Below are 72,089 nucleotides of genomic sequence, written 5' to 3' on the forward strand. Positions count from 1 at the left end.
CTGATTTTACTGGTTTAACATAATCCAACATTATGACATGATATAGTTGTAAATAATTTTTAAAAGATGAATTTCTGTGTAATTTTCCCTTAAATTTAAATATGTAAAAAAAGAGTATGGGAGTTGCCTATGGCTTCTAAAATATTGAAGTCGCCCCTAATAGTTACTACACCAACAACGCGATTAAATTATCCTACATTGAGTCTATATACCCAGTCACATCCCATCGGAATGGACAAAATGTGATCCTCCAATGAAAGTTCTCCCCCTATAAAAGGCTATGCACATGTAGGTTGACTAAGAAGTCAGAACAGAAGACCATCTCAAGGTGAAGATCCAGTTCCAAGAATATGTAGGCGATGGGGAAATTCTGGCCACACTAGGTTGAATTGTTATCAACTGCTACCAAATACAAGTCATCCTCCAAGTACAGTTGCAAGTTTTTTAAGTTTTAGGACATGATTTTCTAAGAATTTAGAACTTATTGTATAATTTTGTAAGAAAATTGAACTTATTGTAATAATCTAAATCTTATTGTATAATTTTGTAAACATATTGAACTTATTGTAATAATTTTATAATAATTTTGAAATTATTGTATAATTTTGTAATAGTTTTGAACTACTTTGCAGATGTTCATAATATTTCGCAGTTTCCTTAAAAGTGAGTTCGCATTTAATGAAAACTGTGAAACAGATAATGAACTGCGAAGTATACTTCGCAGATGCTCATAATACTTTGCGGTTTCATTAAATGCGAGTTCGCATTTAATGAAAACTGCGAAACAAATAATGAACTGCGAAGTATAATACTTTGCAGTCCATTATCTCCCTTCGTAGTTACATGAACCGCGAAGTATTATTTCGTAGTTATATTAACCGTGAAGTGGTATAATCATCTGCAAATATGTCTATTTGATCTTTGTGAGTTTCCAAACCTGTATACAACTTAATAAACGTACATACAATGGAAGTATGCATATATACAATCAAATGCCAAAATTTACAATCCATATATACAATCCAAGTATCCATATATACAATGCAATACCAAAATTTACAATGGATATAGTTTTTGATGAAAAACCTCGAGAACAACATGATACCTTAAAAAATCTCCATCCTTTGGACTCAAATCTGTCAATGGCCTTCTAGCAGGTAAAAACTAAGTGAAAAGGCGGACAAATAACTCATAATCGTTCGAGCTCATCAACTGTTGTGGAGTATCCTCTAGCCTAGTCTAATTGATGAGTCTAAATTCTTCCTTTGTTGCCCAAAATCTGGTTTTAGCAATGGCCTTGGAAAGGACAGAGAGGGGCTTGGCTGAAATTTCGTTAAGTTTCTCATTATTGTCGTTAGGAATACAACTATCATGCATATCAAGATGCATAGTCATCGTATCAAGGGTTGCTAATATCTAGTGATTTCCTTTAACATTGATGGGCAAGAATACCAGCTTTACCTCCTTCTAGGGTCTTATGTACTCATCCTCGTGACCATTGATTGCCGTCAAAATGTAGCTGATATTAGGGTCCGGATGCTGCAGTCATCTGGTGAATTGGTTATCATAAGTAGTCCAATCCAAATTGGCGTCCAATTTCTTTGCATAACGTCCTTGTAGAAGTAACAAAAATGAACAAGGCCTAGAAAAGTCTCTATGAATGGAATTAGTATCCAAGTTATAACAAAACAATCGTCCTTTTTTCCAATCATAACAATCTGGTGCTTTCTTCGGTGGTGGAGAATCACCAGATTGGATAAGCTTAAGGCTTTATTCATAGTCAATGCTCTAACCATGGCATGATTTCAGGTAAAGTATTTGTGGTTCCTACTAACATAACTCTTGAATTATCATTGTTGTGATAAGAAGAGGAATGTAGTCTTCAATGATTGTTTCCTCAATTCACATCTAGATATGGAATTGTTTCTTCAAAAACTTCTTTTTCTAGTTTTTTTTCTACCTCATAATTTAAAGTAGACTTTGGATGTTTGGACTTATAATTATTTCTTCTCTTCCTAACTAATGCTCTGATACCATGAATTCAAGTATGAATCGAAAAAGAATTAAAAAAATAAAAATAAAGAATCATAGAAAAATCCAGATCAAGTTTATTACAATCAATGTAAAGCCTTTTATACTACATATCAGCTAACTATCCACAACATATGCGTGTGAATTAGTTGGCCGACTTTTACTCCAACTTTTTACTAGAAAAACTAATTACCATTAACAATGTGATTTATTATATCTAGCCACAAATTCCTACCTCTAGCCTCGGGAATTGACCGAACTACCCTTTGTCCAAAAATTGAAAAAAACCAAAACGTCTCAAATACTCTATACATTCTTTGATCAAATCCGGACTCGTTTGTGAACCAAATCATGGATCGTGAAAGAGCACGTAAAGGGAAAGACAAAATGGTAAGATTTACGGTTTTATTTCGTTGATTTTCGCTCTGTTTTGTGATATGTGGGGTATTTAAAAAAATCGCCGGAATCGCAGTCGGACGTATGAACATCACGCCCGACCTGTGGTTCCGGCGTAAGGGAATCACGTCCGACCAGTGGTGCGGGCGTGATAGCCACATGCCCGCACCACTGGTCGGGCGTGATTCCCTTACGCCTGAACCACAGGTAGGACGTGATGTTCATACGTCCGACCAGTGGTCTAGGTGTGATTCCCTTACGCCCAAGGTTTTTTTTTAAAAAAATTTACATTATTTACAATTTTATTAATTTAGTGTAATTTTATAATTTTAGTATAATTTTAGCATAATTTTTACAATTTAGTGTAATTTTATAATTTTAGTATAATCTGACGAGGATGCTCCACGCATTAAGAGGGAGATGGATGAGTTTATGGATGCGTAGCGTCGGGCGAACTAGATTATTTTTTTTGTAGAACTTCATACATTTTAACACTTTTGATATTATATTTACTCTTTTATGTTTATTAATGTTTATGTTTATTAATTTTTATTTTAATGTTTATGTTTTTAAATTTTATTTGTTAAAGGGTAATACGAGTTAAAATGCCGTAATTTTATTTCTAAACGGATAATTCAAGTTACCACAATTATGAACAATTTTTTTTGTGATTTATTCATGCGGGCGTGAGGTAATCACGCCTCACCATGTGGTGAGGCGTGATCACGCCTCACCACAGGGTGAGGCGTGATTACCTCACGCCCGCGTGTCGAGAGAGGTTTTTCCCCCAATTTCCCACCTCAAAGCCTGAAAGGGTACTTTCATTCTTTCACGGGGCTAGAGGTGGGAAATTGGAGCTGAGTTTAACAACACCCTTAACAATTCATTTTGTACATGCTCGATTTCAATATATATCAACTACCAACAACATCAAACAGTAAATAACTATTGAACAAAATAACTTCTTTATTAACATCTAAACTTGATTTTGACATGTCATTGTCTTTCTTATAGAAAAAATAGATGGTCTGATTAGACATATACAAATACAATTGTGGAATTAAAATTTAAAAGATAAGGCCCCATATGCTAAAAAAATGATTGGCTTAGTATATTAGGAGCCTTTGAATTTAGCTTAAAAAGCATATGGACTCTCTGAATTTTTAGAATGTCTCGTTAGCTTCATGAACTTATTTAAAATAACCTATTCACCACTTTAATTTGTTGAATCAATTTCACAGCTTCTAATGTATTAAGAGAAAATTATTTTGGGTTAATACATCATTTGTCTCATGAATTTATCCAAAAAGTTTGATTAGTCCCCTTAACTTTCAAAGCGTCCTGATAGCCCTTCAACTTGAATAAAATATTCAGTTAGCCTTTTAAACTTGCGTAAAATGTAATCAAATAATCACTCAATTGCAAAAAAAATAAGTTAAATGCGGAAAATGTATTCCACGCGTCTTAGAATGTTATTACATAATTTAAGAATAGATTAAAAAATGAAGTTATTACTTGCTCAACTATAAAACGTATCTTCTCTAATATTACAACCGTTTACCCCAATCTTAGTTGTTTTACTTTTTTTTAAGATGTATGCAATACATCTTTCATATTTAACTTACTTTTTTTTTCAACCGAGTGATCAATTGATTATATTTTACGCAAATTCATAGGGCTAATTGAACATTTTATGCAAGTTGAATGAGCTATCGGGATATTTTGAAAGTTTAGGGCCAATCAATTTTTTTGGAGAAATGATGTATTAAGCCAAATTTTTTTATCATATACATTTTTTTAATGGAATTCGATATTTATTTTTTAACTTACAGCTGAATTTTTTTTCCCGAAAAGAATGCATTTAATAAGCCTCAACCGGGCAATCAAAGTTAAGTACAGATTGCAAAAAAGACGGAACAACATCAAAAAACATGGGACAAGAATAAGAACGAGAGGACTTCGCTAAAGAGTGAGCTACCCCGTTCGCTTGTCGCCTTCCAAAACAAACAGAATAATTGCTGTTAAGAAGAAGAGAACGACAACAGGACACCAACAAACCAAACTCCGATACATCGTCAGTTTTGGAATTAATAGCATCGACCACAGATTTCGCATCCGACTCAAAAACAACCTGGTTATATCCCTCATCCGTCACCCATTTCAGCGCCGAAAAAAGTGCCAAAGCCTCACACTCTTGCACCGCCGGTAATCCAACAAGCTTACAACTGAATTTATTTAATTAGAGCATCTCCAACAGCCTCTTAAGTTGGCTCTTAAGTTAAAATTTGAGGAGGAAGAATAAAAAATCAACTCCAACAGCCTCTTAGTGGCTCCTCAAATCACTAAGGCTCCGTTTGGTACGCTGTAATAGGCTTCGTAATGGAATGACCATTACAATGGAGGCTCATTACCATGTTTGGTTAGTCATATCATTTTTGTCGTAATGGAATCATCATTACATCATTCAATTTTTCTTCACTAATTTATGTAATGGGCATTACAAATAAAATAGGCATGAATCTCAATTACGATTAGCCCTTGTATTTTTATTATTAATTGCAAAATACGAAAAAAACATAAAAACCGAAAAAATACGAAAAAGTGAAAACCGAAAACGAGAAAAAATGCAAAAACATAAAAACAAGAAAAAATAGGAAAACATTAAAACGGTAAAACAAGAAAAAACGCGAAAAAATGAAAAAACAGAAAACGAGAAAAAAATGCAAAAAACGGAAAAAAGCAAAAAAATATGAAAAACACAAAAACGGTAAAACGAGGAAAAAATACAAAAAAAAATGAGAAAAAGGCGAAGAAACATAAAAACGAGAAAAATATGAAAAACACGAAACGATAAAATAGTAAAACGAGAAAAATGTGAAAAGTAAAAAAAACCGAAAACGAGAAAAAAATGCAAAAAACGGGAAAAAGCGAAAAAAACGAAAAAAATATGAAAAACACGAAAACGGTAAAACGAGAAAAAAATGGAAAAAACACAAAAACGCAAAAAACGAGAAAAATGTAAAAAAACATGAAAATTGTATTTTTTTGATAGAAATTGGGACGAGACAGAACTTGGGTGGGTGAGCACCCGAGGCCCAAGAACTGACAAACCCAAAAATATATTAAAAAAGAAAAAGTGAGTGTATGAACAAGAGAAGAGGAAGGAGAACAAACAAGAAGAAAGGGGAAAGAGAAAAGTTTAGAAAAGGTCAAGAAAACCGCAAGTGAGAAATATTACAAATGTCGTCATTGATAAACCTGTGGCAAAAAGCAGGAGCTGAAGGCCACCAATTGATCACTGAGAAGAGACTCCAAACTTTGCCAATGCATCAGCAACTCTATTTCCTTCCCTGAAGATGTGTGTAAAAAGAATGTTCATCCTAGAGCAAATGTTGAGACAATGCAACCACTCTTGTCGAATACTCCAAGGAACATCCATGGAACGATGTCGAAGCAGATTAACTACGTACATGGAGTCTGACTCAACCCAAAGCTGATGCCAATTTTTCTCCCAAGCAAGTTCAATTGCGAAAATAGCGGCTCTCAATTCAGCCAAATAAGCAAAAGAAGGGGGTGTAGAAAAAGCAAAACAACTTTTAGAAAAGCCACGATAGTTGCGAAAAATGCCTCCCGCTCCAGCCACCATGAAAATTGTATTTAACTTACATAAACATACATATTGTAATAATAATTGCATTTCATCAATTTTATTACAATTTGTCAACCAAACATGGTAATGTAATCATGATTCCATTCCATTACATTACGCATTTGATTACATTACAACATTAATTACATTATATTGCATTACAACGTACCAAACGGATCCTAAGAGCATCTCCATCCTCTCTATTAATATAAAGCCTCTCACCACCTCTTAGTGCCTCTTAACTTTATTTTTTATTAATAATTTATTATTGATGTGTCTCTCTTTTCACACTATTGGTAAATATAATAATAAATAATAACTTTAATAATAAAATAATAAATAAGGACCGAATATAAGGAGTATTATTGGAGATGTTGTTACAAATAATTGAGTGTTCAATGTATCAAATTAAGAGCTTAATTAATTCAAAGTTTTAATTAGTACTAGCAAAAAAAGATAAAAATAAAAGCCAGATGTCAAGCCAATTCGCACGCCGCCATCCACCTCCGTACGAGGATATCTGTTACACCAACTGTAAACCTAGCCACCGTCCTATTTCATTAAAAGACAACTCTACCCTCCCAATCATTACTCCTTCCACAAACACACACAGCATAATTCAGTAAATAACTGAGGCCATATCCGTCTTTCCAAATATTTTACGAGTCATCAAAATCCCCCTTTTGTTTCCTTCTTACATAGACCTCGTCATATGGTATCTCTGTGCATACATTTTCAAAAAAAATGGTTCATCTCTTTCATCTCAACTTAATAAAAATCTCAAAGCTTTTAGCTTTCATGGTGCTTTTCTCTTCTTTTTCCCAATCTTCTCGTACTCGTAAGCTCCCCCTCTCTCTCTCTCTACTTTCTCTCTCTAAAGTTTGAAGCTTTTCTCAACTTTTTTTCTAACCATGAAAATGTCTGATCAGATGTTGGAATAGATGAAGATAAAGCTTCGGTTAAACAGGTATAAATCTCTCTGTTTCAATGAGTTTCAGTGAGTTTCAATGAGTTTCAGTGACTTTTTCAATGAGTTTCAGTGAGTTTCAATGACTTTCAGTGACTTTTTCACTGACTTTCAGTGACTTTCAATGACTTTCACCAGGGTTTTGAAGGCTATGGTGGTGGGTTTAGGGGTTTGGGAAAGGGAGTTTCAGATATAGCGAGAGAAGTTCCGACGGGACCAGACCCTCTGCACCACAATATTCACAAACCCAGTAGGCCATGAGCTTTGAAAGTGAAGAAAGTTTCCATTTTTATTCATCTTCCTTGCTTGTGATTTAACCTTAGACAGATAAATGGGTTTTTTTTTTTTAATGTAGAGGATTAACAATTTCTAATTTTTTTTTTTTTTTTTTTTTGGTTCTGACTTGTGAGATCATCAATGTTAACAACTAAATTGTTATTGAGGTTCTTTTACTATGTCAATGTCATTAGTTGTAAACGATCAAATGGAGTTTGTTTGTTAGACAGTTTTTTAGATGATATATGCTACTAGAGATAGAGATGGACACGAATACGGGTTTTGCGGGTACGAGAATACCTCTCGGGTATCCGTAATGGAGAGAAAGACGAAAAGTATTAAGATGAACTATTTATTTTAGTGTTTTTTTTATATAATCTTGATAATTTGAGTTATTTAGAATTTAAATGTTTGAATTTGGAATTAATATATTAAATTCGTGAAATATTTATTTTATTTCTATTTCATTAAATTTGTAATTTATTTGATTTAATTATTGATGATTTTTAATGGGTGCGGATATACTCAGTATCCATTGATGAGATTCAAAATGTATATATCGGTTAATTAGATAGTGTATCTATAGTTTCAATAATAAATGAGTAAGAGTAATGACATTACATATTGATACCCTATCCATTATTATCCTTATATGTTTCTGAGATGATGTCACTATGTTATAAAGAAAATGGGTAACAAATAAAACTTATCGATGTGAAAGTGTTGTGCCATGGCTGAAACCACTGTCCCTAAAACGAATTTTGGCAAATTGAGTATAATATGATATCCTGTCGTTTCCCAAGTTTAGTATAACTGTCTTTGAACTTGTGCACTCAAGGTCGAAAGCAATGGAACGATAAAGTCAAAAATTGACTAGAAGAAATTAATTTTGCAAAGAATGGAAAAAAATTCTCCATCAAATTCTTCCTGTTTCCATTCATCCTTTGTAAAAGGTGATTCAGATTGTAATATTCGAATGGAAAAAAAGGTTAATTAACCGAACATTGTGCACTATGACATAATTATAGAATTTCAAACCAAGTGAAACATGAATATCAACAATGTGTCTTATTTTCTTTCAAAAATTGTATTTTAGGCAAATGATATATACAACCCTTAGGGTTGTATATAAGCATTAATTATTCACATATAACAATAAAAAGAGAATTTTAATTCTAAAATAAGTATTTATTTATATTGAAAATATAACAATCTATTATGAATATATGCATTTAAATATTTAAGCATTTAAGTATCAATAAATTTTATGTATTGAAAAACCAAATGAACACTAATAATAGGAATTTTTTGGTTTTATTTACAACCCTAAGGGCTGTAAATATCGGAACCCTTTTGTTAATATGTGTGACCGCAAGCTAATTTGTAGTGTATATTTTTTTATCTAAAAAAACGGTCCTAATTTTTTGAATCCTCCAAGATAATTTTTTTAACTTTAGCATTAAAGTGACGAACTATCATGACATAAAAATTCAAGAATATGGAGTATGCTTCATTCTTTTTAAAATCCAATTAATTGAGTAAAGTCATCCATAAAAATCGCAAAATAATGATGATCTAAATTTGATAAAATAGGGTAGGACTCCAATCATCCAAATGAATTGTAAACATGTAGCTACTAGAGTGATTTTAAATAAAATCTATATAATTTTCCTATAGGGCAGGAGGACTACGCCTTATTAGTTTAGAAGGAAGTAAGATCATGGTGAAGAACTGTTTGAGGCTGACAATGACCTAAATGAGTGTGTTATCGATCGAATATAACTTTTCTCTCACCAAAGCATGACACATATCCAAAGTCATGCTATAGAGGCCATATTTACTCGGTCTTTACAAAAGCATTTCTTTGATGATCTGGTCCGTTATAAGAAAATAAGATGCCCAATTTTTTTTTAAAAAATGAGTTATCTTTTGTAAACTTTAGAGAAGGGATTTGGTTAACCGATGTACAAGTAAAACATTATTTAAACGAAAATTATGAATGACAGAACCGAGTGAAAAATATGGACAAACCTTAACCGTTACCTAAATGAATATTGTCATAGCCTTGATAGGGTACCATATTCTGACATTGTTATTGGTCTTGTGATGAGTGGAATCCACATCAAGGTACCATGACTGGTCAAGGGGCGGATGGCCATAGAACAGTGTGGTCCATGTCATGTTACTTTAAGGATGAGGTTGATTTCTGTAGAATCATCCCCTCATAATTGGCATGTATGTTGCATTTATTTGCCCAATTATTGACATTAGCCATTTTCTTACCCTCTTTTATTTCTACAATAGTAGAGGAGTTTTCAGTTGCTTTGGTTGTAAGATTTTTCATAGGAGCAATCTCAATGCTTTTGAGTAAAATTTCATGACACACAAGCTCATCATATAGCTCAAAATAGTCAATAAGTTTTCCAAGTCTCACATTAAGTGGAGTTATGATATTGTGATATTCAGGCATGATGTTCCGAAACACAACAATAATGAGTTGAGTAGAGGTAAGAGGGCTACCCACAGTTGAAAATTCATCAATAATGACCTTAACTTTTTCAAGATATTCATAAATAAATAAGTCATTAAGCTTCAGATTATGAAATTCAAGGGTTAGTTGCAATAGTCAGTATTCATATGATGTTACATATGTGATATCGAGCGCATATTCCAAATGGAGAGAGCCAAATCCAAATTGGTTATGACAGGAAAATTTTCCTCAATTAAGGATGATAATATGGTATCTTTAATAAGACGATCCTATTGTTCCCATTGCTTAAATGAAGGATTAGAAATATAATCCTTAGGCATATTAAGATTCAAATTGACAACCCAAGCAACATATTTGCATGAGGTGGAACTTCACTCGTAAACGTTCCTCATACATTATTAGTATAGTTCGGTTACTCATTGTTCATTTCTAATGTGAAATTATCGTCATCCTTTAATACCGTTTTTTGCTCAGATTTTTCATCCTAATGTACGAGGACTGGTTCATTTGGTTGGGGGGGGGGGGGGGAGGGGGGCTTAAAGAAACATCGATCTACATAGACTTATTTTACAACACGGGTGCCCTACCAACCCACCTAGGTCTGAATCTAATAGGTCAAATTTAGACAAGATAAATTATATTATGTCATGTACTGAATTTGAGATTTTAAAAATAAGATGAGCCCATCAGATATCGTATCACGTTATGGTATTTTTTTATATTAAATTAGGATTTATTTTACCTTGTTTTATAGCTATAACAATAAGTTTACATACATTTTTCACTATTTTATGTGTTTTTAGGTGTTTTCACAGGGTTTCCGTTGAAATTTGCAAAATTCAGAAACGTTTGGGTGATTATTCGATGACCAATGAGTGTTTTGCGGCAAGCTTACCAATCATCTCGAAGAGATGCCCAGTCATCTTAACAAAATGAAAATCTTAACTCAAGAATTCATTTCTACCCTATCATCCCAATGAGATGACTGTAGAATAGCTGCATATTTTTTCTCCATCCATGCGTTTTGAATGCCCAAATTGTTAAAGTTTGGTGCTAATTTTCTCCAAACCATAAATTAGCAGGTTTGGGAGTTGAGGGAAATAGGAGACTTGGATTTTGTTTCCATGTGAGACTTCTTGCTATAAATAAGAGGGCATTTGGGAACCATTTGAGAACACACCAACCTTAGACTTATCTTCTTCCCATTTCTTGTTATTCTTAGTTACATTATGGTTCTTCCATAAAGAATTTGAAGTATTGTTGTTATTGTTTTAGTTCGTGTTTTTAATTCAAGTTTATTCTGGAGTTCAAGCAATAAAATTAAGTTTTCATTCAATGTAAAGGAGGTTCTGTTCATCAACATCACTATAGTTTCCGCTAATCATTATGCTTCTTTTGTTATTATGAATTCCATTATCTATTACTCTAAGATGTGTTTTAATCTAATTATGAGCTAAAATCATCTTAGTTAGCACTAAGGTGTTCTTAGTGTAACAAGTATGAGATTGTAAAAGTAACATATCCAGGTTATATTAGTTCCAGAGGGGGGGGGGTTAATGGAACTATTAAGGATTTTTAAAAAAAAAATTTACATTCTTAAACATTTCTCACAGCACACAACACAGATCAGAGTGCAAATGTTTAAAGTCCAGAGACAGTCTTAGTTAACGTGTAACTAAGATTTCTTATGTCCTTCATTCGAAGAGCAACACTTAGAGGGCTTCCGAATCATACATGTTAGAAATAACACTCTGGTTGGATTAGCAGTTTCAAAATAATGAGCAAGAAAATATACGGAGTAAGAATTAGAAAACGATACTCAGCGGATTTATCCTGGTTCGGCCTTCTGCCTACATCCAGTCCCCGAAATTCGTCTTCCGAGCTTTAATCCACTACTGAGCTCTTTCTGGTAGAGCACAAACTCTTACAATAGTTGTTGAGCCAATTATAGAGTACCTTCCTCTATAATTCTACACTCCTGACTAACTATCCACCTCTGTTTGCTAAATACCGAACAAATAGAGCTTCCAAACTATTCTAGAGAATTGATGATTTTGTTCTAATTCTAAGAACACATTGAATGATCAAAAAGAAAATATTACACAAGAAATGTGGAAGTGTTTGTGTGAAGTAGTTCTTGCTTTGCTCTTGGAAACTTCAAGAGATAGTTGCTTAGAGCTTTTGCTTGAAGATCATTCTTTTTCTCGTGTGTGTATGTGTGTGTCTATCTTTAAGGTTGCAAGTGAGAGGCTATTTATAGTTGATACTTGAGGAGAGGTTATTTCGAATTTCAAAATAACCATTGCAAGGGAAAGTGTGTAGCTGTCGTTTTCACTTTCTAGAGGCCAGAGCCTTCAGCCAATCATCTTGTTTCTTGTGTCTGTTGGTTTGTCTATTACGTTGTTGATCAGAGTTGGTCGGAGTCTGTCTTCTTTGTCTAACCAAATCAGGTAAATTTTTCAGGTTGACCAGGGGACATGTCATCTGTGGTTCTGAAACTTTCCTTATCAGGTATGGGCAATTGGCAAATGTGTTCAGGTCAACTCTGTCTCTGTTGATCTTATTCAAGCGTGGCTTGATTCTTATCTTCCGGAACACTTTGATTTAGAGTTGCTTAAGAGATCTTCTAGATCCTTCTATGATTAGGGCTTAGCCTTTTTAATTCTCACGCCTTCTCGGTGATGGGCTTTGTTTAAGCTTTTCGGCCCAAGTCAAACATCTTTGAACTATTTCTTAAAATTAACCAAACACTTGAACAAACACATTAGTATAATCATTTTTATCTTTTTATGTATTTATTACTTATGGAGATATTATATTAATATTTTTATCAAAATCAAAATCTATGTGGAAATTGTGTTTCAACAAGGTGTTCTTAGTGTAACAAGTATGAGATTGTAAAAGTAACATATCCAGGTTATATTTGTTACTCTTTGTGAATAGATATTAATAGTCAATGATCATAGTCAAATTGCCATAGTCAATATCAAAATGTGTAAATTTATTAGCTTTTATTAGATTTCATTGTTTAGCTTTTTACCGCATGTATAAATACATATAAATAATCAGTAATAAGATATAGAAGCACATTTTCCAATCTTTCCATTGTTCTTTACATGGCATCAAAGCTTAGTGAGATTCTTGGTATATGTTTTTGTTCTTTTGGGTTGCGTTTCCCAAAAGAAAAAACATAAGGGGAAAGGGTTAGGCAACAATTTCTTATCTCACATCAGAGCCTAACATTTGGTTTCTAAGATTTTTTCTCCAAGTTGAGTTTCTCAAATGGATGAAATTTTTTCTGAGTTGAAGAATAGTGCATAGTAGAATTTCTCAATTTCTTTAACAAAATCGTGATAGTATTCTGTTGATTGGTTGGATATCAAAACATGTTTTCTTACATGGGGACCTTCAAGAAGAAGTTTATATGGATCAACCATTTTTGCACTTCTTGACTTTCACCTCTACCAAATTGGGAAGTCCTCAACCAAGTACTTTAATAGCAATATCACAACCCTTTATTACAAAACTTCTTCAAAGTAACACATTTTACTGCAATGCAACCAATTTCCTGATCAATGGTTCTACTTCCAGAAAGTGATAAAGGTAATGGCAATTTGAATCAATGGTTGCCAGGCTCAAATAGGGGGTGTTCATACCAATCAAAACTAGCTCTTACGGATTACCGAAAACGAAAATAATTTTATGATTGATGTTCACTTAGAGAGGATTCAAGTGACTGAAATTGGTCTTACTGCCATTTCAAAATGGGTGAATTCGGAGATTTTGCATATTGTGAAAACCCATGAATGCTCCAATGTAGGGCTTATTATAGTGGTAGAGAATTGAAAGCGACTGAAAAAGCTTCATATAGATGGATGGAGGACCAACATGATTAGAGATTAGGGCATTGCTCAACTACAACAATCAAACTCTCATCTCCAATCATGTTGGTCTTGTATGATCTATATGAAGCTTCTTCAGTCGCTTGCAATTCTTTGCCACTATAATAAGCCATAAATTCGAACATTCAGGGGTTTTCACAATATGAAAAATCTCCAAATTCACCCATTTTGAAACGGTAGTAACTCCAATATCATTCACTTGAATCCTCTCCAAGTGAACATCAATCAGAAAATTATTTCCATTTCCATTAATTTCAAGTAATTTATCGCAAACATCGAATAATTTTCAAGGTTCTCAGCTCCGATCAGTAGTTGTTCAAAGACAGACTGTTCACCAACCCCTTCAAGGTTATCGTTCAAACTTATGAAGTTGTGGTGACAAAATAATACGAGTTTGGTGATCGAGTGAAACCGCGTGAATAGAGACTGAAGATACGAAAAACCATCATCGGTTAACCAAATAGCATATTTTCCTAATCCAAACACTCTTCTGCATTGGTAGTAGTGTTTTGGTTTTTGGGTCGAGTTTTTCCAAAATTTATTATGTTCATGCGAAGATATAAAAGAACACCATTTCTGCAACCTATATCGGAGTTGATATGCAACTTGGAGATATCTTCATTAAAGCTCTAAATAGGGTTTAGGTAAACTATATTTGTAACAAGCTGGACATGATGAATATCTATACTCCAGCTTGAGGGGAGCGTTAAAGTGTGAATAGATGTAAATATTCAATATTCATAGTCAAGTTGTCATAATCAATAGTCAACATGTGTAAATTTATTAGCTTTTATTAGCTTTTCTTGTTTAGCTTTTTACACTTGTATAAATACTTATAGCTAATCTATAATAAGATATAGAAAAACATTTCTCAATCTCTCTATTGTTTGTTACAGTTAATAAGAAATTGAGTAAAACATACTTAATGCTTTATTAAGATTAGTAATCTAATACTTGATAATAGTCGGTGATCATGTATATGGGCCAGGACTAGCCCACTTTCAATCCATATGGGCTTGAGGCCCACTTGGGCATTAGCTCTATCTATAAAAGGGCACCTAACCTCCAATAAAGAGGTCTGGACATTCTCTCTCGCCATTAATTACTCTCTTTCTTATTTCTCTCTCTACTTGAACTAATTTAAACGTCAGAGTGTTCCTAGGGACTGCTCCCGCACAGAGAAGGCATCCGGTTCTGAAGGTCCACAGTTACCCCACATCTATATTATTTGGTAAAGTGAATGTGGAGAGCAAACGACCTTCAGATCAGTCTTAATGAATAGTAGATAATGGAGGACCCAACAGTAATGACTCCACTGAAGGAGATGCTAGCGTAGCGACAACCGCTGGAACCTCCATCCACGAGCAGAAGGAACGATTGCCAAACTCTGTGGTAATGATAATGAACCTGGCTCCTCTGCTGGAAGAGGTGGAACCTGGAGAGGATGAGGTCAGCACCACCGCCTAACTAGTAAGCATCATCTGGAGCTTTCAAGCTACCCAGGTAGTACAAACGTCGATACAAATGAAGATTATTAAGCAACAAAGAAGCCCTTCAGGAGGAAAATACAAAAATATGACAGTTCCTCAAGGGCGGCACCGGAATGATGGAGGGCTCCATTCATCTGAGCACTACATGATCAGTACTGATCTTGTCAACTCGAATAATCTCACGTTTAGGGGTAAGCAAAATAACCGATAACCAAACCAAAATCTTAATTTAGTATGGTTATTTTTACTTTTTGGCTCGGTTTGGTTTTCATTTAGCTTCAGTTTGGTAATCAGTTATCGGTTCGGTTATTCTGAAAAAATATCGATTTAACCGAAATCGAACCGAAGTTTATAAATAACTAAAAAAATTATAATCTTATTTTATAGGGTAAGTAATTTATTAGTCCCTATATTTTTACGTAACACATTGTTTACTCCTCCTATTTTAAAAAACACATTATAAGAATATTAATTATTTGGTCGATTTGTCTTTCTTTTTTTTAGATTTTTAATCAAATATATCTTAGCTTTCAGGGCAATCATAATATGATACAAAAGTCATGTTACTATGTTACTTTATGTCTGTCCGTTTATGCCAAATCTAAAAGTTAAAAATCTAAAAAAAAATAGACAGAATAACCAAAAAAGTTAATATTATCAAAAGTTAAGAACCTTATGTGTTTTTCAAAATAGGAAACTAAATAATGTGTTAGGTAAAAATGAAAAGACTAATAAATTATTTACTTTATTTTATATTCACTAAACTAAAGTGTATATAGATGTTATTTGTTTTTAAAATGCCAAATTAATGTTTAACATCAATAAAATTTAAATTTATAAGAAATATAATTTTTTTCGTGGGTTACTAAACCCAGCCCTAAATTTATACTTCTAGCCCTTGGAATATACCATATTACCCTTTGCACTAAATTTCAAAAAACCTAAAACCTCTCAAGAACCCTATACGATTTTTGCTCAAATCCGGACAAATTACTGAACTGAATCATGGATGGTGACAGAATTCGTAAAGGAAAAGATAAAATGGTAAGATTTACCGCTTTATTTCGTTGATTTTTGCATCGAATTGAATCTGTTGGTTTATTGAAAATAATCGCCGGAATCGCAGTCGGACGTATGAACATCACGCCCGATCTGCGGCTCGGGCGTATGAGTATCACGCCCGACTAGTGGTGTGGGCGTGATAGCCACATGCCCGAACCAGTGGTAGGGCGTGATACTCATACGCCCTAACCACTAATAGGGCGTGATGCTCATACGCCCTCCCACTGGTTCGGGCGTGACTCCCTTATGCCCGCCCAGTGGTTCGGGCGTGATTCCCTTACGCCCCACGCTTTTTTTGTATAAAAAAAATATTGTTTAAAATTTTAGTATTAATTTAGTAGTATTTATTTTAGTACAATGTATTATAATTTTATTAATTTAGTGTAATTTATTTATTTTAGTATAATGTATTATAATTTTATTAATTTAGTGTGATTTATTATTATAATTAGTATTAATTTAGTATTATTTTAGTATAATTTTATATAAATTGAGTATAACTTTAGTATAATTTAGTATAAATTGAGTACAATTTTAGTATAATTTATTATAATTTTATTAATTTAGTGTAATTTATTATTATCATTTGTATTAATTTAGTAGTATTTTAGTATAATTTACATTGTATACAATTTTATTAATTTAGTGTACTTTTTTTTGTAGACGGAGCGGCCTACTAGGGGTGGGAAATCCATCTCGTCATCTGCTCGTCGTCTAGATATGGACGACGAGGATGATACACCATGGCATACGAGATTGCGTGGTATAGATATATCTGGTCGTAGGCGGAGAGGGGCTGCGACGGAGCAGGTGAGGAGGGGGCCGATTGCGGATCAGCCCGATATTCATGGATCAGAGGGGGCGACTGACTTTGAGGACTACCTGGATGTGGCAGCCCGGGCAGTGCGACAGTCTGCAGTTGCACATGATCGCGAGGTTGAGGAGAGCGATGAGCAGCCGACCCCGGGGAGACAGCCGACCCAGTGCGTAGGAGGTCGTTTTGCGAGTACATGTATTTTTTATAATTTTAGTAAAATTTTAGTATATTTATAATCTTAGTATATTTATAATTTTATATAAATTGAGTATAACTTTAGTATAATTTAGTATAAATTTAGTATAACTTTAGTATATTTATAATTTAGTATAACTTTAGTATAATTTTAGTATAACTTTAGTATATTTATAACTTTAGTATAACTTTAGTAATTTTAGTATATTTATAACTTTAGTATAATTTTAGTATATTTATAATTTTATATAAATTGAGTATAACTTTAGTATAATTTAGTATAAATTGAGTACAATTTTAGTATAATTTAGTATAATTTTAGTATATTTATAATTTTAGTATAACTTTAGTATATTTATAATTTAGTATAACTTTAGTATAATTTTAGTATATTTATAATTTTAGTATAACTTTAGTATAATTTTAGTATATTTATAATTTTAGTATAACTTTAGTAATTTTAGTATATTTATAACTTTAGTATAATTTTAGTATATTTATAATTTTAGTATAATTTTAGTATAATATTAATATAATTTTATAATTTTCAGGGACAAGCAAACGTCCCAAAGCTAGTGAGGACGAGAGCTGGGTAGTTACTGCACCGGTTGATGGTGGTATGGTTCCGTGATTCCTAGTTTTCTAGGACATGTTGCCTCACGGATGTTGGGAGGGGAGATTCGGTCGTTTCTGACATGCTATAATAGATCATCAGCATGCAAAGATTTGTGTCAGTGGTTTTCTGATGCGTCACCCGAGGTAAGCATAATATAGTGTGTCAACATTTATTGTAATTTTTATTTTTAACTATAAACATAAAAAACATTCAGTAATTATATAAATTGTATATGTGTCATTTTACAGCTGAGGGAGATGATCGAGAGGACTGGTTTGTCTCACCTTCCACATGCCATGTTCAAGAACCTCGACACTCCGCTGTTGACTGCGTTCGTGGAGCGGTGGCAGCCTGATACGAACTCATTCCACATGCCGTTCGGGGAGATAACTATCCAGCTGCATGATGTGTGGCAGATTCTTCGGATCCCGATCGACGGTCCGATGGTGTCCGAGTCTCCCCCTACTGACTCGCTTCATGCCATGTGCATGATGATGTTTGGGGTGAGTCAGGTTGAGCTTCTATTGCCGACTAGTCATTTATGGGGAGGTGGAGGTGTATTTGTTGGGGCTGTACAGGGGCTTCTCGCCGAGGGTAGGGATGACGCTACTCGGGCCACAGCGTGGATGTGGCTTATGCTTGGATCCACTCTGTTTGTTGACAAGAGTGGAGATAGGATTAGGCCGGCCCATCTTGCTGAGGTTTACAGCGGTGTCAGCGGGGCATCTGGACTATTATGGGGGTCTGCTACACTAGCCATGTTGTACCAGCAGCTGGGGATAGCGAGCAGGGGAGACTGTTCAGGTATATGCGGATGTTTGACTCTACTGCAGGCATGGATATACGAGTATTTTTCGGTGTTCCGGCCGCATAGAGGAGCTCACTTGATCCCAGCTGACCATGCTCGTGCACTGAGATGGGAGGTCGGGGTACCAGGCAAGACGACCGCCCGACTAGATACCTTTCGCGGGTAGCTGGATCGTATGACGGCGGCAGAGGTATTTTATAAAATTTTAGAATTTATTTAAGTATTATGTATAGTATATTATTATTTTTTTATTGAGTATTACTTTTTTCCAGGTGACGTGGTTGCCTTATGGTCCTGTCGCCGATGATGATCGGCTTCGAGTGTCCTACGCCGGTTGGATACGGTGTAGAGACATCGTCGAGCCGTATATGCCCGATCGAGCGCTGCGACAGGTCGGATATATTCAGCATATCCCAGCTGAGCGTATTAGACCTGATAAAGCAGTACGACCATGGAGATCTATCGCGTATAAGCTCACGCATTCCTTAGTCACAGTTGAGGATACGTGGCGCAGATTTTCATCGGCTCGGGGCATTGATCGGAGGAGATGTCGACCCGTTGGATACGATCCCACTGCCTGTGAGCCTGCTTATATGGACTGGTATAGGCGACATTCGCATCCCCATCTCCTTCATGCACCACAGGCTGCACCGGTACAGCATGCTCGCGCCAACAGCGAATTTGTAAGTTTATTATTATTTAATATTATTATTTAGTATTAGTTTATATGTGTTTAATTGTTAATATTTATTTATTAATTTTTTTTTTTTTTTTTTTTTGCAGTGGGTTAGCTGGTTGTGGCGTGTCACTCAACTAGCGGCTACCCACCGATCTGACGAGGATGTTCCATGCATTAAGAGGGAGATGGATGAGTTTATGGATGCGTGGCGTCGGGCGAGCTGAATTTTTGTTGTAGAAATTCATACATTTTAACACTTTTTGTTGTATATATTATATTTACTCTTTTACGTTTATAAATGTTTATGTTTATTAATGTTTATTTTAATTTTTAAGTTTTCTATTTTTATTTGTTACGTACAATTCTGTAGTTACGGGCTTAACGGCCTATTTACGGGTTTCACGGCCTATTTACGGGTTTAACGAACAATTTACGGGGTTAAAAAGAATTTTTTTTTTTGCCAATCCAACACGCGGGCGTGTGGATATCACGCCTCACCGCGTGGTCGGACGTGATATACACACGCCTCACCGCGTGGTCGGACGTGATAGCCCCACGTCCGATCTTGCGGTGAAGTGTGGGGCTATCACGTCCGACCACGTGGTGAGGCATGTGTATATCACGTCCGACCACAAGGTGAGGTGTGATATCCACACGCCCGCGTGTCGGATTGGCAAAAAAAATTAGAAATTCCCCTCCCAAATTCCATGAAAGGGTATTTTCGTCCTTTCACGGGGTTAGGGGTGGGAAAATAGGCTGGGTTTAACAACACCTTTTTTTCCTAAATAAATACATTTTTGTATGATATTTTATTACTAATAAATGTATCTCGATTATTCAGTTGGTAACCGAACCGTTCGAAATTTTTCGATTACCAATTTTATTCGGTTCGGTTTGGTTAACCAAACTGATTATTTGAGTTATCAAACCAGTACAGATCGGATCCACATGTACTTGGACCGACTTTAATGGCTAAAATATCTTTGCCTTTACACAATCAATTTCACAAAACTAAATGCAGCAAAAAGTTAGTTTCTTGTTTTTTAGTATATGTGTCTGTTTTCTATAGTTAAGTCTATTTCTTATCTTGTTTCCTTTGCAATCATCGGAAAAATACAGAAAAAATAAAAAAAAAATATGATTGGAAATTCATGTTTGTGAAAACGAAGGGTAGGAGATGTGGAGAACACTAAAACCACAAATTAAATTTCATGTAATAATAAAATAAAACTAACAAAATAAAATATTTAACTTTGTTTTTTGTTTTTGTTATCTCAAAGTTACATCAGTCTTTAACCGGTTGTTTTCATAAAAAAAAAAAAAAAAAAAAGCCTGTTAGTATCTAATTTTCATTCATCTTTATTGGAATGAGGTTAGAAATAAATGTAGCGTTTGGTTGAGTTTATATAATAGAATGGTTTAACATTTTTTATGAAAACTGCAACATTTTAAAGTTTTTCGTGAAAATCTTAAAATATGAGGGTTTTTTTTTTGAAAAGTTGTTTATATATACTTTATTGCTAACAAAATTATCTTTTTAATTTTCAAATATATTTCTTTTTTATAACATTACTATCGAAATAATAGGATTTTGCCGATTCATTATTTTTAGTTTTTATTTAGTTTTTTTATATTATATTTGTTAATTTGGAGTGTATTTATTATTGGAAAATTTTAAATATAACTATGTGGTTTTGTTGATTTACAAATTGGTACTTATGGGTTTTTTTTCTCTAAATGAGTCCTCGCCGTTAGCAAAGTTAAAAACTTTTAGGTTGACACTGTCAATTTTGTCAATTTTGACCGTTGATAACCTCAAATTAAAAAAAAAACAAGAATTAAAATATGACCATATTAGATGTTTTACATACTTCAGCAGCAATTCATCACAATTTACCAAATACTACTGGTTAATCAGCTAATAACAAACAACTAATAGCAACAGTAAACATCTAACAACATCAGCTAACTACAACAGTTACCTACTAACAGCAACAACAACTATTAGTTAATAGCTGAACCAAACATGTCCTAATTCTGATACCAAATTAAATAAAGTAATGTCTTTTTGTTTGTCAGAAAATATTTTGTTTTAAAAAATATTGGGTAAGAGAAAATTTTGTTTTGGAAAATAAAATATTTTTTGGTATTTGATTATAACAATGAAAAATGAGAAGAAATGGTGGATGACTACTATTTAAAAAAATATAAGGAGTGAAGTAGAGTTCTAAGAGTTTAGGAAAATGTTTTACTATTTTCAAAAGAATAAAAAAATTTCCTCACTTTCTTCATAATTTTTCGGTTGACTAACCGAAAATTTTCCGTTGACTTATTTTTCTAAACAAACAAATACCGAAAAATCAGAAAAATATGTTCTCACACAATATTTTCTTGCAAACAAACGATGCCTAAACGATGCCACTCACATACAAAAAAAAAGAAAAAAAAAAAGAAAAAAGAAATTATGGTAATTAAAGTAACATATTGTATGGGGGAGGACTCGCATAAGAAAAATGGTTTTTTTAGAGAGAGAAAGGGATAGAGAATTTGGGACAATATGTTTTTTGTTTTGGGTAAATTACATCCATGGCTACTGAACTTTACTTATTTTTACGGTATCTAAACTTCAAAATATAACATAAAAGTCATTCAATTTTACACGTTCTAACATTATGACCACTAAATTTTAACTCACGTCTCAAAATGACCATTAACGACCTCAAATGAAAATGGTCAAGAATTAATGTTCTTTAGAACTGGATTTACCATGAAACTACATCTTTTATTTTTCGTCTAGAGTTATACGTTAGGGTTCAAAGTTTATATTTTAGGATATAGAGGAACTACAACTTCATATAAAGAATTAACTAAAAAATATATAATTAAAATAGCATTAATGCAGATTTAGGCCTTTTTTCTCTCTCTCCTAGCGGCGATGGTGTTCGAGGCGTAACCTCGTGCGTCTGTCCGAGGCCTGCACCTCCCTTCTCGTGGCCGAGCCTCCTCCCCTTGCCTCTGCGCCGCCGGTCTCTGCAGGCTGCCGGTCTTTCCTGCTCTATAGGTTGCCGGTTTTTTCTGCTCTGTTTCGTTTTTTGATTTGGCGTTGGTCTTTTTTGCTCTTTTGGCTGTCGCGACTCTCCTCTGCTCCGCCGGTTACTGTTCACCGCCGGTCTGCCATTATGCCGCCAATATCACCCTCCGAGCCGTCCATTTCTGAACCGGAGTCCATTGCATTTTTGTTCGAACGGCGGGCTTTCTCCAAACAGGTTGCTGGTACTGTTTCTTCTCCGTTTGTTCCGGCGACTCCTGTGCCGGCTCCGACTTTTGCTGCTGTGGTGGCTCCGATTTTTGCTGCTATGGTTAAGAAGGCTATTATTCCTACGGCTATCCCGGCACCGACTCTGCCTCGGAATTCTGAAGAAGGAGGGTTCAAAGCCATCAAAATTCCGCAATCTATATATGAGGAGCGGGTGAAATTATTCCAGCACTCTGTAATTGGGAGAATTTCGTTGAACAAAGGCGAGAGCCCTTGGAAGCACGCTGAATTGAAGCAATGTCTGAACCAGGTATGGAAACGTTCTACGGATTGGCAACTTATATCTTTGGGTAAAGGTTTTTATCAAATTATTATGCCTGATGAGATTGCTTTGCAAACTATTTGGGGAATGGGTGCCATTTCTCTTAAACCGGGAATTATCCGATTTACTCCTTGGACTCCAGGATTCAATCCTGATACTCATAAGTCCACCTCTGCACAATTATGGGTTAGATTATATAATTTGCCTTGGGAGTTCTGGGACACTCGAATAATTTCTAGTATTGCATGAGTGATTGGGGTTCCAATTCGTTTTGATAATAACATTGTGAATGGAGAATTTGGACATTATGCTAGGGTGCTTGTTGATGTTGATCTTTCTTGTGAAATATAATCAAAGCTTAGAGTAGACACTGATAGTCATAAGTAATGGGTATATCTTGAATATGAGCGTTTGTCGGCGCTTTGTGGAACCTGTTCATCTATTGGACATACCTCAGCTAAATACAGGAGAAATCTCAAGGAACAACCTAAGCCACTGGTCCAGAGGACTGTTCATTCTGGAAGGGGGCAGGGGGCAAACCGAACTAACACTAAGCAGGCTAAGGTGCAGAATGATCCTCAAATTTCTGTTCAGGATCCGGTGGATGTAGAAGAGGGCGAAATTGCTGCTCCTCTGCAATTTGTGTTGCACCAATCGCCCAACAATAACAGCTTGGGACTTGAGGAGGGTAAGAAAAGTTGGGGTGAGCGAAATGATGAAGATACCAGTTCTGCATCAGGTTCTGATGGATCACCGGAGCCTTTTTCTCCATTGGTTGATATCAATTGCATCCCTGAGGTAAATACCGAATGGATTACCACTAGGAAGAAAGCTAAATCCAAGTCAAAAAAAGATTGTGCTGATTCTCGTTCTAAGGAGCGGGGCAGGTCTTCACTATCTAAATGATCACTCTCTACTGGAACTGCAGGGGTATTAATAACCCTGGTACGCAGAGGGCTTTGAAACTCATTTTCTCTGTTAACCATCCGGATCTGGTATGTATCTCTGAACCTATGGTTGCTTTGGATAGGATTCATTCTTCGTTCTGGAATTCCATTGGCTTGCAGTTTGTTGCTGGGAATCCTTGTAATTCTATTTGGATTTTTTGTAAAATTGGTACCCTTCATCTCTGTTCTATGATTCTTTGTCATGATCAGCACATCTCTATCAACTATGGTAGTGCCACGGATTACACTCAACTATCTTTTGTCTATGGTAGTAATTTTTTTGGTAGAAGAAGAATTCTTTGGGATTCGCTCAGTGCGGATTGTGGGCAGCAGAAAAAAGCTGGTTCTAGGTGATTTCAATGCAGTCATCGGTGCTCATGAGAAGACGGGTCGTAGGCCTTCTGACATAAGTTGTAGGGACTTTCGCGGTTTTATTAATAACAACTGGCTTGCGGAAATTGATAGTTCTGGTATGCAATTTACTTGGTCGAATGGTCGTATTGGCCATGAACATGTTGAATGTAAACTTGACAGGGCTCTTGTGTCTGAGGATTTTGTTGATTCCTAGGATTCAATCAGTTGTTCTGTTCTCCCTCGCCATAAATCTGATCACAGTCCTTTACTTTTGGTTTGCAAAAATGGCATGGCTCGACTGACCCGCTTTCGTTTTCTCTCTATGTGGACTACACATGATTCTCTAAGGGGTTTGATTGCCAATCATTGGCGTAACAGCCATGTTTCCCTTCCTCCAGCGCAACTTCTTTATCATAAACTTAAATCTTTGAAGCCTAAACTGCGTATATGGAACAGAGAAGTTTTTGGTAGGGTGGAAGTAAATATTGCTATTGCTCAGTCCAGGCTAGCTGATATTCAAAGGGACATCTCTGTGCAGGGTTTGAATGAGAATTGGTGTTAGATTGAGGCAGAAGCTCAGCGGGATCTTGATCTTCAGCTGCACCGGCAGGAATTGCTTCTCCGTGATAAGAGCAGGGAAAAATGGCTTGAGGCAGGGGATCGGAACTCCAATTTTTTTCACCGTTCGGCCAAAGGTAGAAAAATTCAATCATCAATGGATTCTCTTCTCATTAACGGAATTTTGGTTGATGATGAGAATATCATTTCTCAACATGTTGTTGACTACTTTTCCACTCTTTTTACTAGCAGCAGGCTAGCTATCGATCAGGGTGCTATTACTGTGGTTATTCCGGATTTGGTCAATTTTGTGGACAATGATAAGCTCACGCGGCAGCCAACACTAGATGAGATCCGAGCTGCAGTTTTCAGTCTTAGCCGTGATAGCTCTCCGGGTCCAGATGATTATGGGGGGTTCTTCTACCAGCACTACTGGGATATAATTGGTTCAGATGTTTGTAAGATGGTGCAGAGTTTCTTTGATACTGGCTGTATGCTTCCAGATATGAATTCTAGTATTATGACTCTACTTCCCAAAGTTGCAGAAGCAAATGAAATTCACCATTTTCGACCTATCGCCATGAGCAATTTTAATTATAAGATCATTTCAAAGATCCTTGCTGATAGGCTTGCACCCGTCGCCACGCGTATTGTTTCGGATAACCAATTCGGATTCATCTCTGGCAGAAGCATTCACCATTGCATTGCTGCAGCCTCGGAAGGGGTAAATATGCTTAACAAGAATTTTTTTGGCGGAAATATGGCTTTGAAGATTGATATCAGGAAAGCTTTTGACACCATTGACTGGAATTTTCTCCTGGCTGTTCTTGAATCTTTTGGGTTTTCTTTGCAATTTCGCAGCTGGATTTTGGAAGTTCTTCGGTCTGCTCGTATGTCAATTGCTTTTAGAGGGGGTAGCAAGGGTTATTTTAGCTGCTCATGTGGGGTCCGGCAAGGGGATCCATTTTCTCCAATTTTATTTGGTATTGCAGAGGATTTCTTTAGTCGTTGGTTGGCCAAGTTGGTGGGTGAAGGCAAGTTTCATCCCATGGTTTATCACAACTCTACTCCCTTTCCTTCTCACCTCCTATATGCAGATGATATGTTAATTTTTGGCAGGGCTACTCTCAAAAATATGAAATGTGTCAAGGACCTTTTCAACTTTTATGCAGCTATATCGGGTCAGACGGTTAACTGGGATAAATCCGTAATTTATTTTGGGAACAGTATCAGCATTCAACGTAGGAATCGGCTCATTGATATTTTGGGTATTCGTGTTGCTCGGCTACCGTTTAATTATCTTGGGGTACCAATTTTTCAGGGGGCACCAAAGGCTCGTCATTTACAACCGTTTATGGATCGGTTCCTTGCTAAATTTAGTCTTTGGAAGGGGCGATCACTTGCTTTAGCTGGCAGGCTAACACTGATAAAATCTGCCTTAATGGGTGCTCTCATTCATTCTCTTATGATTTAGAAGTGGCCATCCTCTCTCACCACAAAGATTGCTAAAGCCCTCAGAAACTTCCTTTGGACTGGGGACAAGGATTAGAGAAAGCTTCTTACTGTCAAATGGAAGAACTGTTGTCAATCGTATGAATTTGGGGGGCTTGGCATCAAGGACATTGGGCTGTTCAATAATTCTCTTCTTGGTAAGTTTAGCTGGGATTTGATTCAAAACAAAGGATATATCCCTTCTATGCTGCGAAATCGCTTCCTTTATCAGTCTGGTATGCCTAAGCGCTATATTTCATTTGGACCTCTGTTCGTCCAATTTATGATCAGATCAGTTTGGAAGTGATATGGTGGTTTGGAGACAATTCTGAACTGAATTTCTGGACGGACTCCTGGATTGCACCAACAGTTGCAAATTAGCTTGGCATTCCGGCAAAGATACAGCGCAATCTTTATGACCTGCTTCACTTATTTCGCGCTGATGATTCTTGGACTAACTTGCATCATCTCCCTGATCTTGTCCAATTGAACATTCAGAGGGTTTCTGGCAGTCGGGATGGAACCGACTCGTGTGTGTGGAAGCCGGCCATGTCAGGTATGTACTCTGCCAAAGGTATCTATAGTTCCTGCTGCAACAACACTCCGGTTGAGTGGCACAAATTCCTTTGGAATGCCTTTGTGCCGCCTAGGCGGTCTGTCACCTGCTGGTTAGTGATTCATAGGAAAATTGCGATACAAACCAATTTACAGGTATGTGGGTTTTCTTTTGCTTCGTGATGTGAACTGTGTAGATGCCATATTGAATCAATTGATCACCTTTTCATCACGTGCCCTGTGTCGAATAGTCTATGGAATGTTATCTTCTCTGTTTTTGGCATACACCGCAGTAGTATTTTGACCTTTGAAAATCTTTTCCGGGAGATTAGAGCTGTCCGTTTGCATATTTCTATGAGAAAATGGTGGAATTTGGCTGCTATAACTGTTGTTTGGTTCATTTGGTACATCAGGAATTTGGCGATTTTTGAAAATGAACTCCCTGTAATCCAATTCCTTCAGAATCAGCTTTATTATTACATTCAGGAACCAAAATGGTTTGTCAATTTTTCGAGCCGTGTTAGGCCTCCGCCGGACCCTATCATTGTTCGATGGTGTCCGCCGCCGTCGGGTTGGGTAAAGGCTAATACCGATGGCGCTGCGGATGGTGCGCCTGGTCTCGCCGGAGCTGGTGGGATTTTCAGAAACTCCCGAGGTTTTGTTATTGGATGCTATGTTATTAGCCTCTCTAGTTCCTTTGCGTACATTGCCGAGCTGAATGCCATTATTTTTGCAGTAGAACCTGCCTGGGAATGGGGGTGGCACAATCTTTGGATTGAATCGGACTCTGCCTATGCGGTTGATTTGCTAAACAGAAAGTCTACCATGGCTCCCTGGAAAATTAGACAAGACTGGCTTCAGTGTTTAAATAGATTCACGAATATGAATTGCAGAATCACTCATATCTATCGTGAGGGCAATCATGCGGCGGATCAACTTGCCCGCTTTGGCAAATCAGCTTCTGCTCTCACTTGGTGGCACTCGGCTCCTCATTTTTGTCAATCGTCTGTCTTCGACGACCTTTGTAATGTTGCACATGTTCGTTTTCCTTAAATTTTCTGCTTTGAACCTTTTTTTTTTTTTTGCTTTCCCTCCCTTTGTAATTTTCCTTTTTTTATTATTAATAATATTTCGGGTTGATTTGGTGTGTTAGGGGTGCCAACCTAGTTGGGATGTCTAGCCACCTGATCGCGTCCCAATCTTTCATGGAAAAAAAACATCTTTTATTTTTCAAAATCACTATTTCTGGAACTTTCTCTCTCTAAAAATTTATTTTCTTTCTCCTAACCAAACAATACTTAAATGACCTGAAAACGAAAATTTTGAAGAATTAAAGTTGTTTAAAAAATCATCAATTCTTAGAATTTTTAATTTTGAAATCATCAATGATCATTTTAATGTGTTGATTGAAGTTTAGTGGTCATAATGTTAGAAAGAAAGTGTAAAGTTTAATGATAATTTAAGCAACTTTAATTCTTTAACCTTTTCGTTTTGATGACATTTAGAACTTATTTAGTTATGGAAGAGAAAATGAATGCTTAGAGTGAGAAAACTTCAGAAATAATGATTTTGGAAAATAAAAAGTGTGGTTTTATGGTAAATGTGGTTCTAAATTTCCATTTTGAGGTTCTCTCAATGGTCATTTGAAGACGTTAATTAAAGTTTAGTGGAGATATACTATTAAAATGTGTAAAACTGAATTGAGTGACATTTTTATGTTACTTTTTAAAATTTAATGCTCATAACGTGAAAATGCGTCATGTTTAGTGGCCATGGGTGCCCCATTTATATACATATGTAGTGCTAAAAGAAGCTCGCAAATTACATAATACATGGGGATGCAAGTGGGGCAGGAATTCCCTGTTCCTATCGGTGACCCGCCTCAATGGGGATGGAGAATCACCAATAAGAATCCCTATGGGACGGGAATGGGAATGGGGCGGGATGGAGAATGGTGTCCCCATTAATTTTCGATGGAAAACCCCCGATGGATCCCCAATTATTCACCATTATAATTAAAATTATACTTTAAATATTATAATTTACAATTATTTAACTTAAATTAAATAGATTTGTTTTCAAATAAAAAATTAAATGACATAAATAAAATATTAGCTAATGACTAAATGGATATTTTTTCTAACCTAAACTAAATTAAATGCATAGTATCTTTGTTATTCTTTCGAACAAAACCTAGAATTAGAAAGGAGAAAAGAGAAGAAATATATATTGATTTCTTTTTAAATATAAATGGTGATTCCCCGTGGGAATGAGGATATTGAATAGGAAAAAGTGTTTTTAAACATGGATGAGGATCCCACGGGGACGTGGATTCTCTGTGGGACGAGAATAGGGGACAAATTTGTTCATGTCTAACTCGCGGGGACGAGGACGGGGATGGGAAATACATTCTTCGTCTCGCCTTGTCTCGTTTGCATCCCTAATTCCTAATAATACATCATATAATGAATATGTTTTTATTTGTTTCATTAGTTAAATAATTTTTTTAATTATAATATTAAAAACTCAAACTCTTTTTTGTCAAACTAAACCGTTAAGTCAATAGATTAATTTGAGATAATTAATAATGCAGAATTAATTATTGAGAAATTTACAAAACTGATCTAATAGGAGGTCCACTTATATTTTTAGAGGCTTGCTGAAAGGTCGAGCACTTGTGGAAGATGGGTTGAGGTGGAGGATTGGGAACAGAGAGTCAGTGGAGATCTGCAATAGCAAATGGGTTCCGAGTTGACTATGGCATCGCCGCTAATGAAGATGCATGATTTAAATCTTCGGTTGGTGTATGAGCTTATTGATGCAAAAAATGGGTGTTGGAATACGGGGTTGATTAACATGTTGTTTAGTACTGATGAAGTTAGGGCGATCCTCAAAATCTCGTTGAGTCATAGACTGCCGGAGGACGTGCAATACTGGAAAGGTACGAGGAATGGTACTTTTTCTGTTCGCTTCGTTTACTACCTGGCAGAAGTTAGGTGTCGCTCTATGAGGGGTTCAACATCGTCTTCGTCCGAAAATTTTATGTCGTTTTCGTGGGTATGGAAAATTAATCTCCCCTTGAAAATCAAACATTTCCTTTAGAAGGCAGTTCAGAACATATTGCCGACCTTGTGTAAACTCTACAATTCTCATACAGAAAATACTCTTCATGCACTTTGAGATTGTCAGATGGTGAAGCAGGTGTGGAAAATGTTCTTTGGTCATGACCGACAATGGAAGCGCAATGTCATTGATGTTTGGAACTAGTTCAAGTATCTTCATTCTCAATTGCAGGATGCGGAGTTCAGAGGAGCAATTATCATTGGTTTTTGTGGTTTCTTCGAAATTTAGTTTTCCATGGCTCTCAAGCGTGGTGTGCAGGCCGAATTATTGATGAGGCGAAGAATTGGTTGTCATCTTGGAGCACTATTAGGGACCGTTCCTTGTCTGCAATGATTATTGGTAGTAATGGTTCAGTTCACTGGACTCCACCCCGGTAAGTTGGTATAAGATAAACTCGGATGCAACATGGGTTGAAGACGCACCGGTAGGTATTAGGACTATTGTGCGAGATAATTCTGGTGAGGTTGCATTTATTGTTGCTTCTCCGGTGGCACCAACAGGTTCAGTTGAAGTGGCAGAATTAACGACAATTATTCTGGGTCTCGAAACGGCGTGGAACGGGGGTTATCTGCAGGTTGAAGTGGAAACAGATAATCTCCAAATTGCCAACGCCTTAAATGGTTCTGTCAGTGTTGATTTTGCTACTTTAGTTTTCTTTGATGATATTCTAAGATGGCTTTTCCTATTCAGATCATACTGTGTCCATTATGTTCGGCATGGCGCCATTCAATCATGAAGTTGTTGGTTGGGGTGTTTCACTTCCAAGGCCGACTACTTTGATTCAAGAAGTTCCTACTTTTTTAGCTAATTTCATTTTGGTTGATAAATGTAATCTTTCTTCTATTTAATGAAGTTGTGTTTCTTATATAAAAAAATACATGTTAATCCTAAAATTACATTTATTCTCAAAACTCTTATTCTCTTTTATATTTACGATTTGTGAGGTGATTTGCTTACCAGAACTTAAGTGGAATTATGGCGAAATCTAGATAAAAGGGGCAAATGTTTGATAACACCAAATCAAATGTAAGTTTCTTCCATTTAGTTTGGTTTTTCGTTATGTATGTGGGATAGTTTTTAGGGTTTTGGTTTTCTTATGATTTGGAGATGGATTTAATGTGTTATGTTTGGCTAGGGTTAGTGTTAATTGTTGGTCCCGTGTGATTAGTTCCAAAAGGGGGGGTTAGGAACTAATATAACTTTTTCGAATTTAATTAAGCTGACTTAATATATTTTCTTGAGTTAGTTAACTCAGCTTTGGTCAGCACGGCCGATTATAGTGTAAGACAGCTTTAGTCAGATGTTGACTAGAACTATTTTACGTATGAGTTGGGAATTGACACTATTGTGGTCAGCTTCCAACTCAGCACTCTTATTTACTCAGTGTCAGTTTAAACAATTTATATGCTGAGTAAACATGACAAGCAACACATACAGATATATATATATATATATATATATATATATATATTGAGAGAGAGTTAGAGATTACTCAGTACGACTTATCCTAGTTCGGCCTCTCCGCCTACGTCCAGTCCCCAGAGTCCCTCTGGGCTTTTTAAATCCAATACTGAGCTCTTTAAAGATAGAGCACAAACCGTTTACAAGGCAGTTGAATATGCAAGAGTACCTTCCTCTATTCGTCTACTCAACTCCTACTAAGTGCTATAACCAAACACCTAGATTTCTCTACCACTAAGCACTCAACACCGAGTACTCAGCACAACACTCTCAATTTTACAATTGATACAAATTGTTCTTTTCGAATGAAGAACACTTTAGATGATTACAGAAAATCAATCTAGCTTTTACACAAGAATATAAATTTGGTGTAAGATCTCTTTTGGCTTTTGTGTGCTTTGTATGTATACTCTTTTTGTTCTTGTTGTAATCGGTTAATGATCCAAGAATGATCATGTCCTTATATAGTTGAGGTCTGAAGCAGAAATGGTTTGAACTTTGGATTTGTCCGTTGATCCAAACGGCTCCTTTTTGAGACAAGTTCTGGTCAGCTTCAGTCTTGCAGGCCAATCCTGTCGTCTGAATTCCGCAGGCGTCAGGTTTGTCCTCTTCTTGCAGGTTTCGTCTTCTTGTGCCAGTTCATCTTTTAGCAAAAGAACAGTTGACTCATGCATCTCAAAATTGGCTTTTGCGTAATTCCAAGGTTCTGGATTGGTGCAGACAGATGTCGGATCTTGTCTTTTAGCAAACAGATCATTCATGATGTCCTGAAGATCACTCAGCTTGACTTTGATAGCCGTTGTCTTTGATTGTTGCCAATTCAGATACTGAGTTTTCTTTTTACTCAGCTTCCATGGTCAGCTTCGTTCTGCAAGACATAGTTCTGACGAAGACTCTTCTACTTTTGATACTGAGTTTCGTTCCACTCAGCTTCGTTGATTAGCCTGATCTTTAAGCTTCTGTTCTGAAGATAACTTATCTTCTTTCACGCTGAGTTCCACTCTACTCAGCTTGTGCTGTGATCTTATGCTGACTTCGTCCTCTCTTACTTTTTATTTCTATTTGTATTTATATTTATACTCAATCATTGAATAAACATATTAGTATAATTAAATCAAAGCACTTAAATTTAATTGTCCCTTAATCATGGATTAACTTAAATAATTTTGTTAAATCAAAATCATGTGGAAAGGTGTTTCAACATTAATGATGATTTTTAAACTCATTTGAGATGTCGTATAATGATGATTTTTAAACTCATTTGAGATGTATTTGGTTGGTTTATTGGTTTAGAAGTCGAAAATTTTGCCTTCAGCGCTCATTTGCGCTACTTCGCAATTATAAAAATTGCAAAGCAATAAACCTTAAATTCTCATCCAGAACTTCGTAAATAGGTAAATTAGAAGTCTTTTGATGAATTGTGAATATCTTTTATCAGTAAAGCGGCTTTGCAAATAGGTAATTGCAAAGACTTATGACAGATTGCATAGCCATTTTTCAGCAAAAGAGCTTTGCAAATTGGATATTGCTAACATTCAACATGGAATGCAATTCACAATTTTGAGTCTATTTCGTAATTGAATGAAAATCCAAATAGTTTTAGTTCGCAAATAGGTAAGTATGAAGCTTAAGATGAAATGAGAAGCTGTTATGTTTTATTTCAAATGCAAATATATTGTCTAAAAATACAAACTATTTTCATTTTTACAGATTCAAGTGGAAAAACTAAAAGCGGATAGTGATATAAAATTCAAGTATCCGTTGAGTTTGGGTTCAAAAGGCACAATAACAGTAAGAGGTGATATTGCTTCCAAAATTGAATTGTAAAGTAAATTGACGCTCTCACAAATAAATGCCTTCAAAGTAGATGTTTCAGACATCTTATGGATTTGGATAATGTCGTCTTCTATGGTGTCATTGCTCATACGTTGTTAAATTACTGCTGTTATGTACTCCACCAACATTGTGATAGGTAAACATGAACCATCAACCATGACTTTGTTGAATGATTCGGCTATATTTGTTGTCATGATGTTGTACTGACGAGTAGAAAAGTGTGCGTGCTGCCACTTTTAGATTCGAGCTTCCTCTAAATATGCAGCGTATGGGGGTGTATTTCATGAAGTTTCAAGGATGTCTCTTCAAAATTAGAGATGCGATAAGCTTTAGAGCTCACCAATATTACTTTGTTGTTTTCTTAATAGACTGGAATTTGGTCATCACATCATTTTCAAATATTGATAACAACCTTCATGTATTGCATTTGGAAATACCAAATTCACAGCATGACCAATGCTTTTGTGTTTGTCTGATATTATGACAAAATTATCAACATCATTAATACATTCCCTTAACTTGGTCATAGACTAGGTCCATGATTTGTTACTTTCGTTCAGTCCAATCCCAAAAGCAATAATTTACTTTTTATGGTTCAATTTTAGAAGACGACAAGATTTTAATGGATTTATTTAACCATGTTTGTGTCATTTTTTAGTTAGCATGATTTAATGTTCGTTTTTTTTTATTTTTCGAAACTGCTTTTTACCTTTTAATACTAAACACGAGATACAAAGTTTTTGATAAAATTCTAAAATAGCTGTTTGAGAAAAAAAAAATGGTGGTTATTTGACCATCAAATTTCCATTTTCATGTTTTATTTTTGGGTTTTGTTTAACAAAAAAATCATGTAAAAATATCCTTAAAACAAAAATATCTTATTAAAATATCTTCCTCCTCACTTTATATCAACCGCCCAATGATTACACAAGGCCACCTAATCATTCAGAATATACCATCACTCTCTTTCTCTCTTTACCTTTTTCTTCAGTACAGTCACCTTTCGCCGGGACCCATGTCCACCGTCGCCGACGCCGGTGCCGATCGCTTCTCAACTCCAATCCTAGATGCTGAATCTTCCAACATCCTCCAATCCATTTTGTTCCACGGCGGCTATGCTTACGTCAGCATGGCTACACTTGCCGCCTCCGGCGACTCCCGTGCGGCGGAGACGGCTCGTGATATGGCTTGGGAGCAGCTCCATTCCGGTCCTTGGCATTCTGTTCTCCCTGTTTGGCGGGATGCGTATTCAATGGCGTGCCTGTATGTGGCGCAGTTCCATTTCGGGAATGCCGAGTTCAGCGAGGCGCTTAGGGTTTTGGATATGGGATTGATCATGGGGGGAATGTTGCTGAGGAAGGATTTGGACTCTGCTGTTGAAGTTACATCGGCGAAGGCGAGGGGAATCAATGGCCGGACTCAAGGTTCTAAGCGTAAATTGGTTGAGAAAATGGAGTTTGATAAGGCGGAGGTGAGGTTTGTCTCCAATTCTCTGTATATTCTGCTGTTCATTTGACATAGTAATGGTTTATGGATTTGATTGCGTTTAGAACCCCAAAAATACAGATACATGTAAAATTGAATTCCAATTTTGACAAAACTTGGCTTTAGGTTTATCAAGGTTCTGTTTGATCGAAGACTACAAATAGTTCCTCGAGTTTGTTGACAGATTGAACACTTGAAAATGAATCCATAAACTTATAGAAGTTCTTTCTTCTGATATTTGAGAAATGTAGAACTCTGTGATTCTTCCATTGAGGAACAGATCACTTTAAGTGTGCAATTATATGCAAATATTCTCAAATAGGCCTAGAGGTCCTTGACAGATTGAGCACTTGAAAATGAATCCATAAAACTTGTAGAATTTGTTTCCTCTGATATTTGAGAAATGTAGAATTCTGTGATTCTTCTATTAAGGAACATATCTGTGCAATTATATACAAATATTCTCAAATAGGATACTTTGTTAGCCAATTACATGTGAACAAAATTTATTCTTGTTCTATTTGTTTATCTTTTGTATTGGTTTTCAATTTGGCAGGCACTTCGTATTTTACCTGTGAAGTCCTTATCTTGTAAGATTGTGGTGAAGAGATCTACTCTTTCTTTGGAGGCATTTCTGCGTGAGCATTTCTTACCTCATTCTCCAGTTATAATTAGTGATTGTATGGCCCATTGGCCTGCCAGCACTAGGTGGAATGACTTGGATTATCTGAAAAGGGTTGCTGGTGATCGTACTGTTCCAGTAGAGGTGATTACTTTTCCACCTCTTATGATAAAATTTTAGCAAGAATAATGCTACTCCAGTTATGCTTGAAATCAAGTGAAATAAAATAACACGGACAAAGTTTTATCAGCCTTAGATACCCATTTTCGTTGCAATTTCTAAATTTATTTATTTTACTTGTTCCTCATTTTTAATTAATTATAACTGCAAGAGTTGCGGACAAATTACGCTTAAAGCATCATGGAGCTATATTCAGAAAATTTTAAAATATTGAAAAAAAAAACCCAGTGAAGCTGGAACTTGAAAGATAAGGTGATGGTTTCTAGAAGTGGAGATTCGGATGTTGTCCTATGTAATCCAAGTCTTCGGTGAGACAGAGAGGGTAATTGTCTTGTAGAAGGTTTCTATCTGAAGCTAGATTTCCTAAACTCTCTGAATTCTGATATCCTATCAACTATCTAATGGAAAAGGCCCTTTTGCAGGTTGGGAAAAACTATTTATGCCAAGAGTGGAAGCAAGAGCTTATAACATTTTCCCAATTTCTTGAGAGGGTTCGCTCAAATGATTCTTCTGTTACAGTCCCCACCTATCTTGCTCAGCATCCATTGTTTGATCAGGTGTGTTTTAGTAATTTATACCATATTCCCAAAATGAACATTCCGATAGAGCAGTATGCCAGAGTCTCCCAGCTATTCATGTTATACTTTATTTTTAAATGGCAGATAAATGAGCTACGGAATGACATTTGCATTCCCGACTATTGTTCTATTGGAGGTGGGGAGCTCAGACCTATCAATGCTTGGTTTGGTCCAGCTGGGACAGTTACACCATTGCACCATGATCCACATCATAATATACTTGCTCAGGTATTAATATGTACTTATGCAATGAGTAGTGATACCATGATACACGAATCCAGGATATGTACCTGCTCCTAAATTTTGTCTCGATTCTGTATTAATATGTGTTCCTCCGACATTGTTTGGAAGGTGCACTGTCTTGTTTGCATGTGTGCGGGTGATATTGTGTGCTTTCTCATGTAATCTCTTTCGGGTATCAATGTAAATGTGAAATTTGATGTTTTACAGTTTTAGTAAATGGAAAATTGATTTGGTATATGACAGTGCACAGCAGTCGCATAATCAACAGAGGTTGCCTGAGAGTTATTTACAACCAAGAGAGTGAAAATCAATTTGGGGACATTGTGCTCTTGCATGCATTTTCATATAGAAATTACCTTTGGCTGCTTGCTATACACTTAATTCTTGGTATTTTGGCTAGTTAATTGCTCTATCTTTAACCATTTTTAAATCCTATCTATCATTGTTATGGGTTTTTAAGGCCTCTAGTTTAAGTTGAAATTCAGTGACGAGGTTTATATGGTATTATTAATTGTGGAAAAATGTGTTTCAAAAGATTTGGATTAATGGTGGAATTCCTGTTTGGCATCGATGAATTTCAGCTATGTGGTAACATGTATGGAACATCAGAACAACTTCCTAATTCAAGTAGAAGTAAAAATGACAATATATAGCTAGAATGTTAGCTCGAGTATTGTTGGGTTAGTCGATTAGCAGAATAGCATTTGTGTGCCTTGGTTTGTATTTTATTTATGATCATGCATATTTATATTTTGGAAGTAATGGTTCTTGCATGAGTAAAAGTAAACATCCCATTATTGGGAAGTGGATAGATTTTGTTGCTTGTAGAGGGAAAATTCTTGTGTTGCCAAATTTTCGCCTATTTGAGGTGCAAATATATTATACTTGGAAATATGCCTTCCGGAAACCGGATGGCACCAATAGTATCTTTAAAACGTTTTGAAGTATATTAGATATTGCTATATTGGTAAATGATGAACCGAGTGTGCTTTGATAATTATTCTGGAACATTTCTTCTGAATCTGCTAGCTTAAACTCTTCATGTCTATGCAAGTAGATCAAGTTATAAACATACATATGTGAGCATGCTTTCTGAGACGTTCCTGGTTTACATATTTAAATAGAGACAATAATTTATTCTCAGGTTGTTGGCAAAAAGTACATCAGGCTTTACCCTGCTTCATTATCATCAGAACTTTATCCGCACAGTGAAACCATGCTATGCAATTCCAGTCAGGTATGTGCTTCTTTTGAATAGTGCTTAAACTTGCCTTTTCTTTATCCTACGGCTACTAGAGTCAGTGCCGGAGCCTGAACAAAATAGTCAGGGGGTCAATAGATGAAAAATATGTTAAAAATTACAGACTTTTTAGGACTTAGCATCAGGACGGGTATTTCAGTCACAGATTCTGTAAGTGATACCAAATTTGCTCCAGATTCTGAATATAGTGAAATTTTCGACTGAAATTATGCATTTAGAAGCGGAAATTTCGAGTCAGAGGGTCAACAGAGACCCTCCATGACCCCCTGTCCTCACTGACTACAGTCGTAATTTACCTACAGAAGTCGCTTTTATTTGCATACATTCGTGTAGTGACGGATCCAAAAGGGGGCTAGGAGGGGGTTAAGTTTCTGCAAAAGCACCCAAAATATATCAATTGAGCGCCACTAGATCATCAGAAAGCATCCCAAACATCATCTGTTTGTGAATCGTGGATCCGTCACTGCATGCATGTGGTATCTTTTACTAAATGCTCGTTCTGAGTATGTTTGGTCTGGTTAGACTGTTTTCTGGATTGACATTCTTTTTGAAGGTTGATCTAGACAACATAGATGAGAAAGAATTTCCAATGGTGCGCAACTTGGAGTTCTTGGACTGCATTTTAGAAGAAGGTGAAATGCTTTACATTCCACCAAAATGGTGGCACTATGTCCGATCTCTAACTACAAGTTTCTCTGTTAGCTTTTGGTGGAGCGAGTCAGAAGATTCAGCTGCATCTTGATGTATTGTTCTCATCCCTTGATATTTGAGGTTTTTTTTTTTTTTTTTTTTTTGAAAAAAAGAAACATCTTTAATCTCATGGTCTTTCGATTTTCATTGATTGAGTCCCTGATCTTTTGACACGTTGAGCCATCGATCATTATAATCACATTAGTTGAGCCTCCTCTTGCTAAATTAGTTAACCGTGAACATTTAATTCAGTTAAAAGCGCGTTGTTCATTTCGTCAGCGTATGAAATTTTTCTAGAGTTTAAAATAAGGGCTTTCGAACTATTGAAAATGTAAATTTTAAATTCAAATGAAATGAATAACGTTTTGTTAATCGAGTTTTATGTTCAAAACTGATTTTTCTAATCATAAGGGGCATAATGTGTGCAATTATGATTATTCAGAGTCTCAAAGTGTCAAATTAAAAGACAGAGTGACTCGATCAACAAAAATCGAAAAGATTGGGTGCCTTGAAATGTTTTTTCCTTGTATATATATATGGCATAGTTGTACTTGCTAAAATATGAAATGGCACGTTTGTACAGGAAGATCAAAGCTGTTTAGCAGGAATAGACATTATGCTAACTAATCATATATCAGGTTAGCAAAAATGAGAGGTGACGTGTATTTTTCTCCCTATGTTTTCATGTTGTATTTTTCCATGGAATGGAATTAATATATGCTTGAAAAAAAATTTAGTGGACATGTCAAAACTTGTATTCTGTTCTCCTATTAAGTAATGATGTCATATGGATATTAAAGAGTGGCCATTTCTTATATAATAACACGATTTTACCGAGATAACTCGACTGATATGAAACGATTGATACAATTATTATTTCTTTACATTCATATCATATGGATATTAAAGGGTGGCCATTTCTTATATAATAACACGATTTTACAGAGATAACTCAACTGATATGAAACGATTGATACAATTATTATTTCTTTACATTTACTCCCTCCATTCCTTTACATAAGTCATTCTAGGGTATTATTGGTTAACTTTTTTTTTTTTTTTTCTCATATCATGGTTGGAGAATAAACCTTGGCATATTCATGGTTAGACCAAAAAACTAAACTAAAACTTTTCGGAAAACTAGAATGACTTATATTTGAGGAAAAAACTAACTTGTTAAAATGATTTATATAAGGGAATGGAGGGAGTATAATTTTACGAAGAGTCTAAAGTGAGCAAAAATCAATTTCACATATCAATCAAAGTTTTAAATATTTTGTTCTCCTGTTCTGTATCTGTTGAATATTATTTTGTTCAAAAAATAAAGGTTTTCTGTTTTTGCGATTTCAAAGTAAGTTTGAGGTGAATATCTTTAAATTCGATAAAAATTTGTAAATTTTTACGCGTAAAACATATGATAAGAATCTGAACAAAACGAGACTTATGAGTTTCAGTACTTTTTTGTCAATTAGATTTATAGAAGTATGTGTTAAAATTCAAAATCATCTGCTTAAAATTAAATCAATTTAAAATCAGTCAAAATGGAATTGAAACTGAAATATATTAAATCATAAGAGTTCTTTGGTAAACAATATTGATTTAGATATTTATTAGGGATAATGTACAAACCTTTTCTTAGTTTCGATTCGACAGTCAAGAATTATTTTACCTTTAATATCATAATTAATGTAATTTTATCTTTTTTTTTTTTTTTTGAGAAACTTGTAATTTTATCTCTAATATTGATTTTAGACATTATAAATGGAATTTTGTCCTAATAATTAATCATGTTATTTCCACTGCACATGACATTGTTATCACTCATTACTTTTCTAACAAATCATAAATATATGTATTCACGTGGGAAATAAAATGAAAAGTATCCCGCACTCTGTAAGTATTGGACAAAAAAAATTAAAATCCAAATATCTCTTTGAGGTTAAATATATTTCATCTCTAAATTTATTATGAACTTAAAAAAAATGTAAAAGAAATAGCAAAAGAAGAAAACAAAACAAATTTTCGTATACAACTGGTGTAAAACATAAATAATATTTGTACTTTTTAATAATGCCCACAATTCGCTAAACTTGCTACAGTTAGGGCTAAAATTATACTATTTATAACGTTACGAGAAAAATTGCTCTTAATTGTCAAGCCAAGATTAGGGATATTTTTATTATTATTCCTTATTATAAAATGAATTGTTATCAGTATAATTTACCTTGATTAATTAAGAAACATTATACTGATGACAATTGAATTTGCTTGTTTTCATAGTATAATTATTCAGCTTTTAATAGCGTATATAAAAAAAAAAAAATTATTGAATTTTGCACTTTTTATATAAAAAAAACCCGACCATTGACCAACCATTATAACTGTTGACTCCATTTTGAACACATAACCACTTTTTTATTTTTATTTTTTTTAGTAATGCTAATATTTCATTAAGTAGTAAAATTGCAAGTACAATATGAAACTAGCAAGGAATAAAACCTCGCATATATATAGACTAAGTCTAATACATAGTCCACTAAGACAAGAAAATGACTACTTAAAGCAAAAAGAGCCATTAAAGGCATATCAAAACATAAACAATAGTTGAAACATATATTGATCGTAACTATCAAATTCGCCGTAAAGCAACTGTAACCACATATTTTCACCATCCCTATTTTACACTTTCTTTCTCTCTCTCTTCTTTCTATCACTATTCATCTCTCAAATCTATTGATAGAAAGGTTAAACTCACACTAAGATTGGAAGTCCAATTTGCATCAACAATTATTTCCCTTCTGATTTCTTGTATTTCAACTGAGATATCTCTTTTTTCATGAAAATAAAGGGAATTGGAGAGGTGAACAGTGAGAAATAAGAGAGAAAGATAGGTAAAATAGAGATAGTGGAAATTAATGAGGATGAGATACAGTGGCGGAGTCAGGAATTTATACTCGGCTAATTTTAGCTTTATTGTTGCGAGTAATTTTTCGAAGTCCAATCCGTTAGGGTTGTACAAAGATTTTTAGCATCCAGCACGTTATAACTTTGTGATTTTGGTACGTTGGCTAAAAATTATAACATTTTTACACTTCTTTTATTTTTAGCTGTAAATTATTTATAATTTTTATAAAATTTAATTTAGAAATTAAGTTATTTGAGTCTCAAAAGTAAGAATTTGATTTTTTGTTTTTTTTATAAAAAAGAGATATAATAAATTTAAAAAAAAGATATAATAAAAATAAGTTCAAAAGTGTTATATTAATAAAGAGCGTATTTGGAAAAATAAAGTTTTATTTAAAAAAAATGAAGTTTGAAGGAGATTGAACCAATGACCCTTCACCTTAGAATAAAGCTCTTAAACCAACTCAATTATCTTCACCCATTGAAATAATACTACATCGTTTAAATATAAAACAATATCCGGAGGACTAGATGGAAAAAAAACTAATGATACTCAAAAGCGGAGCCGATGGCCGGGGGCTTCGGCTCCCAAGCTTTGAATTGACTCCGCCCTGATAAGATAAAATGGATTGTGGAGTCAATGAATAATCTACGGTGGCAATCACTTTTAAGTTAAAAAAAATGCAAAATTTAGTTGTTTTTATCTCACATTTTGAAGTTGACTGATCACACATGTAAAAACGAGTAAACAGTAGCCATGAGTATAATTTACTCTAATTAATCATGATTCTAATACTCGTAATCATGATTATGATACCCTAATTAATCATGATTACTACTAACTTCATTTACATGGCAATGTCGAGCTGAAAATAGAGTGGAAAATAATATAAAAAGATAACAAAAAACAAAAGGTTGTATTTTTTTTTTCAAAAAAAAGACTTAGTCTCACTAGTCTTATTCGATTAGGACAAGTTATTACATGACAATTGATAAATATCTTCTTTTCCATACATATTTAATTTCATTGAAAAAAAAACATTTAATTTCTACCATACCATAGACCAATGTTGTTAGTCTGGACCGGACTGAAAATTGGTCAGGTTTTCGGTTTAGATGATGCCGAGTTTATTAATCTTTAATAATCCGATAAAAATCAAGATCAGTCCGAGACCCAATTTGACTCCGGTTTGTGTTTTTAATTATTTAAAATAAAAATCATTAATTTTGGAGAACTTTAAATCTTAAATTTTATAGTTTTACAATTCATTGATCTAGTTATAATAAAATAAACTTAACGTTGGATGTATTTAAAATACAAAATATTATATAAAAATGAACATATTAATAAACCTCTTAAATGACATAAAAAAAAAAAAAAAATGGCGGCCCGGTCGCATTACGCGTCCCCGCTGAGCGAGGGTCCGGGGAGGGGTCCCACCACAAGGGTGTATTGGGGGCAAGCCTTCCCTTACCAATTTAATTGCAAGTAAAAAAAAATCGCAAGTAATATACAACGAAACGAAACGTTAATAAGTATAAATTAGCAATATATTCAATACAAGAATGTCTACTATATAGTAATAAATTTTAGAAATCAAAATACAAATGCATCCGAGTGTGCCTACTAGAAGGAAAACGCATCTCAAAACCTTTTTGTCTCGTACCCACTTGCCTAAACTCCAGTGATCCAACTTTGGCTTATGCCATTTCCTCCCGCCAAACCCGATTCTTCTCTTAATCCACTTAAGCCAGTAGTGATCACTTGAATCTTGACTAATCAAATTAAGATCGAGACTTTATTAAAATTCTAGAGCGAACGATCTTTTTTCCCATAGAGAATTACTTCTTGGAAAAACTCATCCAATGAATTCAAAGAAGAACCCTTAAACCCATCATCATCTCTCATTGCATTTTCTATCATTTCCTTAATCTCACAAGCTTTCCTTCTCATTTCCATACTTTTTTCAGTCTCATTCATCACCAATTCAATCTTTTCCACTACATTTTCATACCTAACTTCACAAGTCTTTCCTCTAGCCAATTCCACACAAACCCCCAATTCTTCTTCCAAAAACTTAACATTAAAAAATTGCTCACCAGCCATAGCCCAACCAATCAATGGCACACCATTACTTAGTGATTCCAACACAGAATTCCACCCACAATGGCTCAAAAATGCACTAATTGATTTATGTGACAAAATCTCCAATTGGGGTGCCCATTTTTGCACTAAAAAACCCTTCTTTGATTCCCTGATTCTCTCCTCAAATCCCTCTGGCAGCCATTGTTCTGATCTGAATTTTGAGTTTATGTCAAACCCAATTGGTGGCCTAATTACCCATATGAAATTCTTGTCACTTGCCTCTAATCCCATTGCTAATTGCATCATTTGAGATGATGAAATTGTGTTGTGTGATCCAAATGAGACATAAAGTACTGAATTTGGGGGTTTTTTATCTAACCATTCTGTGCATTCTTCTGATGAGATTTTACCTGTTTTTGCTCTGTTTTCAGTTGATAGCAGAACTGGGCCTATTGCCCAAGCCGGCCGGCCGAGTTTTCGCCGGAAATATGATAAACCCAGATGATCAAACTCCTCCACAGTGTTAAACAAAACCCCATTTGAATCAACCCAAGCTGGAAGATTCTTTCTCTGAAAAACAGACCAAGAATCAGTCCCATCCGCCTCAGAAATACTCAACGGCAACTGGGTAATGTCAAAGTTCAAAGCTTTATCAAAACCCCCAACCCTAAACTCATCGGAATCACTGTTCCGATGAGGAAGACTTAACCAAACAGAGTAATAAACAGCCAATCCAAACCCACCAGCGCCACTGAACACAGCATGAAAAACCCCCAATTCTTTAGCGACAGTCGCAGTCCACCCGAAGAAAATGTCGGCAATAATACAAACCGGAGATTCCGTTTCCTGATCGGCGATTTCACGAATTAGGTCACGGAAAGCAGGCTCGAGAGTGGTTGAAGCATGGAGGAGACGGATAATTAGAGGGTAAGAAAGGACATCGGTGTTCTCGGTGTTTTCCGGGAGGCCGTGATCGGCGCTGTTGAAAGGGATTTCACGGAGATGGATTGGGGAATTGGAATTGGAATCGGAAGGGAAAGAGGCGGCGAGTTTTTTGATGTTGAGAGGGGTATTGATGAAGGTGATTTTGTAGGATTTAGTTCGGTGGATATGAAGAGCTAATGCTACGAAAGGGATGATGTGACCTTGCGCCATGAATGGGAACATTATTATGTGTGGTTTTGAAGATGAAGATGATGCCATTGTTGATAGGTGAGAGAAAGTAGCAGAGAGAGAGAGAGAGAGGGGTAGAGGAATGGAAGTCAGCTGCCCATTTTTGGAGAATGGTATTGGTAATGTAGTCCCTTTCTTTTTTAGGAAATAAATAAAATAATCCTATAAATGTATATTTTTTATTGATTTTAGAGGGAATTTTTTGTTTTTTTTTGAAAGGTTGGAGGGAAATAAATTAATATTGAAAAATGTGATAAATTTTTAAAAAATACATTTTGAATGAAAAAATCAAGGGTTAATTACAAATCTAGTTCAACTAAAAGAGTTAATTTACATATCTGAGACTCACTTTGCTTTCATCTCACTAAATTAGACACTTTCATCCACTTTGGACAAAATTACCCTTAGTTCTTTTCGATCGATCCACCTGTTTCCGCTTCTGGTTCTTCTGTTTTTTATTCTTCTTCTCTTTCGTTTCAACTTCTTCTTCGGTTTATCTTCTTCAATTTCTGATACCAATCGTTAGCGATTTTTGAGATTATTGAAATATTATGTTTAATTTCCCGTAGAAATGGTATGTTTTTAGCTTATACGTCTGCTTTTCTCGTTGGTCTTGTCTCTTTCTTCATCTGTAACAATATCGTTTCAATTTCCTCTATTTTCCTCCATTGTTGTCGCATTTCGTCACAAATGCAACAAGAGTTGTTGTATTTCGTCACAAATGCGACAATTCTTGTTGCAGATGCGACATCGCAGCAGCTCAACTGTTAGATTTTTTTATCATTTTTTGAGCTTTCTCTTCCGCAGACACTAATTCTTCAAAGGTTGCACGAAACATAATCTCTTCTCTTTATAAACCACCGTCTTTTCGTCGGTTTGGGATGATAAAGAAGACGTTGAGAATCCGAGGAAGAAGATGAATTGAAATAAGGGTATTCTTGTCCAAATGGGATGAAAGTGTCTAATTTGATGAGATGAAAGCAAAGTGTATTAGATATGTAAATGGACCCTTTTAATTGGACTATATTTATAATTAGCCCAAAAATCAATTTGTGTTAAATTTATTGAAACTAACATCTCTTATCTCTATTTTTTTTTTTTAAGGAAAAGAGAATATATTAATCAATCAGGATTAACATCTTTAGCAATTATATCAACCAGTCAAAAAGGTATATTATTAATAAAAAAAAAAGTTATTAGCATTGGAACGAGCATGCTTAACAACAAGATAGCCAGTACCATTCGCTAATCAAGAAACATAAGAAATTGAAAAGTATATATTACCAAGGTGAATATTTCTATAGTCTTGAATAAGAGCACCGAAGTCAGAGATGTTTATGTTGGTAGAATTCACACCATCAGCAATGATCTTAGTATATGTTTCAAATTTAGCTTACTTCACATTAAGAGAAACCATCCGAAGAAGGCTAGCACGAAGGGCAAGAACTTCAACAAACTTAGGATTGAGAACCCTTTGGATAATATTGCTGCCGCAAGTCTGAAAAATTCCAAATTCATCGTGAACCACAGCTCCTACACCACACATATTCGCTGCCTTAAAAGATTGCACCATCGACATTACACTTAAAGAAACCAGCCATCGGTTTCTGCCACCAAGCCCTGATGGGAAGATTTATTGTACTAGGACGAGGTTGAACAAATCGAAGCGACTTCCATTCAGTGTACACTTCTCATTTTTTAGTTTCACAAAAGAATTGTACATGTATAATTAGTTAATCAACTTCAAAGACTCGAGCATCTTTATGTCATAGTTGTATTATCACTTGTATCAAATTCATCATTTACTTAATTAAAGAAATTAAAGCTACATCTATTCTTGTAGATTTTTATAACGTCTTTTGGGTCCAGATAATGGTATATCAAACAATTTTGTTCGATGAATTAAATTTTTCCATTTCTTATGGTGAAAGTATATTTTGTGATGAATCAGGCCCATCCAGGCTATTTTGTTTTGTGATGAATCAGGCCCATCTAGGCTCCTTGGCCTCAATAGGCCCGGTCTTTATAAAAAAGATTATTCAGAACTATTGTACCCAAAGGATAGAAGAGAAAATTACATAGAAATTTCATCTTTTAGAAATTATTTACAACTATATCAAGTCATAATTTTGGATTATATCAAACTAGTAAAATCAGTATTTTTAATATATTTTAAGGATTAGAATTTATAAATTAGAAGTCTAGAATATATTTTTTAGGGTTTATGATATATGAATTGGAGTCTAGAATTTTTAAATTATGGTGTAAAATCATAATATATAGAAAATAATGACATATTAAGAATTAAGTTTGGTAATATGACTTAATTGTAATTTTATAGTTAATTATGATATTCATGTAATTGACCCAAGAAAGAAAGAATTTTGAAAACCTAAAATCCAGAAACATGGATGGTAAGAATTTACAAAAAAAAAATTAAAACACATAATGAGAAAAATAATAATGTAGAAAAGAACAATTAAAAAGAGAAATGAATGAATAGATAGAAAGGTGAAGTAGAAGAAGATGAAAGAGATATAATTATAATAAAATTCACTTTCCATTAATTTTTCATTGATATTCATAATTTATGATTTTTTCTTTTATTGTTGTAGCATATTTTAAAGAATTTTAATTCTTTTTATTATTGTTATTAAATGGTTGAATAAATTCTCCAGTTTTTGCAAAGAGAACATTTTCTTCTATTTAAAATAATAATAATAATAATAATATAAAAACATTCTTGACATGGTTTTTGTTTCAGTTTTTATATATATAATAGAACTAAATCTACCAAATTGACACCTAAATTAAAGTGCTCATGAAACAAACTCTTTTTATTTTCTCTTTGTTTATGGTTATTACATGTAACATAGATTTCATATATTTATCAATGCATATAAAGAAATCGGGTTAGGCTATGCTTACTTTGTTTTTGACTCTATATTGTTGCCTTAAACGTTTTGAGAGCCCCTTACAAAATCTTTATCAAAATCTTTTTCAGACCATTAAAATTTAATAAAATTTTGTATTAAAAAAATCTATCTATATATATATAATATAAAACAGTAACGATGGAGCTGAGGTGTCACTTCCTCCTTTTTTACTGATAAAAAATATAATATCTATATATAATATATTAATTTTAATTATATTATTGTATTTATCTATAAAAAGATTATTTTATCCGTACTATATCTAAGAGTTCTACAGAATTTAAATTAATCCCAAAAATCTCTCTAATTCTCTGCATATATGTATATAATATAAAACAGTAACGATGAAGCTGAACTGTCACTTCCTCCCTTTTTACTGATAAAAAATATAATATATTAATTTTAATTATATTATTATATTTATCTATAAAAAAATTATTTAAAGTAAATATGAAAATAAAATAATAATATTTAATTTATATAACACCTTTATATCATTAATTGTAATTATTAGATCATATTTTTGTTAATATTTATATATTAAGATGAATCCGTGAATTGTACGGGCCAAAAACTAGTATAAAGAGAAAGCTGAATCGGAAAGGTGTGAATTTGCATGCACTAATTTAGTACAGTATATCATAATAAGTATAATTACATCACTTCATGTGAAAGCTGAATCCTTCCAAATCAACTTCACCTAATCCCCAACCCAGTTTTTGTTGAGATTTTTCCTTTCCAATGGAAGTTTCTTAAATAAGGTCGGTTAAAATCTGTTTTTTTTTTTTTTTTACCATTTCAGTGTGAGTTACAACAGTTGTTTAATCAACTAACATCGGTGTTTAAAAGACGGTGTCAATCAAACATGTAAGATGCTAATGTCTATCATTGCATTCGGTGATATAATCATTGTTTTTTTTTTTTTTTTACTTCAAAACATCGGCTTTTACGTCCTATGATAAAACCCTGGCTGGCATTACCATGATCTTAACCCGGCTCAGACCGATTGATCTTTATCTATTCCTAAAAACAGTGACGGGTTCATGATTCACTGGATACTTGTAGTGAACTATCGCGATTTATGGATGCTAAATTGATATATTTCAAGTTTTTTTACCTAAAAAATTAAAACTCCATACACAGTTTACATAGAATTTTCAGCATTTTTCGGCAATTAATGGATGCCCAAACACCCCCTCTGAATCCATCCCTGTCTAGAAATAGACAGGATTTGGTGGGTCTGGACTTGATCAAATCTATTGTCAATTTTTCTTGCCCAAGTCAGTCCATCGGATGTGGACATGGGCAAGCTGGTTACCTGAACATGTGAATAGCTATATTTGCAACACCGATGTCAAATGTCAAGCGTGTCAGATGCTGATATTTGTCACTGAATTGAGTGATATAATCGCCAATTTAATTTTAACACCGATATTTCGAACATTGACTTTTTACATCCTCTGATAACCCGAATATGAGCATTTTAGAGAATTTTTCTCAAAAACAACATTATTCGGAGCAAAAATCTGCTTTTTTTAGCATTAGAATTTCCAATAAAAATCCCGTCCGGACATTTATTTACCAAATAAAAATGTTCATAATTACCACTAATTACTCAAAATGAAAAATGTTAATCAATCAAGCTACAGACTTAAACCTGCAAAGAACCTTACATCTCAAAACCCTGTCCTGAACATAAAACCCAGGCATTACCATGATCTTAACCCGGCTCGGACCAGTCGATCTTTGTCTATCACCGAACATATCTTCCATATAATTAGCATCAAAGTTCCTATTATCTTCAACTCTCAAAATCCCCAAATTCGGATTGAATGAAAACGCAAGCAAATGCAACAACCAAATGCATTTAGCAGCAACAAAAAACGCCTGAAGTAACTGTTCCGGCCAGGGTCGGGTCCAATTCAATGTTGTAATTATACAACTCATTTTCTGATCACAAAACTTACTGAACTCTTCACTGTAATACTTAGTCCCTTTCCTTAAAACTTCATTCCAACTCAAGTTCCGGAGTCCGACAAACGACGCGAATTGCGCTTGGCGATCGAGCTGAGGGTCTAGATTCTTCGGTGAGCCGTTCTTCTGGAACACCGGATTCTCGAAATCCTGATAAAGGGTTTGGTTTATTATTGCTTCTAAATGATAAAGTGTTACCTTTGAGTATCTTGAAGTGAGATTGAGCTTGTAAGGTTGAAGTAAAAGATTCAGATTCTCTATCAGAATGGAATCTGAATCTTCAATTTGTCCTACAAGAATCTTACAGAATTGTTTCACTGATAATCTTGCTTCTGAAACTATCTGTAAAAACCCTTCTACCATTACTTCTTCGGTTACCGGCATCAGGTTTTCGCCTTTTCGGTCCCCTCTAAGAGTTGCAGCTTTAGCTTGTTTTAAATCCTTCTTCAATTCCTCACAATGATTCTCCAGAAACTCGAGCTTTCGCCTTAATTCGCCTAGCGAAGATTTCATCTCGGATACCTCCATCAATGCTGCATCTCTATTCTCATTTGCTTCTGATAATTCCCTCTTCAGGGTTTCAATTGAAAGCACCCCGAAATCTTCTGATTCTATTCGAATAGGCGAAAACGAGCTCTCGTTCTTCTGCTGCTTCTTCCGTAGCTTTGGGAACAACCTTGAAATCATTCCTTTTGTTCTCTGCTGGGGTTTGAGAGAAGAATGTGAATCTGTCCATGGAACAACAATGTTGGAACTCCTGCTGTTTTTGGGAACATTTTCGGATTCCGATTTGAAATCTGTCAAGCTTGTTCTTCTGCTGGATTTGTAAAATTCTGTTCCGGGGGAATTGGAAGTGTGAAGAAGTGTAATGTTGTTGTTGTTTCCACAAGAACCTGTAACGGATTTTTCATCTTCATCTACACAACATTGGGTTCCTTTCTTCTCCTTCTTAAAATCGGATAAAACAGTTCCGTAGCTGTTTCCGAATTCCATTCCATAATCAGACCAAGTTTCTGATAATGTTCTTGATTTTGGTACTCCTGGTAATGTTTCATCTTCATAACTCTGTTTAAAAATAAAAATGCAATACCAAATGTGAATAAGTATGAATTAGGATGGAAAAAGATTGAATAAAATTGCAAAATATAATAAAGAAATCGTTGAAAATGACTCGAAATTCGGGTCAAATTCTTGTTAGAAACAAGAAAGAGTTTGAAGATTGTGTACCAAAAGATATCATTTGGAGGTTTAGAAACGCACACGATTAAGGGTCTGTTTGTTTTACCTACCGATATAGTGAATAATATCAGATGGGCCTCTGTAAAGCCCATAACTTACCCGTTGGGGCGGCCCATCTTGGGTCCCCAAAAGGGTCCATTTGTGAAATAAGGTTTCGGACCTCAGAAACATGGTAAGCTCATTTAAAGAGGGAATTTAGGTTCCAGACTAATATATTGCTGACACGTGTGCATGAGTTGAAACTCAAATTACTATACTCTACACATTACAACTGATAGTCCATTTCTTAAGTCTCATTTTCACATATTGACTTAAGCTTCGTAGAGGGTTCGCCGGTCACCGGCTCCCTATCTGACGGTGTTCTGTTTTATAGGTATCAAGGCGTGGTGATTCGACATTACGACATCACCTACTTTTTGCTGTTACGGTTTGCTGTTTGAAAAGGCTACTTTTTTTATAAAGCATGATTCCATGCTTTTGTAAAAAAACTACTTTTCAGCTATGAATGCAAACAGAAAGTGTTTAATCGAACACTTAAATCTCTAATTTTTAAAATGAAAGACAAAAAGGAGAAGGAAATGTAGCTACCAAACACCCCCTAAGTGTTAGGATACATGGAAATGATTCGGGATTGATTAAGAAGTTATTGAAATGAACACTAGTGGATGTAATCAAAGTAATCGAATCATCAAGCAAATATTGTATTTGAGTTAGCTTGTAATTTCTTTTCGAGATATTAAACTTGTTTAATCAATATCAGATCCGATTCAATTGTTAAAAAGAATTGTTCTTGGTACTTGAGAATCTTGAAACAAACATAAGAGTAATACAGAAGCAAAGAACAGAGGAAACTCTTAATATCTCGTAAATTACAAGACTTGAGTTTTTGGATTTATTCATAGAATAATAATGAATTCAGAATATGCCAAGACAGCAACTACCCATAATTTATTAAGTGATTTATTACAAATAAATGTTCATAAAAAAATTCCTAAACACAAATGTCATAATCATAAATGATGATATGAAATTCTGTGTGTATTTTTTTTTAATTTTCTTATTTTTTTAATTCCTTCAATCAACCTATCAAAAAAAAAGTGTGAAAATGAGTTTTCGTGTTATATGATTTATGAAATCCACATGATTTTATCTATAATTCTATGTTCTATGGCCGAGAAGCGTTATTTAAAAAAAAAAAAAAAATAGAAAAAACAAAACCATGAGAAAAATATGTAAAATTAAAAATATAGGCACTATATATTAAAAGGCTAAATTATATGTTCACTGAACTTTAATAGTTTATTATATAGTATGAGTACTAAATTTTAAAATATAATATAAAAATATTTAACTTTATATTTTTTAATATTATGGCTACTAAACTTCAATCAATCAATGACTCGAAATGATGGTTAATGATATCAAAATAAAAATTCCAAGAATCTGAGTCTTACTACTTGGGATACTATTTTCTCGTAATATTTTAAGCAATTTATATTAATATCAGACATTAATATAAGATATATGATTAACCTTTAACTATCAGGTTGAACTTTTAATTAAAACGGTTTCATGACATGGTATCAGAGTCTCTTGAATCAAACGATCGAGTGTTCAATTCCTGACAGTTTGTGTCAGAGATTAATATAATATCTATGGAAATAAAAAATGTAGTTTAATAGTAAATGTGATTCTAAACAATTTTAATTCTCGAGATTTCCATTTTGAAACGTTAGTTAAAATTTAGTTGTGTAAAATTGAGTGGTTTTATATTAATTTTGAAATTTATTGGTTTGTGCAAATAAGTAAAATTCAATAACCATAGTAATTTATTGGGATAAAATGTAAAAATACCTCTAATGTTTACAATTAGGAGCAATTTTATCCCTAACATCTAAAATTGTGTAATTATACCCCTAACATTGACAAAAAGAAAAAGCAATTTTACCCCTAACGTTGTCCAGTTGGATCAATTTTAGACATTATTATACAACATACAACACACGTTTTGTTTCTTATTCTACACTAATTGCATTTCTGTTGTTTCAAAAAATAAAATTCATACTTTTTCAGATTTAATAATTGGATTAGAGATTAATATTTTTAAATTCGGTGAAATATTTGAAATTTTTTGTCCAATTCGTACAAAATACAGTATATTTTTTAAATTTTTTTTTCCACATCTAATCATATGTTTGTTATCCGTGACTAATTAGTAATAAAATAACATATATATGAAGTGTAGATAATAAGATTTATGAATTATTTCTCAAATTAACTCAATTTATCGCTAAGGTAAAATTATTCTTGAATACCAACATAAGAGGTAATATTGTTCGGGACCCTAAACTTTTTTAGGTATTTTTACACCTTATCTCTACTTTATTCGATATTAAAATGCTGAATGCAAGTTAACACCAACAACAACAACAACAAAGCCTTAGTCCCGAAATGATTCGGGGTCGGCTAACATGAACCATCATATAAAACCGTGAAAATCAAGTCGTGTCAGCGACACAGATTCGCTCCCTCCACTCCGTCCTATCCACTACCATATTTTCCTCAATTCCCAATAAACTCATATCACTCTCGATCACCCTCCTCCAAGTTTGCTTAGGTCTTCCCCTACCCCTCACCACTACATCCCTTTGCCACTCTTCGGTTCTCCTAACCGGCGCATCAAGCGCTCTACGTCTCACATGGCCAAACCACCTTAGTCGGTTTTCTCTCATTTTATTCTCAATAGATGTGACCCCTACTTTTGTCCTAATTATTTCATTACGCACCCGGTCCTTTCTCGTGTGACCACACATCCATCTCAACATACGCATCTCCGCCACCGACATCTTATGGATGTGGCAGTGTTTCACTGCCCAACACTCCGTACCATATAACAATGCTGGTCTAATTGCCGTCCGGTAGAATTTTCCCTTCAATCTATTAGGCATGCCGGGATCACAAAGGAAACCCGTAGCACTCTTCCACTTCGACCAACCAGCTTTAATCCTATGAGCAACATCTCCATCTACTTCTCCATCCGTTTGGATAATAGATCCTAAATACCGGAAGCAATCCGAGGCCTGAACAACTCTCCCATCTAGGATGATTGTCCCTGCCTCCCTACTCCTACGGCCGCTAAACTTACACTCCAAATATTCTGTCTTACTTCGACTCAACTTAAAGCCTCTAGATTCTAGAGTTTGCCTCCATAGTTCCAACTTCATCTCCACTCCTTCTTTCGTCTCCTCAACCAACACAATATCATCTGCAAACAGCATGCACCATGGTATACCATCTTGAAGTGAACTTGTTAGTTCATCCATAACGATGGCAAAAAGAAATGGGCTTAGTGCGGAACCTTGATGCACTCCAATCGTAATAGGAAACTCTTCAGTCTTCCCAACACTAGTACGTACACTCGTGCATACTCCCTCATACATGTCCTTTATGATGTCAATATATTTCCGCGAAATGCCTTTCCTTATCAAGGCCCACCAAAGTACTTCCCTTGGTACCTTATCATATGCTTTCTCCAAGTCAATGAAAACCATATGCAAGTCTTTCTTCTTATTTCGATAGTGCTCCATTAATTGTCTCATTAGATGGATGGCTTCCATAGTTGATCTTCCCGGCATAAAGCCAAACTGGTTTTCCGAGATCTTCACCGTCCTCCTTAGCCTTTGTTCAATCACTCGCTCCCAAAGTTTCATAGTGTGACTCATTAATTTGATTCCCCGATAGTTGGCACAATCTTGGACATCGCCTTTGTTCTTATACAAAGGGATTAAGGTACTTTTCCTCCATTCTGATGGCATCTTATTGTTTCTCCAAATTTTGTTGAAGAACATCGTCAACCATTCGATTCCTCTTTCTCCCAAACATCTCCAAATCTCAATAGGGATGCCATCAGGTTCTACTGCTTTCTTCAACTTCATCTTACTTAACGCCATTTTGACTTCACCCTTTTGAATTCTCCGCAGGCATTCATGATTTATCATATCGTGATGGATACTTATATCTCCAACATCTTGTTGGCGATCTCCATTAAATAAGTCATCAAAATAGGACCTCCATCGTTCCTTGATATCCTTATCTCCAACTAGGACTTTCTGGTCCACATACTTCACACATTTAACTTTTCCGAGATCTCGCGCCTTCCTATCTCTCATCCGAGCAATTCTATATATGTCTCTTTCCCCTTCTTTCGTATCCAATCTTGTATACAGATCCCGATCCAATCCGAGCAAGTTAACACCAATTAAAAAAAAAAAAAAAAAAAAAAAAATTAGCTGAAAAGGAAGTTCGAATAGCTAAAATTACAGTTGGAATTAGAATTGAACTGTGTTTGCTAGAAAAAAGAAAAGGTTTCTAAACCAGAAGCGCATGAGCGCATGTTCTATTTTCAATGTTTACTGAAATGCACCGGACTGTACTATTTTCCGTTTCCGAAATCGACACGAAACACCGGAAAAAAAAAAACTTCTGAATTTCCGTACAACATAGGTGAGAAATTAACAGCTGTAATTCTTATTTTCTTAATCTAGAAGCAAAAATTATGAATAAAACAAAAAAGAAACCAAAAATTTCTTCAAAAAAGTAAAAAAAAAACCAAATGAATAAAAGAGAAAGAGAAAGAGAAACTCACCGGAGTAAAAACGGGGTAATCCTGAGCAGTGAACTGAGAAACAGAGTGAGAAAGAGGGGAAGAAGAAGAGAAATTAAGATTTGCAGAAGGACTGTTCTTATTTCCATGAATCAAAGCAGCATGTAAAGCTCTAAGTTCAACAGCTTTAGCAATGGCAGATTGAATTTCTTCTCGGCTAACATTTTTTTTGCTATTTCCATCGTCGAAGTTTTGAAAGATTTCCGCCATGGAAACACCGAGCGATAAATCGAGAAGAGGTTATAAAGTAATTAGAGATAGGAACAGGAGAGCATTAAATTAGATGGTCCAGGTAAGATTGAAAAGGACTAAACAGAAGGAATTGAATTCATATTTGGGGAAGTAAATGGATGGAATTGAATGTAGATTTTGGAGATAATAATGGTTGTGGTTTTTGGAAAATACAAAGAGAAGAGAATATGAGCTTGTGAAACAGAGAGAGAGAGAGAGAGAGGGAGGGAGAGAGTGCTATAGTACTTGTTACTCTTAAGGGCTTAATGACATATCTGCCCTCTATCTTATTCACAATGTTGTGAGTAAATTACCCTCGTGAATACATTCATATTTGGGTAAAGTTCAAATAAAACCCTCGTGGTTTCACTAATTTTCAAATAAAGGTCTGTGGTTTACTTTTTGTCAAAAACGATGATTGAGGTTTTCAACTTTAGCAAAATAAGGGCTTTTTCGATTGATACTATTAAAATCACCCTTAACAACTTCAAAAATGACATATTTTAAGAACTACTAATATTCTAAGCAACTTTAATTCTTCAACTTTTTTATTTCGAGATTATTTAGATGATGTTTGGTAAAGAGAGAGAAAGTTAATGTTTAGAGAGAGAAAGTTCCAAAAAAGATGATTTTCTAAAATCGAAAATGTAGTTCCATAGAAAATATGACATTGAACAACTTTAATTCTTAAAAATTTTCATTTCCAGGTCGTTAAAGATAGTTTTAATAGCATTATTAAATGTGCGAAACCTCAGTCCTCGTTTTGACAAAAAGTAAACCACAGTCCTTTATCTGAAAATTAGTGAAACCACAGGGGTTTTATTTGAACTTTCCCCTTCATATTTTTACAGTATAGTTATTAAACTTTAAAATCGTAATATATGAGTGGCTCAATTTTATATTTTCTAATATTATTGTTACTAAATTTCAGTTAACGTTTTAAAATGATCGTTGATGATCTTAAATTAAAAATAAATTCAAGAACTGATGATATTTTTAGTGAGATAAAACTCTGAAAATGATGGTTTTTGAAAATAAACAAGGTGGGTTTATGATACATATGGTTTTAAACAACTTTAATTCTTTAATATTTTCATTTTGAAACCGTCAACGGTCATTTTGAGACTTCAATTTAGTGACTACAATGTTAGAAAATATAGACTTAAATGATTTTTATTCCCTGAAGACTCGACAGGAGGGGCTGGTGCGGTTCTTAGAAGCTCCAATGGATCCTTCATTCTCCCGTTTATGTCTGAACCGAGAGTCATGGAAGCAAAGCAATGGACTATCTCGCTAAATGGTATTAATGTGCTTTACGAATGCGATGCCTTGGAGGTAGTGAACAGTGTTAATTCAGTAATGGACGACCTTTCAGAATTCGGTAGCATTATTAAAGATTGTAAGCAGCTTTTATCTAGTCGACACGACTTTAAAGTGTCTCATTCTTCCAAGTTAGGAAATGGGGTAGCTCATGTCGTTGCTCGACACGCTTGGTCCAATGCTAACGTCTTTTATTCTTTTGAGGCTCCTAATTGGTTATTGGAGTCCCTGTGTAATGACATTCTTATTGATTAATTGAAATTCTTTTATTAAAATAAATGATTTTTATATTGTTTTGAAGTTTCTTGATAATACATTGAAATTTAGTAAAATTCATGCACTTTACCCCAATGTTGCTTTATATTTTTATAGTGTTAAGTCACTAATATTGAACTTTGTAATCGCAGCTAATCATCTATTGTATAATAGTGCAACTTTAATTTTTTACTGTTTTAGTATTATGGTTATTTTGTTTTTTTACTATTAGATTAATTTTCTATCATTCAATGGTGGGAAAAAAAGATAATAGTTAGTTTGTCAAAAAAAAAAAAATAATAACGTTATTTAAATATTATTTGGTAAAAAAAGAAAAAAATGTAAATGTTTAAAGTAAGAAATATTTGAAAATGGTCATTTTGAAAAATATAAAAGCAATTCAATTTACACTAATGAAAGAATTCTATCCAAATTACATACAATATTATCAATTTTGATATGTTAAGAGACAAATGTTATATAAATCGATAAGTTAGGGATCATCAAGCAACATTGTGAATAGGCAAGGGCAGTGGCGAATACATAATTATACGGTTGGTGGGCGATTTTACACGTGATGTGTAAAAAAAAATTTGTTAAATCGAACTTGTTCAAATTTTTTTCGTATATATAAGTGTTATAATCTGAGTGGTCAAGAACCAATTTTTAAATATCAATATAAAACTTCCCAAAATTAGGATATATCGTGTTTAAGATTCTTAACATGTAAAATAAATAAATTATGTCTAACAGAAAAAATCGGATTTAGGAATGACCTAATATGTCAAAAAAATTAAAAAAATTAAAAAATTAGATTTATTAGAAATTTGGATTTAAGGATGGCCAAATAGGCCAAAAAAAAATTTAAATTTTGGATTTGGGACGGTCTAACAGACCAAAAAAATTAGAATTTTGGATTTAGAGATGCCCTAATAGGATCCGAGTCAATTTTGGGGTGCTAATTCAGCACCCGATATAAAAATTTTGGAAACAAGAAGGACGGAACCATCACAATCTCAAATTTTATGAAGATAGAGAGACCGAAACTACTCGTGGTCATGGTACTTCCGGCGGTCGGAGGGGCCCGAGCCCCCTCCTATCTCCACCCCTAGGCGAGGGATCAATGTTGTTAAAAAAAAAAGAGGCCACATGGACCATTTGGGTTTTTTTTCCTAAACGATATTTAGTCGTTTCGGCTCCATTTAGGCGCGCTTTCTAAGTGACGATGAATAAAAATATTTGTTATTGTGAATTTATTTTTTTTTCTTATTATAATTCACTTTTGAGTTGATTAAATGATATTATTGTTGAAATGTTAGTATATATATTTTTAAATATACATGTTACAAATGTACATATTTTTTACATTAAATAATTTTATATTATTATTTTTAGATAGTTTAATATATAATTTAATTAAATTTATATAACAATTTATTGATTAATAAATAAAAAATCCAATATGATTAATCTCGATTAATCCTTAATTAATTCTCAAAGGTCATGTCCGTCTGACTAGCTAGTGTTTTTTTACAGGTCTTGGGGGATGAAATAGGTTATAAAGTCTACTCTTAATAGGCAAAACCTTTAGTGGTTTACCATTTTACTAAAATGGCCATTGTTATTATAAAAAAAAAATTAAAAAATTGAAGCTTTGGGTACCACCATCAACATCATTGCCTAGCTATACTATTGTCATTAATGTAGTCAAGTGTGTAGCACTACTACTTTCTACTCTACCAAATACTTTCAAAAATAGTGCTAATTAATTCTACTTTTAATGCTATTTTAGTAATCATAATAACAACTAATCATGTAAGTGTGTTGTCTTTTCACTTTTGCATTTCAATTATATTTTGGATTATCAAATAATGCCTTTAATCAATCAAGTAGTATTTTCCCTACCCTTTTTGTGTATAAAAAGAAACATTTATTATTATGTTCTTTTGAATCATTAATATGTAGTTTCAAACTATGAACAAAAACTAAAAAGCCCTTTCCATTGAGTGTTATTGTGGAAAGTTGAGGCAAATCATCATCTAATTGAATATTCTCATTTGTGTAAAGATTAAAAAAGGTGCAGGATGGATGGGGGTGTATAAAAAAATACACCCACACCGCAAATTATTAGAAGCATTTGGTTCTTTATGTCAAATGGAGGACCTCTCATACATATTTTGACAATGTAACATGGAACTATATATATTATAAGAGATCACACTATTTTAATTACTATGTGGGGTCACACTATACGTGTCCAAATGTGAATTGGGGGTCTTTCGAGTGATATGGAAAACCAAGTACTTAATATAAGAACTCCATCCACACAGGGTTTTCAAATTTAAGGGGCGTAATTTTTTTAGGATTATATTACAAATAACTACCATGTGGTTTGGCCGATTTGCGATGTGGTACCTGTGGTATTTTTTTTTTGCAAACACAACCCTATGGTTACAAAATTTTACATGTTTTTTTACTTTGCCAAATTTGGCCGATAACGACTTCAAAATGAAAATTTTCAAGAATTAAACTTGTTTGGTATCATATGTACTATGGAATAGGTCGGATTTACAGTGGAATTTACAGATCACCTACCAATGAGGGCTAAATTTTGACGAAGTGGGGAATTGAACCTCAAACATGTCAAGCAGAGGTTCAACGCCTTACCACTCGGACCAACCCTCATTGACAGTTATTTCTAACCTGTTAAGGTTATGAAATACTCTCTTTATTCCATAATATATGTCTTTTAAGATTAATATATACTAATTAAGAAATTTTAACTAAAAAACTTTGTTACCCTTATATTAATTGCACACACTAGTTAAATTTTATCTATTCTCAAAATAAATAAAAAACAACTTAAATAGGAGTATACTGGGTAAAAAATTTAATGAGTAAATTAATACATATTATCTCCAATAATACTCTGTATATTTATTTTTATTTATTATTTTATTATTTAAAATTATTAATTTTAGAAAATAGACATGATTATTTGTGAAAACAGTATTTTTGGTGGAAGGAATATCGATGTGGGGAAAAGAGAAATATGGGATACCTTCCAAACACACCTTGTCTCTCTGTCTTTCAATTTCATACTGAATCTTGTGATACCTGCCTCCATTTGTGGGGACCAATATAATTTTCTTTACTTTTTTTTTTTTTAAATTTACTTCATTTATATATATAAAAGAGCTAATATAGGTTTATTTACTAATTTAATCCAACCGTCGCAAAATATATACGACCTAAACTGAACCGAAACTAATTGGTAACTGAATATTATATAATCGGAATTTTTTCGATTCGGTTACTAACCGAATAATCCAAATATATAAATTATGATTTAAATGTTTAAATATAAAACTTTATGTCAAAAAATTTAAAATTGTATTTTTTTACCGTTTGAAAAATGAAATTTTTATATTTTTTTTATATCAATGTTAGTTATAAAAATATATTTTTTTTATCAGGATAAAAATATATTTTCAAATTGTTATAAATATAACTTTAAATGGGAATAAAATAAAGGATAAGTTAAAAAAAACATTGTGGTTTCATGTTTTGATGATTTGGTATGTGCGATGTTTTTTTGAACAAAAATAATGTTATAGTTGGCATCATTAGTATATTCGGTCACTTTGCTAAATTTGGTCTTTAACAACCTCAAAATTAAAAATTTTAAAAATTAAAATTGTCTATCGTCATATATACTATGGAATCACATTTTTTAGATTTCTCTTTCTAAACATTAAATTTTTCTTTCCTTATCAAACAACACCTAAATTATTTCAAAACTAAAAAGTTGATGAATTAAAGTTGTTTAAAATATTATTAAATTCTTGAAAATGTTCATTTTAACATCGTTAATGGTCAAATTTGGCAAAATCAATCTAAAAATGATCGAAATTGCTAACGGTGCCAACTACAAAATTATTTTTGCTCTAAAAAATATCACAAGTACCAGATCGTCAACACATCAAACCACTAGATTTTATTTGAACTTATCCCCAAAATAAATAATGTATTTGTACCGAATTTTATGCTTATATATAGTTAAGTTTTCCGTTATGTTTTTTTATTAGGCCTAATACATCACCAGCTCTCTGAATTTGTCCATAATAGTAGATTGGTTCCCTAAACTTTACAAGTGTCTCACCAGCTCTCTAAACTTGCTTATTTCGTATTACCAGCTCCCTAAACTTGTCCATAAAAATTTATTAGCTCCCTGAACTTTGCAAATGTCTCACCAGCTCCCTAAACTTGCTTATTCTGTAACAACTAAATACAAAAGCCATAATACTAACTCGGATTAAGGTGCAAAAATATCCCCTAACATTTTGGATCAAGAGTAATTTTAACCCTAACATCTAAAATAGTGCAATTTTACCCCTAACATTAGTAGCCAAGAGCAAATTTATAAATTTATAAATTTGGTGAATTTTTTGATTTTTTTTTGTCCAATTCGTACAAAAGTCAGTATATTTTTTTTTCACATCCTAACATATGTTTGTGATTTGTTACTGATAAAATGACGCATGTGTGAAGTGTAGATGACAAGATTCATGACCGGAAAGACAATTTGATGAATTATTTCTCAAATTAATCCAATTTATCAATGTTGGGGGTAAATTGTTCGGCTTCCAACGTTAGGGGTAAAATTACTCCTGACCCAAAACGTTAGGGATATTTTTGCACCTTAATCCGAGTTAGTATTATGATTTTTGTATTTAGTTACAGAATAAGCAAGTTTAGAAAGCTAGTAAGACACTTGTAAAGTTCAGGGAGCTAATAAATTTTTATGGACAAGTTTAGGGTGCCGATGATACGAAATAAGCAAGTTTAGGGAGCTTGTGAGACACTTGTAAAGTTTAGGAAGCCAATATACTATTATGGACAAGTTCAGGGAACTGGTGATGTATTAAGCATTTTTTATTATAATTAATCAAGAGTTAAAGAAAATTAAAGTTTTACAAATAGAAATTGGAAAGAAAATATTATAAAAGAAAAGTCACAAATATGTATTTAATAATGAAAATGGAATTCCAAGTAGGATTTATGGATATCTTTTTTAATATAATATGAAAGTCGTTGTTACCAATAACTACTTTTTATTAGAAAATAATTAGCTAAAAATGTAATTTTCTCATAAGCCAACCACTCCATTGGAAAGCAAATTAGGTTTTGTCAACCTCCACATGCAAAAAGTTAATCATGTTTAATATTAATCAACATCATCATTAATCGTTTTGTATACAAGGTCTTATATTAGGCTTTCGAGTTTCATGTCAAATCGAATTTCTCTCGTACAGTTATTTACATGTATACATATCAATAAATGTATGAGAGAGATTATGTAAACTCTCGTAGCCCCTGAGAAAGTCTTCTTTCGTACATGATTTACTATTCACGTAAATAAGTTAACGAGTATTGATATTTGGTGCAAGTTGCGTCATAATAAATTGGTGCACCACTTTTCGTCTGAGTGAATTTACAATAATACCCTCAGTAAAATCAAGTGCTAGAATGAGTTCTTTTTTATGGTGGGAAAGTTTAACTTCTCTTTTACATTTTGCACATTTTTCCTTTCTCCAAAAACCACAGCTGTAAATATGGAATATGTCAAGTTACATATAATGAGACGTTTTACTTGTCCAGGTAGAATTAACTTTGAATAGATAGGTTAAGTGAAATCCACATTTCTACTCTTAACCATATCACATTGTAAGGATTTCAAGTTAATTCTCCACAAGTGGTCATGGATATATCTTCTATCTATAAGGAGTAACGAATGATCAATCTAACGTTAACTATCCCGTAATTACTTTAAGTGATACCCAACGCCTGCCCGCACACCTCAGAGTCACTCATGTTATGGATCGTGTTTAAACAGAGTCAAAGCACCACAGTCCATAATCCAGAATCACCAATTAATATTTGTTTGAGTCTGAGGTTTACTTATACCTATTAATACTTTTGAGACGAAACATGTGACACTAGATAAATGTATCCATCTTGTCATCTGAAGTCGGGTCCCTAATCCTAATGAACTCCTTTACCGGATCTAGTTACACTGCCTAGATAATAGAAGACATTGTTACATGCAAGTCTCAATAACATTATGTTAATCCCTAAACATACTACTTGAGTTAGGGTAGCTTTAAGTTTATTGACTTATATAAAGTATAGTTTCATTTCATGCTTGTATGAACACTTTATGATTTACTTAAATAAACTTGGATTTCTTTTATTTAACTTGTTTAGATGTGATAAAAGATTAATGCTTTTATATAGTTAAACATATTATATCTCATAAAACAAATTATAAAGAACAATTCATTTAAAATTAGTTTATATCCTAAAACAATTGTCTATAGGACATAAAACCCCAACATCTGCTACATCAGTCTTTAAGGCTAGAGAAGTCACGCTTTCGACTATCTTAGTTCCATATTCACTGCACCAATGATAACATAGTAGAATTCTTTCAATGAAAGAGATCTAGACATGTTGATTAGTGGATCCAAAAGGTTATGTTATGGACTAATATGTGCAAGTGAACACTTGCAAAATAGAAGAAAGGCTTGGCCGCATCCCCGACGAGGGATATTCCGACACCTAAGTCAGTTATGGTCTAGAAAGAGAAGGTAGTTCAAAGAACTTAGAGAAAGAAGCTCTGAAGAATGTAAAATACATCTTCTGAAAGGAGTTAGATCCCTTTATATAGGAGTGGAGATTCATAGTTTAAACAAGAGTAAACTAACTGTATTATTGTTCAAGATTGTAATACTCCGTGAGAGATTTAGATAATTATAGTTGTAGTTTTATTAAGCGTTTAGTGAAACTTTCTGCTCATAAGCTAGCTCGAGCGTATAGTTCTGTGTCTGGACATAGGGTTTCTGTGTAATGTGTTAGCTTATCAATAGATTCCTTCGTGGGTCCTAATTTTTAATTAAAATTGGTCAAATTCGTGTTGACCAGTCATTGACCGGCAAAATGTATTAAATTGTCCGGTCACCGTTACTTCAGGTATATTTTTGGAACAAAATGTAATTCAGGTACCAAAGTGTGAACTGATATATAATTTAGGTATCTTTGATGTAATTTACTCAAATATTATATTTGGTTTGACCATATTAGAAGATGAAGGAAAATCAAGAATTCGTGGGCAATAATTAAAGACAGCAAGAAACGTAATTACTGTGATTAGTCAATTGGAAACTTAAATCTTCTCAGTCTTTGTAGTGTTTCTCAAGTTATAAACTTTCTTAATTTTGGTTACAAAAAGGAAACACACCTAAACTTTCTTAATTAATTAACTCGATCGAACATTATATACTTATTTATTTTAGACCATCTCCTTAGTTTATGGATTTTATTTGTTTACGTGAAAATATAAAAATAAACTTTGCAGTTTGATAAATTTGTAAAAAGTACGGGTGGGCAAAAAAAACCGGTCAAACCGGTAACCGAACCGAAAACCGGTAATCCGAACCGAAAAAAGTGGTTAACCGAATCGATGGTTTTCTTAATGGTTAAAAAAATAGATAGGTACTGATTTCGGTTTCGATTTAGGGTTAGAGTGTTCAAAAACCGCGGTTAATGGTTAACCGAACCATTTAATAAATATAAATTTTAAAAAAAATATAGGTCATTTAACGACAAAGGCAATGCAAATATAAATATAAATACATAGATTATAATATAGATTAATATAAATATATAACATAGATTATATATTGTAATAAGTACTTTGACGAAATATTATTTACATTTTTTTATGTTTTAAATGTAAACTTGATGGATTGTTTTTTAGTTCGGTACTTATGTTTGAATTCTAAACTTTTATATGAATTCGTTTCGTTTGAATTTTTGAAATTATGTGTATTTTAATATTGTTTAAAAATTAGGTTTGGGTAAAAATTTAACCGTCGATTTTTTTGTTATCTAGTGAGAATTGGTTAAAAACCGTTAACCGAAAAACCTAACCGAAATTAATGGTTAACCGGTTGATGGTTAACCGATTGATATGGACCGGTTTCGATTTGGATGGTTAAAAAACCGTTGATAACGGTTTGGTTAATTTTTTTGCCTAATGGACCGGTTAACCGAACCGTGCCCACCCTTAGTAAAAAGGATAGTAAAAGTAATATGATTTAAAAGTTTATAGGTTTGTGCAGTAATTAAGATGAGAGATTTAAAAGGAGAGATTTAAAGTAATTAAAATTAACATAATAATATGTTTGTTAATTTTTAAATCATGTTGCTTTTTTACGGATTGTACAAATCACATATATTTATTTATTTATTTTGTGGAGAATTTTTGTATAGAATATTAATGGTGGAATCCTAGAAATGAAGAGATAAAACAAACAGTACCACCCATTAGATTGCATGTGAGAACCACATATCTAAGGATATATTATAATCTTCAAGTATTTTAGAAGCAATTTTATTATAATCTGCAAGTATTAGATTGACAGTCAGGAATTTTACCTTTAAAAAAAAAAAAAATTCACAATGCGCTTTAATGGAAGAAAGAAAAATCTTCACCCTATCCGAATGTGATTCGAACCCATGATCTTTCTAGTTATAGGTATGCTCTCAACCACTAGATTAAAAGGTTCACCACTCAAAATTTTTACCTTTAATATTAAATGTCAAGAGCAGTTTCATCGTTAAAATTAGTAAGTTGGGTTAATTTAATAAATAATTCACAAAATTGTATTTCCAATTACGAATGTTGTTATCGACACTCATATTTGCATCATTTTATCACTCGTTAGTAACAGATTACAAAAACATGAATAGACATAAAAAAAACAATAAATATTAAAAAATTATATTGTATTTTGTACAAGTTTAACAAAAAAAATTCAAATATTTTGTTGAATTTAAAAATATTAATCTCCAATTCTAATATTAAATCACAAAGTATATGATTTTTTTAAAACTAATAGTGCATAATAAAAAATAAAATATATATGTTTTATAATAATATTTAAAATTAACATAATTTATTAATATTAGAATAAAATTACTCTTACCTTTCACGTTCCAGAAAAAATTACATTATTTTGAGTTTTTTTTTTCACCTTATAAAAAAACCTTTGTTAACAAATTGGTCGGATATTACGAATAAAATCAAAATTTGTCAGTAACTTTTATTGGATTGCACTTCTCGAAAAATATACGTTAAGGATATTTCTTTTAACATTTTCACTTAAAATTTTAATCAAAAAAAAAAAAACATTTTCACTTAAAATTAGAAGAATTGTAAAAATATAATGGACTAATACATTACCAGCTCCCTGAATTTGTCCATAATAATAGATTGGTTCCTTAAACTTTGCAAGTGTCTCACCAACTCCTTAAATTTTCTTATTTTGTATCACTAGCTCCTTAAACTTGTCCATAAAAATTGATTAGTTCCATGAACTTTGCAAGTGTCTCACCAGCTTCCTAAACTTGCTTATTCCGTAACAACTAAATACAAAAACCATAATATTAACTCGGATTAAGGTGCAAAAATACCCTAACATTTTGGATCAGGAGTATTTTTACCCCTAACATTGATAAATTGAGTTAATTTGAGAAATAATTTATCAAACTGTCTTCTCGATCATGAATCTTGTCATTTACACTCCACATGTACGTCGTTTTATCAGTAACAAAACACATATGTTGGGATGTGAAAAAAATAAAAAAAAAACATACTGACTTTTGTACGAATTGGACAAAAAAAATTCACCAAATTTATAAATTTGATCTTGGCTACTAATGTTATGGGTAAAGTTGCATCATTTTAGACGTTATGGGTAAAAATACTCCTGATCCAAAATATTAGGGGTATTTTTGCACCTTAATCCGAGTTAATATTACGATTTTTGTATTTAGTTGTTACGAAATAAATAAGTTTAGGGAGCTGGTGAGACACTTGCAAAGTTCAAGGAGCTAATCAATTTTTATGGACAAATTTAGGAAGCTGGTGAGACACTTACAAAGTTTACGAAGCCTGTGATGTATTAAGCCAAATATAATCATAGAGAGAGATTCTGGTAGTCCAAATGAAGATCAAATATTAGGTAGTTGTAATGATAAAAACCACTTGATCCAATGTAATATTTTCTCATGTCACCATCATCATTTCCATACGCATGACTCTTCGCCAATCATATCTCCTGCATGAATCTGGTCCCACGCGTTAGTTTTTCAACATCGGTAATTGTCAAATTTAACTCTAACGTTTCAACCAAAGTACACATCCCTTGCCTCATTGAGCTCCGTTCTCATAACTTCCATCTGCATTGCATGCTCCGTCTTTAATATATTCAACGACTCTTGAACGGAATCCATATTATATATAAGCTGATTTGTGATTCCGTCCATGAACATACGCTACTCATGATCCAGAGATCCTAACCAAGCCTCAATCTTCTGATCCAAGACTGGAGTAACATATAGTGGCTCCAGTGTATTGTTACTAGCGTTCATGAGGCCACAATTGTGTGTAGCCGAAGTACTTGGGATATCAGGGACTGGCTGAAGAACCGGTTAAGTGCAAAACTATTTAAATGAGACATTGTACAAAGTAGGATCCATGCTCACCGCACCCAATGATGTATGTTGATCTATAAAAATACGATAATCAGGTTGAACCAGAGTCACCTGAACAGAATGAACAAATTATCAGAGTCCGACGTCCTTGCTTCGATGATTAAGTCAGTATGTTACTAGTGAACGTAAGTAGACTTAAAAACATAGTTCAGATAAATGTGGTTACGTACCTTGTGTTCTTTCTAAAATAACTATTTATAGATAACTAAAATGTACCTACTAGTATTAAGTAACTTTCACGTATTGACAATTAATTAGCCATATTCTGTGCGCTTTTGCACATATTTCCCTTTTACCTCAAATCACAACATAACTTAGGGATTAGGAGCGTATATTTGAAATCTGGTGGTCCACGTGTACAAATGGTTACACTTTATCTCTATAGCATCTTATTAACCCACGTGTCTAAATCTTTATTTCATACTATATCAGTTACTTTGTAAGAAGAATATCAGAACTAACCCTGGAGAATATACTAAATACTTTAGGTACACATGACACATTCCCTCTCTTTCTCTCATCAAACAATACTAATCTAAGCATCAGAATGTAAATATCGAACATCGAATCATACCCGAACAAACATATATTTTACATAAAGAGGAGGAAATCATCAATTAGCTAACAAGAAATCTCTAAAAATTAGTCATTTATTGAGATTAGAGCATCTCCAATAGAGGTTGTCCAAAAGAGTGTCAGCTGATGTGACATTAGGTTTGACAACTTTTAAAGGGTGCCCATTATTGGAGTGATTGTGGTTGCCAAGGAAAGTTGCCAATTTTTGGCAACCTTGTTTATTATTTTTTAATATAAAATAGGTGGTCCTTCTCCTAGAAATAATAAAATCTGGAGTCTTTTAATTTTAATATTTATAATAAAATAATAATTTGTAGGATTATAATGACAACTTTTCAAGAAACCTCTATTGGAGCATTTTTTAAGTAAATGTTGCCAAAAGTGATGTGGATGAAAGAGACAATAAAATATTACTCCCTCTGGTCCATAATAGAAGTCTTTTTAGAGAGTCTTTTTTGTTCCACAATACATGACATTTTGCTTAAATCTATGCACATTAATTTACTTTTACCAAATATACCCCTATTTAAGTTGACTTTTTTTATCTTGGGAATAGATAAAGTTACTAGTGGATGCAATTATTACAAGGGTAACAAAGTCTTTTACTTAAAATTAATTGCATTTCTTAATTAGTGTGCATTAACCTTAAAAGACTTCTATTGTGGACCGGAGGGAGTATATTTTAAGATTATATGTTAAGTTTTGACACTCTTTTTAGGCACCCTCTATTGGAGATGCTCTTAAACCATATTCTAAAAAGATGAGGAAAATTACTTTGATTTACATTTACAGGCTAGCTAGCTAGCATGAAAGCAACTAGATTATAGATATATATAATATGGTTCGTTTGGTCCCTTTCTTTGGACTGACATAAAATAGAAAGCATGGGTTTATTATGGCTATGTAATGTATCCTTTTCATAATGTAGTAAACAAGTATCTTTTTCACTTTTTTTTTCTAGTACCATAATACTAATATTCTAACTAATTATACTTTTTCCTCCATTTCCCTCGTATCTTGTATTATTTTTGTCTTCTTTTCTTTGTTTCATCTTGCTAAAAAGAGGATTCTAATTTCTCATATAAAATTTAGAAAAAATATGCTAAAATAATCCCGTGGTTTTACGGATTTATAATAACAATTCTCGTTGTTTAAAAGTTTGCAAATAGGTAGATATGGTTTTTTTTGTAGTTTACAAACTCAATTATTCCTTTAAAAATTGTTATAAAGAGAATTTTTACAGTACTCCGGGAGTAATACTCACAATCAATGAAAATCGTTTTGAATCCCACTATATGGACATGATTAGTGGAAAGAAAAACTATATATACACGTGTCGTGAATTCATTGATTGGGAGTATCCTAAAATTTTCCATTGTTATAGTGGCTATTTATTCAAAATGGAGCGATTTGGAGCAATTAAAAAGAGTGATTTTGCAAAATTATCCAAAACACACGGCTAACTTTGCAAATTAACTAAACCACAAGTATTGTTTGGTTGAAAAATTGACTCACATATTCTTTAACTATAAAATTTACACAATATAATCTAACAGCCTCTTAATTTGACTCTTAAGTTAAAATTTGAGGAGGAAATTAAAATCAGCTTCAACCGTCTCTTAGTGACTCCTCAAATTAGTAAGAGGTCATCCATCATCTCTATTAATAGGGTGAGAGTCTTTCTCCACCTCTTAGTACATCTTAATTCATTTTTTATTAATAATTTTTTATTAATGAGTCTTTTTTCTCTCACAATTGGTAAATATAGCATTAATTAATCACTTTAATGGTAAAATAATAAATAAGGAGTGTATATGAAGAGTATTGTTGGAGATGATATGTCTTAGTCACTAAAAGTCAATTATTTACATTTTTTTAAAAAAAAAATTGCGCACAATGCGCTTACATTAAAAAAGAAAGAAAAATCGCCACCAGACCCGGATGTGATTCGAACCAATGACCTCCCTAGTCATAGGTAAGCTCTCAACTACTAGGCTAAGAATTTATATTATTTTTAGAGAGTGCACTAAAAATTTATTGGAGATGCTCTAAACCCCTATTTGAAAATTTTAAACCATAAAAACTGTCTCTGCAAATCGATGAAACCAACAACAACAACAACAACAACAACAACAACAACAACAACAACAACAACAAAGCCTTAGTCCCGAAATGATTCGGGGTCGGCTAACATGAACCATCATATAAAACCGTGAAATCAAGTCGTGTCAGCAACACAAATTCGCTCCCTCCACTTCGTCCTATCCACTACCATATTTTTCTCAATTCCCAGTAAACTCATATCACTCTCGATCACCCTCCTCCAAGTTTGCTTAGGTCTTCCCCTAGCCCTCACCACTACATCCCTTTGCCACTCTTCGGTTCTCCTAACCGGCGCATCAAGCGCTCTACGTCTCACATGGCCAAACCACCTTAGTCGGTTTTCTCTCATTTTATTGTCAATAGATGTGACCCCTACTTTTGTCCTAATTATTTCGTTACTCACCCGATCCTTTCTCGTATGACCACACATCCATCTCAACATACGCATCTCCGCCACCGACATCTTATGGATGTGGCATTGTTTCACTGCCCAACACTCCGTACCATATAACAATACTGGTCTAATTGCCGTCTGGTAGAATTTTCCCTTCAATCTATTAGGCATGCCGGGGTCACATAGGAAACTCGTAGCACTCTTCCACTTCGACCAACCAGCTTTAATCCTATGAGCAACATCTCCACCTACTTCTCCATCCGTTTGGATAATAGATCCTAAATACCGGAAGCAATCCGAGGCCTGAACAACTCTCCCATCTAGGGTGATTGACCCTGCCTCCCTACTCCTATGGCCGCTAAACTTACACTCCAAATATTCCGTCTTACTTCGGCTCAACTTAAATCGATGAAACCACGAAAAAAATTTTACTTTTCCCTAAAATTTACTCCTACATTTTTTTTTCAGAAACTCCTACATTGTTATCCTATGATAAAATAAAATAATAAAAACATATTAAATTAAAATGGCCACTGACTTGTATATTAATTGTTACATTAATAATGTTCATATAAATAGAATATTATTGTAGCTATATATGTAAGCTTCTTTTTATCCTTGGTAATTGTCGTATTCGATTGTTCCAATTAATTGGTATGGCACCCATTTTCTTCCTTTTTATCCTTCCAACTTGTACTGAGACTCAGAATTCGAATTTAGAAGATATAAATATTAATCTAACCCACCTTAAAAATACTTTTTTAGTGTAACGGTCCAAGTTGAGGGGTTTATAGGTCGAGATAGAAAGTTTGAGTAAAAATTAGCTTTAAAGGATTATTGGACCGACATGAATAAACCGAACCTACATCAAAAGTGAAGAGAAGGGAACTCGGGTGTATTTATATTAATAAGATCGTTTTCAAGATATGTGGACGCATTTTAAAAGCATAAGGTAGAAAAAAAAAAACTTCGGTCAAACATGTGATATCTATTAATTGTTAACCAAAAAAAAAAATTCCATTATTTTCTTTGTTACAAAAAGTTTAGGTAAGGGTAGACTTATCTACTCCCAAAGTTAAGGCAAACCACTGATTTCGATGGAGATTTAAAGTGGAATTTACTGATCATCTACCAATAAATGTTAAATTTTGACTGAGTGGAGAATCGAACCTCATACTTGAAAAAATCGTATCTCGGGAAAAAAGTGTGACTATTCAATCCAAGAAATTTCATCCTAAAAATGTAATTAGACCCTACAAATAGCAATGAATACC

General features: G+C 33.8%; 3 protein-coding genes and 1 long non-coding RNA gene across 5 annotated transcripts; 2 read left to right on the top strand and 2 right to left on the bottom strand.

Moving 5' to 3' along the window:
• The first annotated feature begins 6,798 nt into the window (after nt 1–6,798).
• LOC136217327 (uncharacterized) lies at nt 6,799–7,431 on the top strand. Its single transcript, XR_010683471.1, has 3 exons — nt 6,799–6,914; nt 7,006–7,043; nt 7,182–7,431. It is a non-coding gene; the product is annotated as an uncharacterized lncRNA (long non-coding RNA).
• Nucleotides 7,432–34,207: 26,776 nt separating this feature from the next.
• LOC136222373 (lysine-specific demethylase JMJ30) lies at nt 34,208–39,219 on the top strand. Of its 2 annotated transcripts, XM_066010084.1 has the most exons (7): nt 34,208–34,753; nt 35,324–35,533; nt 35,992–36,126; nt 36,232–36,375; nt 37,535–37,627; nt 38,205–38,394; nt 38,925–39,219. In XM_066010084.1, the coding sequence occupies exons 1-6, from the start codon at nt 34,298–34,300 to the stop codon at nt 38,391–38,393; spliced, it is 1,227 nt and encodes a 408-aa protein (XP_065866156.1). In that variant the 5' UTR covers nt 34,208–34,297; the 3' UTR covers nt 38,394; nt 38,925–39,219. The 2 variants fall into 2 exon arrangements, with proteins under 2 accessions (XP_065866156.1, XP_065866164.1); XM_066010092.1 differs by lacking the exon at nt 38,925–39,219 and having other exon boundaries at nt 38,215–38,357.
• Nucleotides 39,220–42,752: 3,533 nt separating this feature from the next.
• LOC136222385 (UDP-glycosyltransferase 92A1) lies at nt 42,753–44,587 on the bottom strand. The gene has a single exon (XM_066010105.1). It carries the CDS (start codon nt 44,532–44,534, stop codon nt 43,056–43,058), a length of 1,479 nt encoding a protein of 492 aa, XP_065866177.1. The 5' UTR covers nt 44,535–44,587; the 3' UTR covers nt 42,753–43,055.
• Nucleotides 44,588–48,955: 4,368 nt separating this feature from the next.
• Nucleotides 48,956–55,753, bottom strand: LOC136222394 (IRK-interacting protein). The gene is made up of 2 exons (XM_066010125.1): nt 55,299–55,753; nt 48,956–50,479 (listed from the first exon to the last, which is right to left on the bottom strand). Exons 1-2 carry the CDS (start codon nt 55,524–55,526, stop codon nt 49,079–49,081), a joined length of 1,629 nt encoding a protein of 542 aa, XP_065866197.1. The 5' UTR covers nt 55,527–55,753; the 3' UTR covers nt 48,956–49,078.
• Between the last annotated feature and the right edge of the window lie 16,336 nt (nt 55,754–72,089).

The sequence above is a fragment of the Euphorbia lathyris genome, chromosome 1, assembly GCF_963576675.1.
Source record: "Euphorbia lathyris chromosome 1, ddEupLath1.1, whole genome shotgun sequence".
Lineage (NCBI taxonomy): Eukaryota > Viridiplantae > Streptophyta > Magnoliopsida > Malpighiales > Euphorbiaceae > Euphorbia > Euphorbia lathyris.

What these genes read in the sequence shown, in the direction of transcription:
- LOC136222373 (XM_066010084.1), top strand. Translation starts at nt 34,298, where the DNA reads ATGTCCACCGTCGCCGACGCCGGTGCCGATCGCTTCTCAACTCCAATC. An exon ending in TGGAGTTTGATAAGGCGGAG is followed by an intron (nt 34,754 to 35,323) that starts GTGAGGTTTGTC and finishes TCAATTTGGCAG; the next exon opens with GCACTTCGTATTTTACCTGT. An exon ending in TGCTATGCAATTCCAGTCAG is followed by an intron (nt 37,628 to 38,204) that starts GTATGTGCTTCT and finishes TTCTTTTTGAAG; the next exon opens with GTTGATCTAGACAACATAGA.
- LOC136222385 (XM_066010105.1), bottom strand. Translation starts at nt 44,534, where the DNA reads ATGGCATCATCTTCATCTTCAAAACCACACATAATAATGTTCCCATTC.
- LOC136222394 (XM_066010125.1), bottom strand. Translation starts at nt 55,526, where the DNA reads ATGGCGGAAATCTTTCAAAACTTCGACGATGGAAATAGCAAAAAAAAT. An exon ending in ATTACCCCGTTTTTACTCCG is followed by an intron (nt 50,480 to 55,298) that starts GTGAGTTTCTCT and finishes ATTTTTAAACAG; the next exon opens with AGTTATGAAGATGAAACATT.